This window comes from Salvelinus fontinalis, chromosome 32, assembly GCF_029448725.1.
Source record: "Salvelinus fontinalis isolate EN_2023a chromosome 32, ASM2944872v1, whole genome shotgun sequence".
NCBI lineage: Eukaryota > Metazoa > Chordata > Actinopteri > Salmoniformes > Salmonidae > Salvelinus > Salvelinus fontinalis.
This window is the reverse complement of record NC_074696.1, coordinates 42,898,577-42,970,665: the sequence shown is the minus strand read 5'-3', so window position 1 is coordinate 42,970,665 and position 72,089 is coordinate 42,898,577. Positions and strand designations below refer to the sequence as shown.

The 72,089-nt window shown below is 44.3% G+C and overlaps 1 protein-coding gene across 2 annotated transcripts; it reads right to left on the bottom strand.

The window, feature by feature from the left end:
- Nucleotides 1–22,270: 22,270 nt before the first annotated feature.
- On the bottom strand, nt 22,271–50,182 carry LOC129831392 (adhesion G protein-coupled receptor B1-like). Of its 2 annotated transcripts, none has more exons than XM_055894752.1 (30): nt 49,713–50,182; nt 44,092–45,000; nt 43,079–43,228; nt 42,844–42,942; nt 42,477–42,647; nt 42,071–42,235; nt 40,464–40,628; nt 40,128–40,292; nt 39,870–39,971; nt 39,638–39,744; nt 38,981–39,175; nt 38,724–38,792; nt 37,080–37,188; nt 36,101–36,244; nt 35,782–35,851; nt 35,385–35,487; nt 35,048–35,091; nt 32,256–32,382; nt 28,707–28,810; nt 28,495–28,597; nt 27,960–28,110; nt 27,625–27,694; nt 27,428–27,494; nt 26,972–27,229; nt 26,762–26,860; nt 26,583–26,619; nt 25,634–26,298; nt 25,270–25,377; nt 24,864–24,914; nt 22,271–24,501 (listed from the first exon to the last, which is right to left on the bottom strand). In XM_055894752.1, the coding sequence occupies exons 2-30, from the start codon at nt 44,807–44,809 to the stop codon at nt 24,304–24,306; spliced, it is 4,614 nt and encodes a 1,537-aa protein (XP_055750727.1). In that variant the 5' UTR covers nt 44,810–45,000; nt 49,713–50,182; the 3' UTR covers nt 22,271–24,303. The 2 variants fall into 2 exon arrangements, with proteins under 2 accessions (XP_055750727.1, XP_055750728.1); XM_055894753.1 differs by lacking the exon at nt 49,713–50,182 and adding an exon at nt 45,210–46,559.
- Between the last annotated feature and the right edge of the window lie 21,907 nt (nt 50,183–72,089).

Sequence of the window (72,089 nt, the reverse complement as noted above, 5' to 3'; positions counted from 1 at the left end):
TCGATACTGACTCAATATGGTATTTCATTCCAAATAATGTGTTTAATAAATTGGGAGGTCTTTGATTTTTACTGAAATGTAATTATATTCCTGAAAGATTACCTGCTAAATTGGCTAGGTTTCACCAACAAGCTTTAATGGCCTGGAAAATATGTTTCCTGCACAATTTCCCCCCCCATAATGCTATTTTGTTGAATAATTCAGACATTACTGTAAGGAATAAGTCATTGTTCTACCCCAGCTGGCATTAGTAATATTGAATATTGACTTTGTTCTAGATATTTTTAACAACAAGGGTAATATTCTCACATATGAATAATTTATAACAATGAAAGAGTTTCCAATACCTTTCAGAGAGTTTATTTCTGTGATCAAAGCTGTTCCCAGTGGTCTAACTACACTTATGAAAAGTCATCTTAATTTTGGGAATGATAACAAAGTTTATCCAGAACTCAGATTGGAAGGCGTGGGCTTACTTGAGAAATCTTGTTGTAATAAATATATAAGACAAATTCTTCATTCACAAAACCAACTTACACCGAGAGGAAAGTTTTTCTGGAACATATTCCTGACATTGTCTGGAAAAATGCATGGTTAAGGCCTTACAAATACTGTATACCAAACAAAGTTAAGGAAGTGTACTTCAAAATTTTACATAAGATATATCCATGTAACTCTATGATTTCCAAATTTGTGGCTATTGATGATATCTGCGTTTTCTGTGAAAAAGGTGAGAATCTGTCTCACTTGTTCTTTGAATGTAAATTTGTGTCAGAATTTTGGGAAAACCTTGCAAAGTACTTATTTACCATTATGAACTTTGCCTATAATTTTAACATAAAATATATAATATGTTACTATTGCAATGATAACAAAACCACTGAAATTATTGTTATTTTTTTTATTCTTGTTGCCAAATACTTTATACACAAACAAAAATTCCAAAATTCTATACCAAAATTACCAATTTTTCTGATTGAATTTAATTATCTTCTTAAAACACTAACCCTAGTGAATAACAACAAGAATAACACCTTCATGAATCATTATAATAAGATATTTTCAGAGTGAATATAATTGCACTTAATAAATCTTCTTGTCAATAGGGGGGCGCTATTTTCACTTTGGAAAAAATCGTGCCCAAATTAAACTGCCTTGTACTCTATTCTAGATCATACAATATGCATATTATTATTACTATTGGATAGAAAACACTCTCAAGTTTCTAAAACTGTTTGAATTATATCTGTGAGTAAAACAGAACTCATTTTGCAGCAAACTTCCATACAGGAAGTGAAAAATCTGAAAACGAGGCTCTGTTCCAGGGCCTGCCTATTCAACTGGCTTATATTTATCGATATGCATGCACTTCATACGCCTTCCACTAGATGTCAACAGGCAGTGGGAGGTGGAATGGGGTGTCTAGCTTGATCTGAGGTTGAACAAGAGCTTTTGGAGTGGCAGGTCAGGAATTTCCTTTCTCTACCTAGGCGCGCGAAGCACCTCCATATTGTCTTCTGATAAGCGTTCGGTATACACGGCTAATATCTCCGGCTCTGATTTTATTTGACACATGTGATAATAACATCGTAAAGTATGTTTTTTCAACCGAGTTTTATCAGATTATTCAACGTTTATTGGGACTTTTTGAGTTTTCCGTTCTTTGCGTTGAGAGAAACTGGGAACGTCATCAAGCTTGGCTAGCATTGTGGCGCGAATTCGACAGGAGAAAAGGACATTCTAAAACCAAACAAAGATTTATTCTGGAAATATGACTCCTTGTACAAGATTCTGATGGAAGCTCAGCAAAAGTAAGAACAATTTATGATGTTATTTCGTATTTCTGTGGAAAATGTTATTTCTATTCTCTGCCGTTTTGGCGGGCGCTGTCTCGCAATAACGCAAGCTGTTTGTTATGGTAAAGTTATTTAAAAAAATCTAACACGGCGGTTGCATTAAGAACCAGTGTATCTTTCATTTGCCATACAACAAGTATTTTTTAGTAAAGTTTATGATGAGTTCTTTGGTCAGATTAGGTGAGTGTCCAAAATAGCTCCTGACATTCTGGGGAAATGTTGCTACATTTTCACAATGTATAACCACGGTTTGCAGCTCTAAATATGCACATTTTCGAACAAAACACAAGTGTATTGTATAACCTGATGTTATAAGACTGTCATCTGATGAAGTTGTTCAAGGTTAGTGATTCATTTTATATCTTTTGCTGGTTTTTGCGAATGCTATCTATGCGGTGAATAAATGCGGTTGTGTGTTTGGCTATTGTGGTAAGTTAATATAATGCTATATTGTGTTTTCGCTGTAAAACACTTAAAAAAATCGGAAATATTGGCTGGATTCACAAGATGTTTATCTTTCATTTGCTGTACACCATGTATTTTTCATAAATGTTTTATGATGAGTATTTAGGTATTTCACGTTGCTCTCTGTAATTATTCTGGCTGCTTTGGTGATATTTTTGATGGTAGCTGCAATGTAAAACTATGATTTATACCTCAAATATGCACATTTTCGAACAAAACATAAATTTATTGTATAACATGTTATAAGACTGTCATCTGATGAAGTTGTTTCTTGGTTAGTGACTAATTATATCTCTATTTGGTTGGTTTTGTGATAGCTACCTATGCGGTAGAAACATGGTGAAAATATGCGGTTGAGTCTTTGGCTATTGTGGTTAGCTAATAGAAATACATATTGTGTTTTCGCTGTAAAACATTTTAAAAATCGGAAATGATGGCTGGATTCACAAGATGTTTATCTTTCATTTGCTGTATTGGACTTGTGATTTCATGAAAATTATATTATATGATATCCCTGTCCTGTTAGGCTAGGCTATGCTAGTCAGCTTTTTTGATGAGGATGGTTATTACTGAAAGGTTTTAAATTGTTTATATTTTGTATTTTATTTTTATATTTTTTGTATGTTTGAGCATTGTTAATACCTGTGTTTGGTTTGCTAGACATGTTTGATGTAGCAATGTAAGTTGATTTTTGTATTATGAATAAAATACATTAAAAAAAAGAAACAGGTGAAATCCTTTACCTTGTCTTTCAACTGTTGTTCCATATTCTCAGCAATGTCCTTAACACGCGTGTCACTGTTCGTCTTGACAGGGAAACATTTTCAAACAGCTCTCTCTTGTCGGGGGAAAGTATTGCTGTAGAGTCCATGTAAGGGCTGTCGTTCTCCTCATCCTCGGACGAGGAGAGGAGAGAAGGATCAGTAGACCAAAATGCAGCATTCGGGAAATAAGCCATCTTTTATTCGTAACGACGGCACACGAAAACAAACACTTTTACAATTACAAAACAAGAAAACGACGTAGACGAAAAACCTGAACATGAACTTACATAACTAACGTAAAACTCACGGACAGGAACAGACTACATCAAAACGAAACGAACATCCAAACAGTCCCGTATGGTACATACATTCGACGACACAGGAGACAATCACCCACAAACAAACAGTGAGAACACCCTACCTAAATATGACTCTTAATTAGAGGAAAACGCAAAACACCTGCCTCTAATTAAGAGCCATACCAGGCAACCAAAACCAACATAGAAACAGAAAACATAGATTGCCCACCCAAAACTCACGCCCTGACCATATACACATACAAAAACAACATAAAACAGGTCAGGAACGTTACAGAACCCCCCCTCAAGGTGCGAACGCCGGGCACACCAGCACAAAGTCCAGGGGAGGGTCTGGGTGGGCAGTTGACCACGGTGGTGGCTCAGGCTCTGGACGCTGTCCCCACACCACCATTGTCACTCCCCGCTTCTGTCTTCCCCTCCCAATGACCACCCTAAAACTAACATCCCCTAAATGAACGGCCAGCACCGGGAGAAGGGGCAGCACCGGGACAAGGGGCAGCACCGGGACAAGGGGCAGCACCGGGACAAGGGGTAGCACCGGGACAAGGGGCAGCACCGGGACAAGGGGCAGCACCAGGATAAGGGGCAGCACCGGGATAAGGACCAGCACCGGGATAAGGGGCAGCACCGGGACAAGGGGCAGCACCGGGATAAGGGGCAGCACCGGGACAAGGGGCAGCACCGGGATAAGGGGCAGCACCGGGACAAGGGGCAGCACCGGGATAAGGGGCAGCACCGGGATAAGGGGCAGCACCGGGACAAGGGGCAGGTCCCGGCTGAGATACTCTGGCAGATCCTGGCTGAGGGACTCTGGCAGATCCTGGCTGAGGGACTCTGGCAGATCCTGGCTGAGGGACTCTGGCAGGTCCTGGCTGAGGGACTCTGGCAGGTCCTGGCTGAGGGACTCTGGCAGGTCCTGGCTGAGGGACTCTGGCAGGTCCTGGCTGAGGGACTCTGGCAGGTCCTGGCTGAGGGACTCTGGCAGGTCCTGGCTGAGGGACTCTGGCAGGTCCTGGCTGGACGGCTCTGGCAGGTCCTGGCTGGACGGCTCTGGCAGGTCCTGGCTGGACGGCTCTGGCAGGTCCTGGCTGGACGGCTCTGGCAGGCCCTGGCTGGACGGCTCTGGCAGGCCCTGGCTGGACGGCTCTGGCAGGCCCTGGCTGGACGGCTCTGGCAGGCCCTGGCTGGACGGCTCTGGCAGGTCCTGGCTGGACGGCTCTGGCAGGTTCTGGCTGGACGGCTCTGGCAGGTCATAGCAGGACGGCTCTGGCAGGTCATAGCAGGACGGCTCTGGCAGGTCATAGCAGGACGGCTCTGGCAGGTCATGGCAGGACGGCTCTGGCAGGTCATGGCAGGACGGCTCTGGCTGGTCATGGCAGGACGGCTCTGGCTGGTCATGGCAGGACGGCTCTGGCTGGTCATGGCAGGACGGCTCTGGCTGGTCATGGCAGGACGGCTCTGTAGGAAGGAGAAGGAGAGACAGCCTGGTGCGTGGTATAGGCACTGGCTGCGCTGGAGAGGAGGAAACAGCTGGAGAGAGAACCCGGAGAGACAGCCTGGTACGGGGGCTGCCACCGGAGGACTGGTACATGGAGGTGGCACCGGGTCTACCGGACCGTGAAGGAGGACACGTGCTCTTGAGCACCGAGCCTGCCCAACCTTACCAGGTTGAATGGTGCCCGTAGCCCTGCCAGTGCGGCGAGGTGGAATAGCCCGCACTGGGCTATACTGGCAAACCGGGGACACCACTCGTAAGGCTGGTGCCATGTATGCCGGCCCGAGGAGACGTACTGGTGGCCAGATGCGTTGGGCCGGCTTGATGACATCCAGCTCGATGCCCAACTTAGCCCTCCCAGTGCGGCAAGGTGGAATAGCCCGCACTGGGCTAAGCACGCGTACTGGGGACACCGTGCGCTTTACCGCATAACACGGTGTCTTACCAGTACGACGCCTTCTACCTCCACGGTAAGCACGGGGAGTTGGCTCGGGTATCCTACCCGGCTTTGCCACACTCCTCGTGTGCCCCCCCCCAATAAATTTTTGGGTCTAACTCACGGGCTCCCAACCGCGTCGCCGCGCTGCCTCCTCATACCAGCACCTCTCAGCCTTCGCTGCTTCCAACTCCTCCTTGGGACGGCGATATTCCCCTGGCTGAGCCCAGGGTCCTCTACCGTCCAGGATCTCCTCCCAAGTCCAGGAGTCCTTGTTGCTCTGTTGAGCACTCCCTTGCCGCTTGGTCCTAGTTTGGTGGGTGATTCTGTAAGGGCTGTCGTTCTCCTCATCCTCGGACGAGGAGAGGAGAGAAGGATCAGTAGACCAAAATGCAGCATTCGGGAAATAAGCCATCTTTTATTCGTAATGACGGCACACGAAAACAAACACTTTTACAATTACAAAACAAGAAAACGACGTAGACGAAAAACCTGAACATGAACTTACATAACTAACGTAAAACTCACGGACAGGAACAGACTACATCCAAAACGAACGAACAACCGAACAGTCCCGTATGGTGCAAAAACATAACACAGATACGGAAGACAATCACCCACAAACAAACAGTGAGAACACCCTACCTAAATATGACTCTTAATTAGAGGAAAACGCAAAACACCTGCCTCTAATTAAGAGCCATACCAGGCAACCAAAACCAACATAGAAACAGAAAACATAGACTGCCCACCCAAAACTCACGCCCTGACCATATACACATACAAAAACAACATAAAACAGGTCAGGAACGTTACAGTCCATTAAACATTATTTAATTAATTCGCCCTCAGCGACTGGGTTGCTATGTTTAGCAATTTTGTGGTACATAGCTAGCTCTCGCAATTCCGTCGTTTGCTGGATGCAGTTTTGTGAAAAGTCCTTGCTGCTTTTGCAACTGAGAAAGCAACTCTTTCGATGCACTTGCCCTCTGCTCAGAAGACATATTCCTATATTTCTCTGCATGATTTGTCTGGAAGTGTCTGGACAAGTTGTCGTCTTCCAAGACAGCGATGCTCTCTTCATACACTAAGCACACAGCTTTTTTGAATACCTCAATAAATAAATATTTCGATGTCCACTCTTGCTGGAACACCCTACATTCATCGTCTACTTTCCTTTTCTTTGAAATCTTTGAAAAACTCATTTTTGCGCTATTTCTAGATGGCTACTTTTTGTAACCGTTACGTGTGTATCAGCCTGCCAGTCACTGTCCTCGTGCAGTTGTTATTTATACGTGCCTTCAAAATAAATGTCCCACAAGCGGTGAGAGTTTAATCATTACACAAAGGCGAGTATTCATTTGGGCTTTTAATTTGAATAACAAATACGTTTTTCAAAACTTTACTATAGCAAATTCTTTATGTGATCTGTTACATTATTACGCGGGCCGTATTGAATCAGGTCGAGGGCCGCATACGTCCGCTAGGCCGGCCCTTGCCCAGGCCTGGTCTACACCGTGATCAATTTGTAGCTAAAGAAATTAGCGCATGGAGCTCAGAGATTGCCTGCAGCAGTAGGCATTTTACTTCCATCGTCAACTAAGTAAAATACATACGTCTAAAGCCACCAAATAAAAACAGTAGAAAATATCCTGATGAAAATTAATGTTCTTTCATTGGCATTAGTCTCTCTTCTCTGCCTCCCTTTCTATCCCTTTCTATCTGACTTTCGCTATTGGGGCGGCAGCCTAGTGGTTAGAGCGGTGGGCCAGTAACCGGAATGTTCCGAGATCAAATCCCAGAGCGGACAAGGTAAAAATCTGTTATTTTTCTCCTGAACAAGGCAGTTAACCCATTGTTCCTAGGCCGTCGTTGTAAATAAGAAATTCTTCTCAACTGACTTGCCTAGTTAAATAAAATAAATTTTGCTAGGGAAGTGCAACATTGTATCAACTCAGCAAGTTGGCGCTCTCCCTCAACTTTATCAGGACACACATGATCGTTGAGCACTACGAACAAATATTTACGAAACTTAAATGATCCTTATGAAATAAACCCAAACTTGTTTCTCTCAAGTGTAGCAAGTTGTGAACTCTGCAAACAATGTTTATTCTCAGAGAATGAGAATGGTAAATGACTGTAGTACATGCATTAACAGAAATTAACGTAAGCAAATGACGGGGATTAATGATAGCCTGGATTTACTAGGCCTACTGGTTACATATGTAATAGGGAATTGATAAACAATCAAATGGCAAACAATTCACACAATGGAACAATGAATGTGGGAGACAGCGGGGGACATCCTGGAGAGCTGTGTGCATGCATTCTGGAGAGAGACATCAATATCTTCAACACACACCCCTCACCTTCTTGCCTCAAAATGTTTAATTATACTCAAGACACATTACCTTCACAAATTTTAGATGCTTTTCACTGACAGCTGACAACTGCAAATCAAATCAATAATCAGCAAGGCCTTCATACCATACGCCCTGCGCAAATTGCTGGCTTCCCAAATCAAATCAATGTAAATAGTCAGGCCATTTGATTAATTGTTCAGCATGGGGGTAGAAGCTGTTAAGGAGCCTTTTGGTCCTAGACTTGGCGCTCCGGTACCGCTAGCAAAGAGAACAGTCTATGACTTGGGTGACTGGAGTCTTTGACAATTTTCTGGGCCTTTCTCTGACACCGCCTAGTATATAGGTCCTGGATGTCACAAAGCTTGGCCCCAGTGATGTACTGAGCCATACGCACTACCCTCTGAAACTCCTTATGGTCAGATACCGAGCAGTTGCCATACCAGGCGGTGATGCAACTGGTCAGGATGCTCTCGATGGTGCAGCTGTAGAACTTTTTGAGGATCTGGGGACCCATGCCAAATCTTTTCAATCTCCCGAGGGGAAAAGGTGTTGTTGTGCCCTCTTCACAACTGTCTTGGTCTGTTTGGACCATGATAGTTCGTTGGTGATGTGGACACCAAGGAACTTGAAACTCTCGACGCTCTCCACTTCAGCCCCGTCAATGTTTTTTCTGTAGTCCACGATCAGCTCCTTTGTCTTGCTCACATTGAGGGAGAGGTTGTTGTCCTGGCACCACACTGCCAGGTCTCTGACCTCCTCCTTATAGGCTGTCTCATCATTGTCGGTGATCAGGCCTACCACTGTTGTGTTGTCAGCAAACTTAATTATGGTGTCGTGCTTGGTCACGCAGTTGTGGGTGAACAGGGAGTACAGGAGGGGACTAAGCACGCACCCCTGAGGGGCCTCGTGTTGAGGATCAGTGTGGTGGATGTGCTGTTGCTTATCCTTACCACCTGGGGGCAGCCCGTCAGGAAGTCCAGGATCCAGTTGCAGAGGGAGGTGTTCAATCCCAGGGTCCTTAGGTTAGTGATGAGCTTTGTGGGCACTATGGTGTTGAACGCTGAGTTGTAGTCAATGAACAGCATTGTCACATAGGTGTTCCTTTTGTCCAGGTGGGAAAGGGCAGTGTGAAGTGCGATTGAGATTGCGTCATCTGTGGATCTGTTTGGGCGGTATGCGAATTGGAGTAGGTCTAGGGTTTCCGGCATGATGGTGTTGATGTGAGCCATCATCAGCCTTTCAAAGCACTTCATGGCTACCGACGTGAGTGCTACAGGGCGGTAATCATTTAGGCAGGTTACCTTCGCTTTCTTGGGAACAGGGACTATGGTGGTCTGTTTGAAACATGTTGATATTACAGACTTGGTCAGGGATAGGTTGAAAATTCAGGGAAGACACTTGCCAGTTGGTTCTTGCATGCTTTGAGTACATGTCCTGGTAATCCGTCTGGCCCCTCGGCTTTGTGAATGTTGACCTGTTTAAAGGTCTTGCTCACATCGATTACGGAGAGTGTGGTCACACAGTTGTCCGGAACAGCTGGTGCTCATAAAAGGCATTTAGCTCATCTGGTAGATTCGCATCACTGGGCAGCTCGCGGCTGGGTTTCCCATTGTAGTCCGTAATATTTTTCAAGTCCTGCCACATCCAACAAGCGTCAGAGCCAGTGTAGTGGGATTCAATCTTAGTCCTCTATTGATGCTTTGCCTGTTTGATGGTTCGTCTGAGGGCATAGCGTGATCTTTTATAAGCTTCCGGACTAGTGTACCGCTCCTTGAAAGCGGCAGCTCTAGCCTTTAGCTCAGTGCGGATGTTTCCTGTAATCCATGGCTTCTGGTTGGGAAATGTACGTACGGTCACTGTGGGGATGACGTCGCGATGCACTTATTGATGAAGCTGATGACTGAGGTGGTATACTCCTCAATGCGATTGGGTGAATCCTGGAACATATTCCAGTCTGTGCTATCAAAACAGTCCTGTAGCGTAGCATCCGCGTCATCTGACCACTTCCGTATTGAGCGAGTCACTGGTGCTTCCTGCTTTAGTTTTACTTGTAAGCAGGAATCAGGAGGATAGAATAATGGTCAGATTTGCCAATGGAGGGCAAGGGAGAGCTTTGTATGCGTCTCTGTGTGGAGTAAAGGTGGTCTAGAGTTTTTTTCCCTCTGGTTGCGCCTTTGACATGCTGGTAGAAATTAGGTAAAACTGATTTAAGTTTGCCTGCATTAAAGTCCCCGGCCACTAGGAACGCCGCTTGTGGATGAGCATTTTCTTGTTTGCTTATGGCCTTATATATATCGCTGAGTGCAGTCTTAGTGCCAGCATTGGTTTGTGGTGGTATAGACGGCAACAAATAATATAGTTGAGAACTCTCTTGGTAGATAGTGGGGTCTACAGCTTATCATGAGCAATACCTTGAGACTTCTTTAATATTAGACATCGCACACAAGCAGTTATTGACAAATAGACAAACACCCACGCCAATGCAGACGTAGCTGCTCTGTCCTGCCAATGCATGGAGATGCGCCAGCCAGCTCTATATTATCTGTGTCGTCGTTCGGCCACGTGTCGGTGAAACATAAGATATTACAGTTTTTCTTGTACCGTTGGTAGGATAGTCTTAATCGTAGACCGTCCAGTTGGCCAATAATACGGAAGGTAGTGGTGGTTTACCTACTCGTCTGCAAATTCTTACAAGGCACCCCACCCTCCTCCCCCTTTTTTCTATATTTTCTTCACGCTGATGACAGGGATTTGGGCCTTGTCTTGACAAAGCAGTATATCCTTCGCATCGGACTCATTAAAGAAAAATGATTTGTCCAGTTCGAGGTGAGTAATCGCTGTCCAGAATGCTCTTTTTGGTCACAAGAGACAGTAGCAGTAACATTATGTACAAAATTAGTTACAAAACAAACGAAATAGCACAGTTGGTTAGGAGCCCGTAAAGCGGCAGCCATCCCCTCCCGATCCATTATTAAATAGGCATAGGTCTATGCACTTGTGATTTGAAACAATCCACAGCTAATGATCCTGTGTGGTTAAGTCAAGCTCTCTGGTAAAGTATTTTTGAACTATTTTATTTAGACAGGAGTAATTATATAATTTTGGCAAAAAACACCAATTTACTTTAGGAGAAGCCAGCATCCGAGCAGTGCACTGTGCACCCACCAAGTTTCCCTTCTAATTCGCAAGTGGCTGAAACCAGATATCTGTTTCTAATTACGGGATGCTCGCGTCTTCGCTCTAACAATGCGAGTTGTTGTCCCAAAGGTGGGAATGCAGGTGACAAGCTTAAGTCTGAATATTATGTCCATAGAAAACGCATTGGGCTTATTCAGGACGGATTTTGGCGAGATTGAGTCCTCTCGCTTCGCCACTTCCTCTTCGCTGAAACTAGCGAGAGAAACAGCGCCGCTCTCTAGCACATGTATCTGATGCTGTCTGCCCAGAAAAAGTATGACATGCTATACTCCTTTTGTCCAGATATAATCAGATACATGATCTACACATATGGAGTCAGAGGGGCGCTGTTTCGCTCGCTCGGATGCTTTATAGGAGATTGATGCGTCTTTCTGTTGGCGTGTATCTCGGTCAAATAAATGATCAATATTTTAATATTTTATTTGGACGGGCAAGGAGGTACGGTAGGGCAGCCCAGGACCCCTAGGGTCCGACCATCTGAAACTAGGCGAAGTTTGCAATTAAGAAATAATAGATACAAACTATATACTTCCCCACGATATACTTCTGCCAGGTAAGCCTACTTTGCAGTTAACATTTAATTGAGAAGGTTTTGGGGAAAGTATTTCTGTCAACCCACAAGAAGGTTTTCACATCAACTGGCTAAACACAGTGATAGACAAACGCCCACTACACAGACAGACAGGGGCAATAGGTGTTAGGTTTGGCTTTTTAAGCCAATAGTGGATAACAAGGGGTGGAATAATGTAAATGTTGCAGCAAAAAATGGTAGCGATAGGCTAATGCTATATATTTTCCAACATGCCTACTTTTAACCTTAAACTCTACTGAACAAAAATATAAACGCAACATGCTAAGTGAAATAAAAGATCCCAGAAATGTTTCCTATGCACAAAAAGCTTTTTTCTCTGAAATGTTGTTCCATACACACAAAAAGCTTATTTCTCTAAAACCTTGTGCTGGGGACAATAATAGGCCACTTTAAAATGTGGAGTTTTGTCACACAACACAAGGCCACAAATTTGAGAGCGTTTTTAGAGAGCGTGCTGACTGCAGGAATGTCTACCAGAGCTGTTGCCAGATAATTGAATGTTAATTTCTCTACCATAAGCGGCCTCCAGCGTAATTTTAGAGAATTTGGCAGTATGTCCAACCGGCCTCACAACCGCAGATCATGTGTAACCATGTCAGCCCAGGACCTCCACATCTGGCTTCTTCCCCTATGGGATCATCTGAGACCAGCCACCCGGACAGCTGATGAAACTAAGGAGTATTTCTGTGGAACGCTTTTGACACCTTGTACAGTCCATGCCCCCAACAAATTGAGGCTGTTCTGAGGGCAAAATGTTAAAAAAAATTATAATTGTACACTCAGACCCGTGTATATCAGCCTGGACCCAGATCTGAGACAAAAGTCATAATTTAAGACTGCTCAGGTCCCAGGTGAGGATCTCAGAATTTCGGGTCTGTGAAGACTTCTATCTTGATTTGCTTCTCAAAGAAATCTTGAGCTTCCGTGGAAGAGGAAAACGTGCGTGTTGTATTCGGCAAGATCAAGATGAGTTTTGCCTGGTGGATGAAGGCGCATCTCAGGTTAAGCTTTCGCAGTTTGACTTCAAAACTGTGGATTCCTGCAATCATATACCGAGATCCTTCCGGAGAGGACCGTTTCTGTGCGCAATGTATATCAACCGCATGGGACCCATCTCCTCCTGCTCAAACAGTTCATAGAAAAGATTGTTCTAGAAGGAAGTTGGGTTGCCTGCTTCCACACTAGTTTCAAGTCCTGTGACCCACACATTGAATTTAGGAGTGATTCTGTTTTCTTGTTTTATGAGATTGATTTCCGCTTCTAACTTAGTTCGGGCTGTTTCCAGGTCATGGAGTCGCACCTCTGTCACATTGGCCGCTGTCTCCAAACTTTCCACTTTAGTTGAGTAGGTATCCAAATCAAATCCAAGTTTATTTGTCACATGCGCCGAATACAACAGGTGTAGACCTTACAGTGAAATGCTTACTTACAGGCTCTAACAAAAGTGCAAAAAAGGTGAACAATAGGTAAGTAAAGAAATAAAAACAACAGTAGAAAGAGGGGGGCACCACAAGGGTGCGGACACAGCCCCCTCCTGTACTCCCGGTTTACCCATGTCTGCGCGGCCCGCACGTCTCCAACTCAATCATCAAGTTTGCAAACGACACAACAGTGGTAGGCCTGATTACCAACAAACGATGAGACAGCCTACAGGGAGGAGGTGAGGGCCTTGGCGGAGTGGTGCCGGGAAAATAACCACTCCTTCAACGTCAACAAAATGAAGGAGCTGATCATGGACTTCAGGAAACAGCAGAGGGAGCATGCCCCCATCCAAATCGACGGGGCCGCTGTGGAGTAGGTGAAAAGCTTAAAGTTCCTCAGCATACACATCACTGACAATCTGAAATGATCCACGCACACAGATAATGTGATGAAGAAGGCACAACAGCGCCTCTTCAACCTCTGAGGCTGAAGAGATTAGGTTTGGCCCCTAAGACCCTCACAAACTATTATAGATGAACCATAGAGAGCATCCTGTCAGGCCGAATCATCGCCTGGTACGGCAAATGCACCGTCCACAACCGCAGGGCTCTCCAGAGGGTGGTGCGGTCAGCGCAACGCATCACCGGGACCACACTGCCTGCCCTTCAGGACATCTACAGCACCCAATGTCAAAGAAAGGCCAAGAAGATCACCAAGGACCTCAGCAGCCCGAGCCACGGCCTGTTCACTCCGTTATCATTCAGAAGGTGATGTCAGTACATGTGCATCAAAACTTGGACCGAGAGACTGAAAAACCACTTCTGTCTCAAGGCCATCAGACTGTTAAATAGCCATCACTAGCCGGCCTCCACCCAGTGCCCTTCTCTGAACTTAGTCACTGGCACTAGGCGGTTACCACCCGGTTACTCATCTTTGCACCTTAGAGGCCCAATTTACATAGACTTGGAACACTGGTAACTTTAATAATGGAACACAGCTGTAATCGCTGCCAAAGATGCTTCTACAAAGTATTGACTCAGGGGTGTGAATACTTATGTACTGTAAATGTAAATTTCATTTTCAATACAGTTGCTAAAATGTCTAAAAACATGTTTTCACTTTGTCATTATAGGGTATTGTGTGTAGATGGGTAATAAAAAAAAAATATTGAATCAATTTTGAATTCAGGCTGTAACCCAACAAACTGTGGAATAAGTCAAGGGTTATGAATACTTTCTGAAGGCACTGTAGAAGATCATAGGAAATCCATGGACATAGTGTCTATAATACTGTAATAAGCTCCCGTAGTTGCTGTCAAAAACTCCAAACTCCACAGTTGTCACAGTTGAATAATTCATGTGAATGTGATAATACAATCTTCTGTGTGCTCCATTGATGTCTATTTGTGCGGAACTTGATTAGTAATGCCTAGGAATACAAATGTGAACGCTACTTACACTACATGACCAAAAGTATTCCAAAATCATCTTTTGCTGCTATAGCATCCTCCACTCTTCTGGGAAAGCTTTCCACTAGATAATGGAACATTGCTTCGGGGACTTACTTCCATTCAGCCACAAGATTGTTAGTGAGATCGTGTACTGATGTTGGGCGATTAGGCCTGGCTTGCAGTCGGCGTTCCAATTCATCCCAAAGGAATTGAGGTCAGGCCTCTGCACAGGCCAGTCAAGTTCTTCCACACAGATCTTGACAAACCATTTCTGTATGGACCTCGTTTTGTGCACGGGGGCATTGTCATGCTGAAACAGTAAAGGGCCTTCCCCAAACTGCTGCACCAAAGTTGGAAGCACAGAATCATCTAGAATGTCATTGTAGGCTGTAGCGTTAAGATTTCCCTTCACTGGAACTGAGGGACCTAGCCCGAACCATGAAAAACAGCCCCAGACCATTATTCCTTCTCCACCAAACTTTACAGTTGGCACTATGCATTGGAGCAGGTAGCGTTCTCCTGGCATCCACCAAACCTAGATTCATATGTTGGACTGCCAGATGGTGAAGCGTGATTCATCACTCCAGAGAACGTGTTTCCACTGCTCCAGAGGCCAATGACGGTGAACTTTACACCACTCCAGCCGACACTTGGTGTTGCGCATGGTGCTCTTAGGCTTGTGTGCAGCTGCTCGGCCATAGAAACCCATTTCATGAAGCTCAAGTTATTGTGCTGATGTTGTTTCCAGAGGCAGTTTGGAACTCGGTAGTGAGTGTTGCAACTGAGGACAGGCGATTTTTACACGCTACGCACTTCAGCACTCTGTGGTCCTGTTCTGTGAGTTTGTGTGGCCTACCACTTTACGGCTGAGCTGTTGTTGCTCCTAGACGTTTCCACTTCACTAGGGCAGGGCAGAAATTTGACGAACTGACTTGTTGGAAAGTTGACATCCTATGACGGTGCCACGTTGAAAGTCAATGAGCTCTTCAGTTCTGCCAATGTTTGTCTATGGAGGTTACATGGCTGTGTGCTCGATTGTATACACCTGTCAGCAACAGGTGTGGCTTAAATAGTTGAATCCACTAATTTGAAGGGCTGTCCACATACCTTTGTATATATAGTGTATTTTGATAAATACCGGAACTGGTTCAAATATCAAACATTACTTCTTGAGAAAGAGGGGTAGGGAGTGGAAGGATTGTACAAACAGGTCTGATACCCAGGCTACACTCTACTAAGGTACACTTTATTTGACCTTTTATCTCTGACTTTCGAGTCTGTTGTCTCCCTAACTCTCTACAGCTATTGAATGCACCTTATGTCCTTTTCTATTCACATCAGGCCTCTTACCATCCCATCAGTGCCATAGCCAGTCATTACCCACCCGCCACCACTCAGTGACCATACCCCTCCAGGGAACCACGCTCAAGAGACTGTTGGCATTTAGATATGACGCACAAACACAGCTGTAATCCATTGCATTTGACATTTTGTCATTCGTGTGTAGTAGGTAGTTATCACGTGGGAGGCGATTTTTCAATGGCGCAAATATGGTATTTTTTTCACAATGAGAAAGAGAGAAAAGGATAATTACCATAGAATGTATAAGTGCTCCTTTCAGAGCAACGGACCGCCAACCCCCCCGCACCCTCCCCAGCCCCTTCCCCTGACAACCTGATTCAATAAGTGGTGTGATTGCTTTCAAATGCACATTGATATTCAGCAGTAATGCCACCATCGGAAACAACGCATTAGAGTCTGGCCCCTTTGAATGTGTCACACTGTCTGTGTGGCAGATAAGAGAATCCTCGCTGCAGCAGAACGCCTTGTTTGTTTTCCAGAGCTGGAAACGAAGGCCCACACAACCAAGCCAATGAAATAATGAACATTGCAATTGAATGTCAGAGGTCTTCCCTGGCTTATTAACTTGTTTGTTGCTGTGACCACTACTGCATTAACATGGCTTTTAGCCAAAGAAGCAGAACATCCTTCTCACTGGGCAGAAAGTAGAGCTAGACTGTGATTGCATGTAAAGACTTTATCATCTTGATTTATGGGAAAAGCACTCATGCGCAGATTCATTTAGGGCTCACTGGACATGCATGAGATGGTAAATGGATGACTCTATGCTCGATGCTTTCTTCTGCTCTCTACTCTGTGTTACAATAGGCATTGCCTACAGGACCCCACTTTTTAACGCTGAATTGAATAATCAAGCTATTTTGATTTGTGTAGACCACTTGCAGCCATGAAAAACAGTCTGAACAAAACTTTGGTTCAGTTGGTAGAATATGTCACTTGCAACACTATGTGGTTGTGGGTTCAATTCCCATGGGGGACCAGGAAAAACAAAATATGAAAATGTATGCACTCACTACTGTATGATGCTCTGGATAAGAGTGTCTATGTAAATGAGTCAAATCCATATTTCTGCAACCTCCACTACTGGTCAAAAGTTTTAGAACACCTACTTATTCAGGTTTTTCTTTATTTTTACTATTTTCTACATTGTAGAATAATAGCGAATACCCCAAAATGATGAAATAACACATATGGAATCATGTTGTAACCAAAAAAGTGTTAAAAAAAAAAAAGCTTTGCGCACTCTTGGCATTCTCTCAACCAGCTTCATGAGGTAGTCACCTGGAATGCGTTTAAATGAACAGGTGTGCCTTCTTAAAAGTTAATTTGTCAAATTTATTTCCTTCTTAATGCGTTTGAGACAATCAGTTGTGTTGTTACAAGGTAGGGGGGTATACAGAAGATAGCCCTATTCGGTAAAAGACCAAGTCCATATTATGGCAAGAACAGCTCAAATTAGCAAAGAGAAACAACAGTCCATCATTACTTTAAGACATGAAGGTCAGTCAATACAGAACATTTCTAGAAATTGCAGGTACAGTTGCAAAAACCATCAAGTGCTATAATGAAACTGGCTCTCATGAGGACCGCCACAGGAATGGAAGATCTAGTGTTACATATCCTCCGTCTGCTGCGGAGGATATGTTCATTAGAGTTACCAGCCTCAGAAATTGCAGCACAAGTAAATGCTACACAGAGTTCAAGTAACAGACAGATCTCAACATCGACTGTTCAGAGGAGAGAAGTGTGAATCAGGCCTTCATGGTCGAATTGCAGCAAAGAAACCATTACTAAAGGACACCAATAATAAGAAGAGACTTGCTTGGGCCAAGAAACACGAGTAATGGACATTAGACCGGTGGAAATCTGTCCTTTGGTCTGGAGTCGAAATTGGAGATTTTTGGTTCCAACTGCCGTGTCTTTGTGACGTGGTGTGGGTGAACGGATGATCTCTGCATGTGTATTTCCCACCGTAAAGCATGGAGGAGGAGTGGGGGTGCTTTGCTGGTGACAATGTCAGTGATATATTTAGAATTCAAGGCACACTTAACCAGCATGGCTACCACAGCATTCTGCAGTGATACGCCATCCCATATGGTTTGGGCTTAGTAGGACTATCATTTGTTTTTCAATAGGAAAATGACCCAACACACCTCCATGCTGTGTAAGGGCTATTTTAACAAGAAGGGGAGTGATGGAGTGTAGCATCATATGACCTGGCCTCCACAGTCCCCCGACCTCAACCAAATTGAGATGGTTTGGGATGAGTTGGACCGCAGAGTGAAGGAAAAGCATCCAACAAGTGCTCAGCATATGTGGGAACTCCTTCAAGACTGTTGGAAAAGCATTCCAGGTGAAGCTGGTTGAGAGATCAGATCCTCCTCTCCACCCTCTCCGAGTTGGGCATCTCCGGCGCGGCCCACGCTTGGATTGCGTCCTACCTGACAGGTCGCTCCTACCAGGTGGCGTGGCGAGAATCTGTCTCCTCACCACGTGCTCTCACCACTGGTGTCCCCCAGGGCTCTGTTCTAGGCCCTCTCCTATTCTCGCTATACACCAAGTCACTTGGCTCTGTCATAACCTCACATGGTCTCTCCTATCATTGCTATGCAGACGACACACAATTAATCTTCTCCTTTCCCCCTTCTGATGACCAGGTGGCGAATCGCATCTCTGCATGTCTGGCAGACATATCAGTGTGGATGACGGATCACCACCTCAAGCTGAACCTCGGCAAGACGGAGCTGCTCTTCCTCCCGGGAAAGGACTGCCCGTTCCATGATCTCGCCATCACGGTTGACAACTCCATTGTGTCCTCCTCCCAGAGCGCTAAGAACCTTGGCGTGATCCTGGACAACACCCTGTCGTTCTCAACTAACATCAAGGCGGTGGCCCGTTCCTGTAGGTTCATGCTCTACAACATCCGTAGAGTACAACCCTGCCTCACACAGGAAGCGGCGCAGGTCCTAATCCAGGCACTTGTCATCTCCCGTCTGGATTACTGCAACTCGCTGTTGGCTGGGCTCCCTGCCTGTTCCATTAAACCCCTACAACTCATCCAGAACGCCGCAGCCCGTCTGGTGTTCAACCTTCCCAAGTTCTCTCACGTCACCCCGCTCCTCCGCTCTCTCCACTGGCTTCCAGTTGAAGCTCGCATCCGCTACAAGACCATGGTGCTTGCCTACGGAGCTGTGAGGGGAACGGCACCTCAGTACCTTCAGGCTCTGATCAGGCCCTACACCCAAACAAGGGCACTGCGTTCATCCACCTCTGGCCTGCTCGCCTCCCTACCACTGAGGAAGTACAGTTCCCGCTCAGCCCAGTCAAAACTGTTCGCTGCTCTGGCACCCCAATGGTGGAACAAACTCCCTCACGACGCCAGGACAGCGGAGTCAATCACCACCTTCCGGAGACACCTGAAACCCCACCTCTTTAAGGAATACCTAGGATAGGATAAAGTAATCCTTCTGACCCCCCCCCCCCCCCCTTAAAAGATTTAGATGCACTATTGTAAAGTGGCTGTTCCACTGGATGTCATAAGGTGAATGCACCAATTTGTAAGTCGCTCTGGATAAGAGCGTCTGCTAAATGACTTAAATGTAAATGTAGAATGAAAAAGAGTGTGCAAAGCTGTCATCAAGGCAAAGGGTGGCTATTTGAAGAATCTCAAATCTCAAATGTATTTTGATTTGTTGAACACTATTTTGGTTACTGCCTGATTCCATGTGTTATTTCATCATTATGATGTCTTCACTATTATTCTACACCGTAGAAAATAGTAAAAATAACGAAAAACCCTTGAATGAGTAGGTATTCTGAAACTTTTGGCCGGTAGTGTATATCTCCAACGTGCACAGGAATATGCTCTAATTCAGGGTAACACGAGGTTAATCAATGTTGCTTTCCATTTTTTGTATTCTCCTCTCAAGTTTACAGAGTTCATCAATAATGGGCCACACTTTGTTGTAAGCTTCATAACATCTTCATTCTTTGTTCAATGTTTATGACTGGCTATGTCGGATGTTGTACTATCTTCTGTAGCTGTTACAAAGGCCTCATGAACGCACACAGAGGGGGCCTACAGTAAACCGCTACCCCGTATTGCTTTCCTTCTCTTTTCATTCTCCTCTCAAGTCGACAGAGGGATTATGGGAGACAATGTAAAGCACTAGAAGGAGCCAAATGCAATACAGACTAGAGCCATCTTCAGATGACATTGCTGTTTTACATTTGACAATCTCATACCATTATTAGTGCTGACAATCATTAGGCAGGAACATGATTGCCTGCAGCAAGAACCGGTAGTGTCTCCTCTATTCCTCTCTCTGCTAAAAGCCACCACCACAGTTGCCTCTTCTACATCCCAAATGGTACCCCATTCCCTATATAGTGCGCTACTTTTGACCAGGATACGTAAGAATCTGGTCACAAGTGGTGCACTTTAAATTGAATAGGGTGCCATTTGGGACGTAAGCTCTGTCTGCTTCACCACCCATCCCCAGGAGTAGCATCTGCTGTTTCCATGGCAACAGCCTTCAATTAAGTGACAGCCCTCCGTATCCAGCAAGGTGATACTTCATACTGGATCGCACAAGAACAGAGGTAAGGAATGAACAGAAGAGTGGCATCCGAGGGCTTTAGGATGTTATTAGTAGTGGGGCATTGATGGTGATGACAAGCATGATGTCGCATCTGAATCTTATTGCTGTTGTCACTTGTTTTTGTTGTTGGGTGGGGTCTCAGAGACGAGAGACAATCAATCTACATGGAGTCCTATGGGGACATTGATGGAAATATTTTACAATAAGCAAACAAGGAATTTCTTCAAAATGCAGAAAGTTAAAGGGGGCATGCCTACGCACTCCTAATAAAACAATTTATAGATCATTTGGAATTTCCACATGTCTTTTAAAGAATATATGGTAAAATACCTGAGAAAAACCCTAGCCCTAACCTAACCTTAGCCCTAACCCTATCTTCATGTCCACAACCCTAACCCGAAGCGTATAGCATTCCTAGCACCATGCTCCAGCTGTACCAATTGAGTCACACAGGAACAGGTTGTTACGGCTCTCGTTGGTAGAATGACCGGACCAAGGTGCAGCGTGGTAGGCGTACATTTTCTTTATTAATGCTCCACCAAAAACAATAAACAATACAACGAAGGTAAAGCTTCGTCGTGCAAAACATGCAACAAACAAAAACAAAATCCCACAAAACCCAAACGGAAACTAACAACTTATATCTGATTCCCAATCAGAGACAACGATAGACAGCTGCCTCCGATTGGGAATCAAACACACCAACATAGAAACAGAAAACCTAGAATGCCCACCCTAATCACATCCTGACCTAACCAAATAGAGAAATAAAAAGGCTCTCTAAGGTCAGGGCGTGACACAGGTGTTGCCTTAAGGCAGGGGGTTCCGGTCCTGATTCCTGTCCTTACACCGAAACAAATTGCTCATTTGCATGGCTGAATGCCTATTACTTTAAGAGGGTCGCAATATCAGAAGACCCTGTTTCAAATGGCAAATGGCTTTCGCCTTTAATTCCGTCAGCGGAACAGGGCCCCTAAAGCAGAGAGCTCTCAACCAAACCAGCTACGCTTGCTCTCCAGATGACCTCGTGAAAATGAGCAGTGCGGATAATGCAAATCTATTCGGTCTTATGCAGAATTAGATGTGTTCAATTAAAATTCATGAATTCAGAATTCAGGAATTCAGATATCAAACAACAATACTTAGGTAAACTGGAAAGTCAATTTGGGTTGTTGGAGATGTATTTTTGAAAAAGGTCCATATGCTATTTTGGCTTCTCCCGCATAATAATGTAGATCTTCTCTGTGTTGATATTCATATTTCTGGAATGGGTCACATCAACTTGGCACAAAGCTTTCTTCTCCTATGAAAATAGAACTATGGAGCGGCACACTTTTATCATCTTGTAGATTTCCTTTTTACCTGGGACTTGGTTCTATATTTAGGGGCCCAAATGATTCTAAAAGCTATGCGACAAACGAAATCGGCATCCATTCTATTTAGTTCCCTCTCGAACTCATTGCACTATTGTCCTATTTCTAGAATATTCCTTGAGCTGGTGCTTGGCGTATATAGTGGTACCACATCAGTTACAATGAAGCTCAGCTCTACTTCAGCTTGAAGCGCCGTCACAGAACATGGTGGATGATGGCCCCGTGATATAAGTAGTATGACCAAATAGTGTGTTGGTTTTGTGGTTAACTAAAAGAAAACTTCCATTACCTTCCAAATATCATATACAAATGAGATATAGAGTTGAACTATTTGGTAGTAGGGGTTAGAGCTGGGATGTGTATCATTCTATTAATCGATATGATAATTCAGTCAACATATCATAACATGTATTTTTGTCCATATCACCCTGCTGTTGTAGGGGTGAGTGAATGTACAGTACAGGTTAAGGGTTGTGGAGTGTCAGATCCAGCTAAATGATTGAATTTATCCTGGTAAATAATTAAGACCGTGCCATTGCCAACATCATTTCATGTAGTAACAAGGACAGCTCATATAGATAGGTTTTAATTTTATTAGAACAAAAATCACATTCATCTTGTGCTCTGAAAACTGTACATTTACAACAAGAGAAACCTAAAAAGTTATATTCTAACAAAAAAAAACGAAGAGGAAGTGTAGATACAAATGGGTATTTGATACAAGTAACTCGGGGGGTATGTATTGGACGCTATGGCTAGGAAGGAAGAAATAGGGGACAGACAGGAACGATTTTGGGCACATACTGTAGGGTAATATGACAAGATGATCCAAAACACTATTGTAGAAGACATGAGGTTCAGTTACTCCACAGTGAGGTATGGAGTCAAAACAGTTATCCTGAAGCACAGTTTTTAGATATATTCTTATAGGCTATTATTAATTCTATATAACATCTGTTTTTTAGAATTACAATAATCTACCAATCATAGACCTCCAAATAATTTGTAGTCTTCCACTTCCACTCGGAACACAACCAAACCTCTTTTGAATGAATGAGTTTCATTACTAATACAGATTTGTCATACAATAAAGTATCTATATGCTCTGTAAATAGGAGGGAACACGCTATAAAAGAGTATTGAAACGTCTTAAGAAAAATCGGCCTTATAATCCTGATATCAGTCCTGCTTGAGCATCAAGCGCCCATCATATTGCACTAGTTTCACACTGATGGTTTTAAAAACACAAAGAGGTTGTGTTGAAGTCTTTAGTAGCTGGCACTGCGGAAGTGAAGTCATGTCGGTGGCAAGTGCCTGACAGCTTCGAGTCCTGGGGTTCTTTCTGCAAGGCTGCGTGCGTAGCAGGATGGAAACGACATCTAATGGCGGGGCTCTTGTTTATTACGAACCGGAGGAGCCTGCATTCTGCCACCAGCTGAGGAGGAGTGGTGGGAATCGAATGGTCTTTGTCCGGCACTTCCTGATGATGCCGCCCAGCAGTTCCCAGAATGTACTGCTATTCCTGTAAAAAGAGCTCGTTGTTCTTCCAGGTGCCTGTCATGTGCTGCGGAGGCAGGATGCTGGCAGAACCAGGGTTGTGTTCCCACCGCCACGCTGGCTGGCCCAACGCTTTTGCAGTCCTTATGGGTTTCCAATTCAAATCAAATATTTGAGCCTAATGATATATCAAGTACAGTGCAAAAAACTGTAAATTCACCAGTAAGATAAACTCAAATTGATGCTAAAACAATAAAACATAATACAGATAATAATCATAATCATAATAATATAACAACATGATAATGATAATAATAACAATAATAATAAGAATGATAATCATAATACTATAACAACATGATAATGATATTAATAACAAGTAGAATGATAATCATAATACTATAACAACATGATAATGATAATAATAACAATAATAAGAAGAAGAATTCTCAGCTCTGTAAGCATGATCAAGCTTTGATTGATAAACCACCGCGTTGAGTCAGACAAAGTCTGAAGGGAGTCCAGACCGCTCCTCTTGCCTTGTCCTAGCTAACTTGGAAGATGCCTTGGCCGCAAACACAAGCGTACAAATGTTAGGTTTGGTTGGAGCTCCCGGGTTGGAGACCCGGCGTTTTAAAACGAGTCAAAGGGGCATGTTGACTGCATTTTAACCATGTCGACCACACCTCTCCTGAGCCCAGTCGGTAAGAAACCTCTCAGTGGTCGGGCTGCGAACAGAACCAGAACCAGTCCTTGGAATCATGGAACCATCCGTCCATCCGTCACTAACTGACACTAACCGCAGGTCAGAATCACAGCGCTTCTCTAATGTTGCTCATTATCAAGTCTCTGCTGGAAAACCAAATCCCTACAGCACAACACAGTAGCCTCCCTCCTTCCATCTCTCCGTCTTTCTCTTTCTAAGGGTTCGAAGACATGGATTCTGGGTTCAGCACTCTCTCAGCTCTCTCTTCCACCTCCTCACTTCACTTGTTCATTATTGGCTTCCTCTACTCTATCCACGTGGATCCATGGCTCTTCTTCTCCCCCCAACCAATAGGATAGGTGACTGAGGTTGAATTATAAGGAACAATCTCAGGCTCCTCCTCTCAGACCTCCGTCTGCAGGTCGATGATGTCTTGGCTGACCATTGGGATGGTGGCACCAGCCTTCTCCCACTCCACCTGCTGCATATGCAGGGGCGACGCGGCCAGGGGCTCCAGGTCCTTCCGCACCCAGGCGGGGGGCGAGTGCTGGGTCCTCTGGACACCTTCCCAGGGTCTCTCCACCTGTGGCAGCTGCTTGTCCTGAAGAGGTGAACATAAAGGCCATAAGTATTGGTATCATCAATAGACCCAAATTGGATTCGGGATAGTTCAATGAAATAAAGCTGGCCCTATATTGTAACGAAAATTGTGAATTTGGTTGATAGGCAGATCAATGGTCAGTCATTGTAGTCTTCCTTGTTTAATCCAAACAACTGTTAATTGACTCGCCATTAACTACCTTTAAGGTAACTTAAAAATCCTAATATAATTGTGTAATGTGGACAAACTGTTCCTCTAATACTGGGGGGCTAGTGGAGCATTGCAATGCTGAGTATGCCCTATTTAAAATGCCTTAAAAGGCATATTCAGTCAGTTAGACCAATATGGGTAATAGGACTCACGCTGTGGTTTGTTTTGTCACTTCCTCCAGAGGACACACTCCATCTCACAGACTGTTAGGAAGAATGAAAAAAAAATATTAAAACATTCTTAAAATACTGTTAAATGCAATTTCAATAACAGCTGAGGTCAATATGGTTTGCTGAGGTCAATTTTTCTTCCAGAACAATACTCTGATGTAAATAAAGACTCAGCATGTCTGTACGACAAAGATGATTGAAGATGTTGCATTGCTTGGAATGGTCTCTCTCATTCTCTATTAATGTTGTCTAACCTAACGACTAAATCAAATCAAATCAATTCATTTATTACCCATTTATTTTCTGCGGTATTTAAACAAAAAGACAAAATAACTGTATGTGAGTCTGTATGTACACTGTAAAATAGATTTCTATAGGATTGTTTTACCTTGCTGTCTGAAGCAGGGGACTCTCTGTCTTGTTTCTCAGCGTGATGTAATTTCCTGTTGAGGTCCTGGAACATGTTCTGGTGACGTTTCCTCGTGTGCATTATCTTCTACAGGACACATGGGAATAAGAATAGTAGGTCAGCAAATGGCACAAAATGAACCCATTTTAGACAAATGTAATTTCCTACTGATGAATTCTATCCATATTATTGGTTAATATACAAATATGCTCTTGAGATTGCTTACATTCATTCACCTCTTTGAAGTTATTACATGTTTATTACAAGTTTACAGATGTGCTATTAACGTGATCATACAGTTTGTTATATAACAACGTTGTCTTGGTTACATATTGATACATACCTCGAAATCTAATTCAGCGTAACGGGACTTCTGTCTCTCCAGGGAGCTCATGGACAGTGTGGAGATGGTCTCGCTCTTGGACATCATGGAGTTCATTGAGTCGAAGGTGTCTCCCAGGCTGCTGTGGGTGATGTGAGACTCGCTGGACATGTTGTGGATGTTCTGGACGGGAGAGTCCCTCTCCGAGTAGGACACGCTGACCCGGTCGGATGGTAGCGTCTTGAGTCCGAAGGCGGCCTGGGGCTCAGCGAAGGGTCCACTGAGATGAACCAGCCTGGTCTGTGGAAGCTGCTCCACGCTGATGTTGTACTTGGACGGGTCCTCTTTGGCCTTGCGAAGGGTGGAGGTGGTGTTGGGCAGGAGCAAGTAGCCGCTACCGTCGGGGCAGCTCCCCTCCGCCTGGCCACGCGCCAGGTTGGCGTCCAGCTGCTGGAAGAGCTCGCCTTCGCACACGTAGACGGGTTTGCCGCAGGAGGACGGGTCCATGCCGCCATGCAGCCGGCTCTTCTCCCTCTTCAGGGTGAGGGTGTGGCTGGAGTACTCGGGCACGGCCTGCATGTGGGCCTTGGTGGTGTGGGAGGGCAGGGTGTGGAAGTTGGAGCTCATGGGGAGGGGTAGCTGAGGTGGGAGGGGCATCTTCTCCTCACAGGAGGAGTTCATGCCACCTGGAATAGAGAGGAGGAGTCGGGGCAAGTAGGTAAGAGAGTGCATTGACAGTACAAATATGCTGGACATGTCTGTTGATTCACATCGATTGAAAGGATGGTCAAACGTAAATAACAGATTTAGAAGTAATCAAAGTGCTGAGATGTTTCCCTTAAGTAGCAGCATGCCTCTAAAATATCTTCGTTCTAAAATGGACAAAACAAATGACCTCAACGAATGAAAGGGCATTTAAGTGAGTGAATGGGAAAATGGTTAGGAGAGTAATGAAAGGAAAGAGGCTCACCGGGTCTGTTGGAGTCAGCGTCCTTTTCGAAATCAGACTGCAAAACAAAATACAAAGAGATGGTTCCATTAGTACTGATCGAAAGTGCATTTACACAACACTTTCACATGGAAGACACAAGTTTCAGTCATTCACAACGATGTTATTCCGACATTATAAGCATACGCAAAGACACTCACCATGAGCTGGGTGTGGTGGCTATTTTGGAGGGAACTGCCAGAATCTCCATTGCCATCGTCCTTACGGTCAACAACTCTGCATTTCACTGCATCTTGAACCTATTAAAATAGTGGCGAAATGACCAAATAGTTAGCTACATTCCGAAACAACCTTCAAATACAAACAAAAACGTAGGAAAATAACGTCCGAGGTGAAAACGTCGTGCTTGCCTCTCTGCGCAGGATGCAGTGCACCATGACGATTATGAACCCTTCCAGGGAGTCAAAGACCGCGAAGAGGATCTGGAAGAGAGCGGAGCGGCGGTCGGTCATGGCCAGGACAGCGGACATCCAGGTGAGGGCCAGCAGGGGCAGGATCACACAGGAGCTCCACAGTGACGCTCCCGCTCGCTCCTTCAGTTTGACGTCGGTGATGCCGTCCTTGGACACCAGCTTGTTGAAGACCAGGATGCCAATTACCATGTTCACCTGTTCAAAAGACGTTAAAGACATGATGAGTGAGACAATTCTAGTGAGCAATGGGTTTAACTATGGTTAACAATATGGTTAGCAATGGATAGAAATTGGTTTAACTACTATATGTCATAAGAGAATGTATGGTAAAGCATTCATTAATAAGTATTTTTATGTATTTCAAAATAATTTGAGATATACAGGGATATATACCAGAACAACAGCAGCAGCGGGTCCAACGAACGAGTAGAGGAGTCCACCCTCCAGAGAGAGCCAGCAGCTACAGGGAACAGACAGAACAAGAGCAATTATTGCATGAGCTGGAGAAAGGGAGTTAGAGAGAAAGAGAGCGGGGGAAGAAAGAGATAGAGAGAGGTGGGGAGGAAGAAACCGATTTAGGTTCAACTTACTAGTTGACGGTGCCATATCCCTTAGCCTTGGTAAATCCAACAGACACAGCCACCACCAGAGCAGGGAGTCCTATACGAGAGAGGGGGAGAGAAGGAGCAGAGTTAGGATTGAACAAGAAATAAATGGCAGAAATACAGGGAAACATACAGCTAGAATGTCCAAAGATGTTTGGAAGAGGAAAGACAGACACATAGACACAGTAACAGAGTCATAAACAAATGATTCCTTTATTTACACTTTGAATGGGGATGCCCATTCTAGCAATTATATTTCTATGGACAGAAATACAGACACAGTGGCAGACAGACAGAAAGCCATTTATTAGGGCACGTACCCCAGCCCAAGCAGAGGAAACGCTTGCGGATGATGCGGTTGCGCAGACGGCCCGTGACAGCCATGTAGGACTGCCACGCTTCCGTCAGCACCCAGCAGAAAGATGAGAGGAAGAAGAAGTGAAGGAGGGCGGCCACCACTCCACACACCACCTAAAGGAAGGAGGGAAAGAGAGAAAGAGAGCGAGAGAAAAACGGTGTCAGTGGTGCGGTTAATCTCCAAGGTCTCAAAGCCATAGAGAAGGTCAAAGCCATAGAGAAGGTCAAAGCCATAGAGAAGGTCAAAGCCATAGAGAAGGTCGAAGCCAAGGAGAAGGTCAAAGCCATAGAGAAGGTCAAAGCCAAAGAGAAGGTCAAAGCCATAGAGAAGGTCAAAGCCAAAGAGAAGGTCAAAGCCATAGAGAAGGTCAAAGCCATAGAGAAGGTCAAAGTCATAGAGAAGGTCAAATACATAGAGAAGGTCAAATACATAGAGAAGGTCAAAGCCATAGAGAAGAATAAAAAGAAGAGAGGGGATTGGTTAGAATTGTACCATACCTTGTTGCGAGCCTGGGTTTGTCCGACCAGAATGAGGGCATTGGAGCAGATAATGGAGAGGCAGAAGTTGATGAGGATCACTGAGCGCTCCGAGCGGATATACCTGGAGGACAAAATGGAGAGAGTGAGGACGGTGGGGAAGACAAAGCGTGTTGCGCACACAAAGACATATGAAATTTGCAATAGTGGTTTTGCTTCCAGGTGGCGCTTACTTCCAGACGGAGACATAGATGATGATGAGGAGCAGTAGGGTGAGAGAGGAGACCCCACAGCCCACGATGAGAGTCACAGAGGGAAGCAGATTCTTATCCATGTTCTGTAGAGAGGAGACAAGACAACACAATACATTCCCTTACTACACTGCACACCAGCAAACACACACACATGAAAAAGGCTAACACATGAAAACACACACACACACACACACACGCACACGCACACGCACACACTCACACAACACAGGCAGTGAGTCTACTCTCTGCTGCGCTATCTGCAACAGCAGACGGCTCCCTGTGGGCAGACAGCTGAATGGCACAATTAGGCCACGGCTAAGGCAAGGTGACCCCAAGGTGAACGTGTCAGAAAGATGGAGCGGCGAGCCAAAGACTCGGCCCGAGGTCACTGCGTTTTCCCATTGAGCTTTTGAACCAGCAAATGAGGCATGGAGGATACAGAACATATATCTCCCACTACTAAGCAGAGGGTGAGCGAGAAAGAGAGAGAGAGAGAGAAAGAGAGAGAGGGAGAACTATCCCGGGCGATTCAGCTTCTACGTATCACCAGCCATCCTTACAAGCGGATATCTGCATAGATGTATATGCCGCGATACCTATTTTTACTGTGTCTGTGTGTGTGTGCCCAGTGTCTTGTTACCCCTCCCTGTAGGAGTGGACAGGTTATCACCTCCCACGCCTCTGACAGCAGCTTAGTGCCCTACTAGTGCCCGCCTGTGTCTCAGACCTGGCACACTGAACCCTTAGCGGCGGGCACACGGGAGAGGATGTCGCGCACCCTGTTAGCCCTGATGCTGACTGACCTGTGGGGCTACGAGGGCACCACTACTGATGAGAGGGACCCATTGCCCCCCCACCCACTCCCACCAGCTAATTGGCTGGGGGCTTCGTCCCTGTGCTTTGATAGACTTTGGAGGGGTTGAGTTCATTTAACACCGTAGATTAACCCGCATCACTGTGGTGCAAATGAGACACGGACAAATCCTGCTCAGGCGCCCGAATGTGGACGCCTTCCTAGGCGAAGAATCTAATTAGGGATTTGGATAGGGGTTGGGAATTGTGGCACTTATAAAGAGGTGGGAAAGGCTACGGAGCGAGCTAAATGCAGAGGAAGAAAAACAAAAGCAAAAGAACGCTTCGAATGTGATAAACCTGAGGTGCGAGGAAAATGAAATTGGCTACGCCCTCCATTGGATTTGTATGATAAACCCATCAAACTGTTGTGTCTGTAGCATAGGAAGTGCCACAAGAGCCACATCGCTTTGGCATTGCAGATAATGTCCGAGAGGCTAAAATGGGGAGGAACGCGGTGCCTTGGAGGGCTGTCTATATCGCTCGCTGCTCTCTGCGTGGACATACCTCATATCACAGCACAGCTGGCAAACCCGGGCCTACGGCAGCCAAATACTAAATTAGCACAGCAAATTTGTTTAGAAATCGATCCAACTACAGCAGAGGCTCCCAAACCAGATGGCAGATAGCGGAGGGGTGAGCTGAACTGCCATTTACTAATGCCAGGGAGAAAAAGAACTGTGGCAGCAGTATGCTAGCTTCACTGCCTCCCTCCCTATATGTCTGTCTATCTGGGTTGATGCTGCCTTTCGCCATGGGCTACTGAGTGAAACTGTAATTCAGCGCTTTGATCTAAACATGAGCCGTGTCTTGCTTTTGCCCTTGAAGGCATCCCAAATGTTCCCATTTTCTCCTAAACCTAAAATCAGGACAGGAGAAAAAGAAAAGTCCTTTATGGTGCCTATTAAGTGTGCATTTTCATTTGTGGTAAGGGTTGATTACCCAGTGCGCACAGATCTAATTGGGGTCCATTGGACAAGGTTATCTTCACTGACTAACTAGGTGGGCCACTCCTGCCTCTTTGACCATGTGTCCAAGACACGTTCTCATTGGTGCAGGGTCCAGGAAGCAGACCTTATCAAATGAGAGCTGAAACACTGCAGTGTCTGGCTGTTCTCTCCTCTCCCATACAGCTGGCAGGCGGAGGGACAGTACTGAAAATGTCTACAGCACACATCAAAGGATGGTGGGGCGGGTGGAACCATCAATGCACAACCAGACATCCGCTTCTCATTGGCCAGAGTCGTTGGCATTTTTCAGAGAGACTTGATGTGACCCATTGGGATGGGGTGGAAGGGAGGAGGATGGGAGGGGGGGGGGGGGGGGGGGGGGCTGTAATAGAGGATTCAGAGGTATTGGCAGGCGAAATGATTGGCGCAGCTGGCCGTCGACTATGGGGGGCAGGTAGGGGTGGCTGGTTTTGTTGTCTTCTCACAAACACAGGGGGCGCTGTAGCTGCCTTTCTCTTTTCCAGACCGGGCAACAGAGACAAAACAAATCGATGACAACAGGTCTGGAGACAAACAAAGCCCAGATTGCATCTCTTATGTTCAGGCCAGATTGCACCTCTTATGTTCAGATTGGCAGCATCTTTTGCAAGATGCAATAGAATCATGCAGTCCAAGCATACTGACTGAGTGACTGCGCATTTGTGTAGGCTTAGACATGCTGTATATCGATTCTGGTGAGCCCACTACAGGTTAGTATCTGATCTTTGCAGTGGAATGGAAGGAAATCGTATGTGCAATTAAATCGATCTGAGACAAACATGCATTTCTCTGAATTGTAATAGCCTGTACTATCTGTTGATTGTCAGTGTGGTTTTGTTCATGGTGGGGGTGTTTTTCCTCAATATCTCAGTTAGCAAAAATCACACAGACCAAGCTTGCGCTGCAGAAGTCGTTACCAGGGCAACTAGAGAGTGAACGGCTATGGAGGCACAATCTAAACTGGGGTAAATTACGCTTTGCCTTTGCGCAATAGAGCACTTTGCGTATTGATAGGATGAATACACTAATCAAAGTATATGTTCCACCAAGTCAATGCATGCTGTGAAAACTATGCAATGCAACCCCCTATGAATTTGAATACCCAAAATGCATGAATGAATAATCTTGATCAAATGGAAAAGACACATTTCTGATATGTAGAACAAATTCTGATATGATTTTTCAAGTGACGCTTGTAGCTATTTACTCTATTTGTAGGTTACAATGAAACCATTTAGTTTTATGTTTTTAAACATGAATTTACCCATTTCATTCAATTGATAAAAATGACACAGAATTGTCTCCGATTATTAATGCACACACGGGAATGTTATTTGTACATATTTGAATAAGACAATGAGTCTAATTGAAAATCATCATTAAAATGTAACGATTCGGGCTATTATTAGCCTACCATTAATCGATCGTTATTTTGATAGAAATGGCATTCCGTATCGAATATCGACATGTTTGTTGCACAGTTCTTTATCTGACCATTAAAATCACCAGTCTATCAAACCTATCTATGGTCAATGGCACCTGCACAGAGACAAAGAAGTGGAGGCTGGCAGCGCGAAACCGAGCCATTCGAAAAACAACGCCTACGTTTACATTTAATTCTTCCATCACACACACACAACGAACATTCACATTGAAGAAACACAAGGTAAATAAGCGCAACACTTACCATGGCAGGGTTCAGCCGCGCTAAAATGGCGAAGGTGGAGAGCCTGTCACACACGCATTTGGTTCTGAAAGAATCAACGGCGACCGCTCTGCAGCTACGCGCAGACCAAGATCCAAGCAGCGAAGAACTGCACAGGGCGAGAGTGAAAGGGAACAGCGGGTTATGAGAGAGGAAACATTACCTGAGAAATGTCTCAAATAAACCATCCCATCCCCCAAAAAAGTCATTGTAGCCTAGTCTATAATAAGACCACATAAAATATGCCCAGCATATTTGTAATAGCAAATCAAAGGTCTTTCAGTTTTGCATGGTAATTTGAAATGCAGAGGAATTCATATATCTGATATGTGATTGATAAGATATGTGGTATGTGTGTGAGTTTTTATCCAAATCTAAGGTCTTATTACACAGAAATGATATTGGAATTAACCTGTTGCTTTCACAAGAAAAACAGTTTTGTTATAATAACTATGAGTGTAATTGTAGTTCTAACACCTGAAATGGCAGCCCTGCTATGGGATGAAGACTTGGGATGAAGTGCTATGGGATGAACACTATTGCTGCTAATACTTTACCAAAAACATCAACAAGAATCTGTCTAATTTTTATTCTTGACCATCTTCCCCAAGAGGCATTAGATATGAGATGGTGGACACTGGTGATTCCCAACAAGCCTATAGTCACACTTTCTCAAAAGTATGAGTAAAATAAAATATATGATGGAATTCACTGGTGCCCTTCTGCTAAACCATGCCTTATGGTGTGGGCATGGGAATCCCTTCACCGCATGACCTCTAAGACTGCCACAGGGTATTCTCTAAACCATTTGAATATCTACTGTGTATCATTTTAACTCCCAGTTAAGATGGCCACTATGGATTTTCATCCCAGAATAACCAGTTGTAGGTATTGAGACAAAGGGCAAAGTCTTGTCATCAATGACCATTAAAAGACATTGTAATCAACAATCTTAGACAGCAACAATCCCTTTTCCTCATCATGAGTGAGTGATTATACAGTAGAGCGCTACATATAGTTCTGTGACATCGTCCCTATTATGGCACATGGGGATAAAGTTATCTGGCTCGCAGTGTTTCACATGGCGCGAGTGTCAGGGGGGGGGGAGAAAGGCAGCGAGGCATTGAACCGTGGCCCTGGGCACAAACTGGTGAGCCTGCCTGAGCAAAAGGCTGTGATTACCACCACCAGCCAGCCCCCCTACCCAGACATTAGTCCACACACTGTCAAGCATCGCAGGGAGACTATGAGGAAATAGCAGTAGTCACTGCAGTCAACAGCAAAGTCAACTTGGAGAGGAGGCTTTGCTCTGCTGCCAGTACAGTTTAACGCCTGCTCGCCTGCTCGATTCCTCAGATCACTCAGATGGGTTAGAAGTTGCGAGGTGAAGTGGAGGGTAGACTAGGCATTGCTCCTTGGTGTGGTTTGTGTAACTATGTAATATCTGACTGTGTAGCTTTGAAAAGGGATCGGACAGAGCATGTTAGCTTGGAATGAGTCTAATGTCTAATATCTAATACTAATAGCATGTCACTGAGAGATGGACACTGACCCTAGAATAGCACTTGGCCTCAATCTGTGTGTCTGTAGCATAGCATAGCATAGCATAGACAGTTGGGCGTGAATGGACATGTAGAATAATGGCATTTCCCCAGTGAGCCTGCCTAAAAACCAAACAAGTGCTGCTCCACAAAGTCAACTTTGACCCAAACTCTGATCCAGGGCTTCTCCCTCTCTACCATTTCCCCCTATCCTCCCTCCATCGAGGCATTAATCACATCGGCTGCCTAAAATGAAACTAATTTGGCTGGAGGCATGTATCCCCTCCCTTCTCCTACCCCCCTCCCTTCTGAAAGTGTAGGAGTTAATTACACTTTCTCCTCTTCCTCTTTTTTTCTTCTCTTTCGACTTGGGCTGCTTTTCTCAGGTGAGAAGGGAAGGGATGCGGATGTGAACGGGGCCTCAGCTGAATGCATTGCAGTGCTTATCTGAGCTCCACAAGTGTACAAAAATATCTAAATGCAAATGGCCCACCTGTGCTTCAGGAGGGCACAGTACGGCTGCCTCCAAAATGGCAACCTATTCCCTATGGGGCTCTGGTCAAAAGTAGTGTGCGATATAGGGGATAGGGTGCCATTTAGGATCTACCCAAAGCCCCACGGTGATATATCCAGAGCTGGGGGTAAGTTGAACAGCGGGGGGTATTCATGATGCATTAAACTGCATCTAAACATCTTTTAAAAAGTCCATGTGTCACTTCCTGTTAACCTCTATTCACCTCTAAAATGACAAAATGGACACGGGAGAGATGGGAGAAGAAGAGTTGCCATTGTCTTTGGATGATTAGCTATACTCGGAATGAAACTTTACATAAATGTTCCCTCTGTGTTGTGTCCCTGTCTAGTTAGTGGGGTATGAATGGATCCAGATGACTTGTTGATCAGTGAAAGGTGTCACAGGGGGCTCTGAGGATAAGAGCGGCTGTTACCCTTAAAGCCCAGAGCGATGGGTCATGTCAACATGGTCTATTGATGCTCTGTCCCTGCTTGTCCACATGATTGAAATTACAAGAGTTGCAACAATACTGCATCACAGTGACTTATATAGCTAAAGGGTGAATGCTCATATCAAGTGATAGAAGCAGTAGTGAATGGCCTTTGAGCTTTCTGGAATAATCAACTATCGACCAAATGGGTTGACAGAATTATGAGAATATGGATATTTATGAATGGAAATACACAAACGGGATGTAAACAACATTAGTCACCACTTACGTTTCACTCTCATCCCAGGAGATGCAAGTTTCATTGATGGTGTCCTGGAAAAAAATAGAAAAGGCGGGGTAAGGATCTAAGGAAAAGGAAGTGCGTGGGATGCCCAATTGGACAATCTATTATCACACGCGTGTGACGCAACAGCATGGCGCTAACCACCATGCAACGTTTCTTTCACCCCAACCTCACCTACTGCGCTAAAAACGTCCACTCCTCATTACCATAACGACGCAGGTTTATTCATGCGACTTAACGTACTGCTACTTGTTTACAACAACACCCTTAGGGGACTTGTAGTTCTAAAGGGCCATTAGGCGGGTATCCAATGGGAACTTACATTATGGAGGTGGGGGAACTCGATTTCCACTGGGGTGGAGAGCAGACCTGGGGTGGGCTTGACCACAACCGTAACTACCTTAGAGTTGAGTACGCTGCTGTTACTGAGGAGAGAAGAGACAGGACATTTGGTCAAAGAAAAGCACAGTATTGGTCATGTGCTGTTGGAGCATTTCCAGTATTTGACGGGATAAATTGGCAATCAATGGCGAATACTTCAGGGGAATGCTAAAATGGTTTTAATGGGGGTTGTACAGTGAGTAACTATATGCCTGTAAATCAGTCCCGTGCCTGCCGGGTTTCAATGGAGGAAAGTCTACCTTCCCCAAGGTGTATCAAGAGGGCACTGTAAAAGTGTGCTAGTATAGAGTATGAGTCATTCAGTAGGAAAGTCTTACCTTTGGAAGGATAGGATAGAGCTGAGGTTTCTGTACAGAATGATCCCGGTCACAAATGCAGTGGTGCCCTCTGTAACAGACAAAATACACAATTATTATTATTATTCACCAGGAGAGAAGAAAATAGTGGGTGTCAACAAGAACAGACGAGAGCTTCAAGGTGTTTCGAGACTCCGTAGAATTGTTTGTTTTACTGTCTTCTATCGGTTTCTTCATACAAATACATACATGCATGTGTATCTGTAGGCTATCTGTACAATGTATGCATCGGTGGTTGTGAATGTACACTATTGAAATACAGTATGTATGCCATTCTCACCAGACTGGTCGATGGACAGAGCGTTGCGGGAGACAGTGATCTTCTCCTCTGAGGTCCTGACCCAGTCCATCATGCCTCTCCATCCTTTCACTGGGAAGGTGAAGTCGGTTGTCATGGCTGTGGGGCGCTTATGGATGCTCAACACTGGAGAGGAGTAAAAGAGATGGGAGGTGTTGCGTCAAAGAGTGTCCCTGGAATACATGGTGTGTATAGGACACTGCGACTCCCTTATGGCCTGGTAAGTGAAGAGCCAAGGACAGCTACGGTTTCATGCGTCACGCATCATTTCTTTAACTGTCTGGAGGAGTTGCTGCTGAATCCTGTGTGAACTGGGATTGTGAATGTCAGCTTTGCTATAGTCAAGAAATAAGTGTGAGTTCTACAGTTTGGACAGTATGTGCCTTCTCTGAGAGCTTATGTGAAACCCAATCGGATTCTAGCTTCCTCCCACGTAATTGGTAACATGCAGGATGGGGTTTATCTTTGTATCTTTGCATCTAGCTCATCGACTCGGTATTGGTACTCCCTGTTGACAGCCATGTTATTTTCTGCTCCCAAATGTAGCCATGTTATTTTACTCATTCTTTTATTAGTTATTCACTGTATATTTATTCCTCGTGTCACTTTTTCATTTAAAAAAAATCTTTAATTCTGCTTTGTTGGAAAAGGACCCCTAAGTAAGCATTTCACTATTAGCCAACACCTGTTGTCTAAGCATGTGACAAATAAAATTGTATTTGATTTGATTCTTGACATATTTCCGCTGCTATAGTTTTGTGCTATCTTGAAGATGGATAGCTACTAACGGGCCTGCCAAAATGTCACAGTGATAACAGATACATTTTTCCTTGTTAATCTAGAACTTCTCTTCAGTGACATGATGAAGATCGATGCACTCTGTGGCCGGATAAAGGTAAAGACAAATCACCGTGGGATGTAAGAGCGGAGAGCTGCTGCCAAGAAAAATTAAGGGGCTCACCTAAATTCTCTGTGACTTCATAAATGTCCTGGAAGTCCTTCATCTGCATACCGATCATGTCCACAAAGTCCTCGACGAGCTGCAAGAACTCCTTGACGTTAGCGCCCATCTAGAGAAGACATAAGTGGAGGGAGCGAGAAGGAAGAAAAGAGGAGGGGAGACCATACATTTATATAAAGGAAAATCAGAAACATCCAGGGATGGTTTCAAGTTGGTTGAATGAACGTCGTTACAACGAATTTACAACCAGAACTTGTTGTTTTCCGGTTGAAATTGTGTCATTATTACAATGGCGGTTTTGCACTATTTGTTTTTCATAGCATTGCTTATCTATGCTGGGCATAAAGAGGAACAATGGACGTATAGGCCTTATACCGCACTGTATATGAAATGCCTTTCATATTGTATCTTATTCTTTCACAATACTAATGTTCCTGAGCAGTGAAAAGCACTATCATCGACTGTGGAGCCTCCTAACTTCCGGAGGGACATATATGGGCATCAGGCAAGCAGGCTGTTGATTCACTCTCCTCTTTTTCTCGCTGTTCGATTCACTCTCCTCTTTCTCTCTCTGTTCTCTGTGGACGGGAGGGAGAGCTCTTGCGTCTCTCTGACGCAGAACTGTAGCGATGTGGGCGAAAGGTGTGTGTATATCTGTGTAATACATATTGCACAGTGTCTGTGTATGTGTCCCTTCTTTACAAGGACCACGGTCTGTGGGTTGGTATGGAGACGCACAGATTGGAGAGTGGGCGCTGTGATTCTCCCTATCTGCCTTGCTCTTTCTCTCTGCTCCGAACGGGCACACGGCTAATTCATAATCAGTTCATCTTCAATTTGACAAGCAAATGGTTATTCCCTGAATGTGGCGCCTTTTGATTTGTGACTTGAGTTTTCCATACTAATATATGCGTTACTTTTATCGAACCAAGTAGGCTATTGAGAACACAATATCTATTACAATAATACCCGGACTAATCCTATCCACGAGGCTGGAGGTCAAAGTTAACTTGAACAGGTGTTCAAAGTAACAAAATCGACATATAGCAAAATGTCATGACAAATGAGATAAAACGCCAAGAGTCTTCTTTACAATTCTCAAGAGGCTCATCTGATTCAGAGCATAACATGTTAAAAATGAGTCACATGGATTTCTACTTATCTCTATGTGTAGTAGTCCCTGTGAGGCACACATGAGACAGAGAGTACGGTGGTGTGCTATCCTAATTCGATTGGAAAACATGCTCCGAACACTGTCTTCAGTATGGGGCGGTGTGAGGGAAATCAAGGGGTGAGGATTGAAATGACACACGTCTGTTCCTTTAATCAATACTCTCACATTTTTGCCCATTCTTTCTCTGAGTGTCCTGTTTTTACTATGGAGTCTATTATTTCCATGGTAGGGAACTGAATGTTTTTTGTGGGGGAGTGATAATGAGGTACCACCAGTTACCACTTCACCCCCTCCCCCCATTCGCTCTCACACAACACAGACCGCACTTTCTCCTCCACTCCATCTCTCACACACACCTGACAAAGGAAGAAAAACTTTCTCCGCCACTCTTTTCCCTCAGTGACACAGTCGTCCACTCACACCTATTAGTATGTTGCGTAAGTCCACTGCTCTCAGAACTTGTCACTCACCAGCTGTGCCTCCTCCCATTTGTCATGATGTTCCTCCTTCAGTAAGTTGCTGATTGTCTGGGCATAGTTCTGCAGAAGAGGAGATATGAGCGACAGTATTAGACTTGATCAAATAAAGCCCAAATCATACTTTGCTGGAGGAGTGTCAGAGCACACACATGGCAAAAGGAATAGCTTTACCATGTGTGAGTGACAATACACATTGCCATTTTATTTTCAATGCTTCATTCAAAAGCCACACAGTATTTCTGACTGACCTCCACATCAGCGTTGCTCAGGCTGTATCCAGCTCCTTTGTAGATCTCAGTGGTGTTCCTGAGGACATCCATGATGGACAGTAGGTCCCCGCTGTACTTGGTCCCCTCATCAGAGGTGGCCCTCAGTCGGGAGATCACCTCAGAAATCCCATCAGCCATCAAGCCCTTCTTAGCCTTATCAACACCATCCTGGGCCTATAGGACGGGAGGGTAAGTGGAGAGGTCACACTCTAGGTCAAGAGCATTCAACTCCTACCCTACGAGGTCCGGAGCATGCTGGTTTTCTGTTCTACCTGATATGTAATTGCAAGCACCTGGTGTCCCAGGTCTATATCAGTCCCTGGTTAGAGGGGAACTATGAAAAAATGCAGTGGAACTCGCTTTGAGTTCCAGAGTTGAGTTTGATACAACGTAGCTTGAGTACACTGCCGGGAAATCATAGGTTGTGGCGATGTGTTTTGAACCATCATCATATTAGGTATCTATCATTGTAGTGAGCCCCATCTCTAATGGTTTGTAGCTATGACCTTAAGGGCAGCATCTTCAGAGTTGAAAGGATTGACTACTAATTGTGTGAGACAACAATAGACGATCAAAACTAGCAGGGTTGTTGGAAGATACATCTCCAGACACTCCTTTCTGGTCTAGTCAACTTACCAATGTGGAAATGTCCTGGTAGTCCTTGGAGATGCACTTGATGTAGGTCGGATTCTCCCAATAAGCAAGGCCTACAGCGCCAAGGGTGCATCGGCGCAAGGTCAAGCCTGTGTGTACGACAGAGTACTGGAGGTCAGCATGATCATACACAGGGATGATTACATTACTTAAACATGTGAAGTGCATGTGTATCTTGTCAGAATAATGGGCTACATGTGTTAATGTTCTGTACCGGTGGAGTCTATAGGGCAGGTCACGGCCGCCATATCTCCTGCTGGGGTTCTCTTCCACACAACATCACCGTCGTTCTCCTCCTGACAGATCTCATGGGGTTCTGAAGAGAAGGAGACTTGGTTGCACATTTGGTTGCATTGAATCAAAGTATTGCTTGGTTGTCTTTGGTCAAGTCGCATTAGAAAACGGTTGTTTTGTGTTGAACCACTGAATTTGATTCCATCCCACATCAGGCATGTCATTTCGACTCACTGACCTGGGCATCTTTTCTCGTTGCAGCGTCTCAGCTCTCCTCTCTCTCCAGGGCAAGGCTCTCCACCAAAGTAAGGTCCTTCACACATCCTCTGCCTCTGCTGGCTTCCTCCCCCACAGGTCTTACTGCAGCTTCCCCATGAGCTCCATGATAACCAGCGTCCATCAACTACAGAGAGAGACAAACAAACGTTATTCTCTGACCTTCAACAGACTGACCAGTAGCCATAGTACCCAGTACTGGCCTTTTACACGTCGACTACGCCTGGAACAGGGTACTTGACAAGTTATTATGACAAAAGAGGTCTCCATTACAAACTTGGTGGTGCTAGCTATCTACCTGGGCAATCTTTCAGGAAGCAGTTGTTGGTCTCGCGCCAGTCCCCACGGCACTCCGAGCCTCCGTAGGACGGTCCGTTGCATTCACGTGTCCTCTGCTTGGTGCCATTGGAGCAAGAGGCGGAGCAGGTGGTCCAACCGGACCATTCGTTCCAGGCACCGTCCACTAGAGGGAACCAGAGAGGGAGGTGGAGAATTAGGACACCGTCAAGCCTCGGGCCAGTAATCATCATGGCACAGAGATGATATTAACATTTCAACATGTCCTACTTTGAGACCGAGTAGCAGTGAGAGCCCAAATTCTGTTCTCGTTTGTCCTTCATGCACCACTGCAGGTGTCTCTAACTCTAAATGCCTCCCCAACCAATTGCCTTCCTCAAACGACACACAAAACCCTCCAGTCGTTGGAGAGCCTCATCAAGTGTACTGTATTTAAAGGGAGAAAAATGTCTGCTCGCTCATTGGAGGTCAACATACGCCTACAACTATGTGTCGTATGGGAAGAAAGATGATGGGACTATTTTTCTAATTGTTGCGTCTCAACTGGTACCTTATTCCCGACATAGTGCACTACTTTTGACCAGAGCCCTATAGCTATCCTATGGGCTATGGTCAAAAGTAGTGCACTATATAGGGAATAGGGTGCCATTTAAGATGCGGTCAATGTTTCCCAACACGGGATGGCAGGCCTAATTAGGAGTCTCTGGAGGACATCGGATTCCATCGCTCCCCGAGTTTCACCTCATTAAGGGATCCCTTCAGCCTACATGGATGAAGCAGTAGCCTTTTCTTCTCACTGCCAAGTCCAGTGTTAGAAATGTGATTTTCCCAAAGTAATGACAGTCATTTACAGCGGTCATCTCTTGGTGGTGCATATTGCCATCTGCTGTCCACAGTATGAAACTACATGGCCAGGCAGATTGAATGAATTAACTCAGTAGTATTGAGGAACGGCAGAAAATCAGTTACGGGCTAAGTGAATAACGGAATTGCAAATATAAAGCCATGGTTATTATTGTTAAAAAACGTCTAAGTATCAGACTGACTAAACATTCAGGTGAGAGAGAAGAGGACTAACCATTCACTGCCAGTGGGCGGTGTGTATGTATCATGTATCACGGTGTGTGTGTGTGTGTGAGAGAGAGTGAGTGAGAGTGGTGAGGATGACCATGAGGAGTGTATGACTCACTGCCCACTGCCCATGACTAAGCCCTGCAGGCATTTGTTCTGCAGATACAGTACGTCAGATGTGATGCCAAACCAACCCTTTACTCCCCATGATAACCACCATTACTAACGGATTTTAGATGTGAGTTAGAACGGGTAGGAAGTCAGGAAGGAGGAAAGAGAAAAGCCTTGAAAGTGAACGTATCTTAGTCAGTCAAGAGTTCTTCCCACAGGGGTCAGTGACAAAGCCAACCCATTGACAAAGACATGCTCATCAAGATGAGTGAGTAAGTGGTCCTGTGAGGCTGAGTTAGGGTTGTGAGTTCAATTCCCGCTAGGTTCACATATACTTAAATGTATGCACTCACTGTTGTAAGTTGCTTTGGATAAAAGAGTCAGCTAAGTGGCATATATCATAATTAAGTAAGCAATCAGGCTAACCTGGGCAGACTGCGATGTTGCAGAACTTGGTCTGTTTGATGGGTCCCTTGCAGGGTTCTCCTCCGTTCTGGGGCTGCTTGCAGGTGCGGATGCGGTCACGGTAACCACGGCCGCAGGTGGACGAGCACAGGCTCCACGGGGACCACTCGTCCCAAGCTCCATCAACTGAAAACAAGAGGAAAAATTCAGACCATGTCATCAAACATACCTTTTTACATGATGGTTTTGCCCTCAAAAATAATATGAATTATTCATAGGTAACTGAGTTGGAGGGTCTTTGGTTATTGACGGTGAGTTCAAGGAGGGGACCATTTCATGAGCTATCCACTAGGTGGAGTTGTGTTTTTTACACACACCCTAAACACCACCCCTAAACACGGCCCCCGGTAAATGAGCCACCACTTACCGGGGCAGACCATGGTGTTGTTGCAGGGCCGGTTCTCGCGGAGGGGGCCGGTGCATTGGGTGCTGTAGGAGGAGGTAACACAGAAACGGGAGCGGGCCTGCCAGCCCTCTCCACAGCTCACTGAACACACACTCCAGGGGGACCACTCATCTGCAACCGCAGCAGCGTCCACTACAGAGGTCAGGGGTCAAAGAGTCAGCACTGAAGGTCTGGCAGCCGTAACACGACTCATATGGTAGAGCTAAGCTGTACATGACATACAACAAATGATCTACCGGTCTCTTAAATGTATTATACTATTGTAAACACCTCTCCTACTATATCCAAAAATTGATTTATTTCTTTATCACCAAAATGTGTGTCTCACCTGTTTGAGGGGCCACGACTCCAGTACTAGCAACATCAACGTTCTCTCTTTTCAGGCCAACGATGGAAGCTAGGGCTTGGCTACGGCTGCGCACTTGACCTGTGGAGGTAAACGATGATTAGTGAGCTGAAACTCAAGCTGCGTCCAAACAGATCAACACAAAGACAGACAGTTGGTTAGACATTACAGACTTCCAAGAAAACAGAGAGACAGCTCGATTGACAGGTAGACTCACCAATGCAGGGCTGAGGGTTGCAGGCCCGCCCCTCTTCGACCACGCCTTCACACACACTATCCTCTGGATGACAGGCTCGGCTGCGCACCTGGACTCCACCCCCGCACTCCATACTGCACTCAGACCAGCGGCCCCACCCATTCCAGCCCTCTGCAGAAGAGAAAAACAAGAGACACATTGGCATGACACACAAGTCCAGAGACATCCTTCTTGAAGATGGTATATAGATGTGGATGGAGATTAACTCTTTCTTAAAAAGCCCTACCGCTCAGAAATGTAAATATAGAAATTGCTACAGTTCAGTAAGAATGTAAATGTTTTTTCAGCTAGTGTTCTCAAGGATTTCGATGTAAAACATTTTAACTGGCAGTTACTGTGCCTGTCAGGGAGCTAAGGAGAAACGCACAAGGACAGCTTTTTGTGAGAAACCATACTAGATAAAAGTTTTTCATTTGAAATGATTGTTTGCTTTCCAGCGCCCTGGAAAGCACGGTGTGCAAGGCTGGCGTGTTGCTATGGTTACTGCAACTGATTGGCTTCGATTTCCTGTGCCAGCTAACTGTGAGGGCTTTGTGTACACTGTGTGTGTGCCTTTTGCATCCCTCAATCCCCCAGCAAAGAGCCAGCAAACATGTCCGCCTTCCATGAAAACAAAATGGCGAGCTAACACTCTGTGCAGTGGGAGCAATCTGACCACTTAGACCTTAAGGAGGCACACAGTCTCTTCCTGACACCCTTCATTTATGCCTTATGATACTGGGGCAGCAAAGGACACATCTTCATCAGAGCCTCACGTTCTCTACACCTCTAGATTTTAGATCATTAACAGGGGGGGGGGGTTGATTAGTTTGAGTCAGCATGGGGAGGCTGTGCTTCCAAGGAACATGATTCCAATCAGCCAGACAGAGATCTAGTCTAGACTCTATTGGATGGGATAACAAAAACAAACAAGTGGATTCGTGGACATTGAGCATTACACAGTAAGCCAGTTAGGTGGTGGTAACTCTACTCACTTATGATTTCGGTGTCACGTACAATGTCACGTCCAATGTCTCGGGGGGTTGGGATGCACTGTTCCAGGTAGACGCCTCCACGGTAGCAGCCGCCGGGCTTCCTGACGGGGGTCTCCCAGCACTGGCAGGGGGTGTTCATGATGCCGCAGGGGTTGGGATGGGTGCTGGTGGACAAACAATTCTCCAGCCACTGGCACAGCTTCTGACAGGCTGGCATACTGGGGTTCCTCTTGCCCACCACCAGGAACTCGGCCTTGAACTCACCGCTGCTCTCTCCCTCCACAATCTCCAGGCCGCGTCTTGGCGCCACCTTGCGTAGCTGCAGGAACTGCTTGCTGGACTCCAGGTAGGTTACAGATGTTGAAGCGTCGCACAGTTGGACGACTTCATCAAAGCTCTCCATACCCAGGTAGGTGCGAGAGGTCTCGATGAAGGAGTCGAACTGGAAGGTCTTGACCTGGCGGGGCAGGCAGGAGTCGGTGGGCTTGGTGATCTTCATGTAGACGGTGTAGCGGCGAGGGTCTGGGTTCTGCAGGGTCCAGGAGCACGGCGTGGAGGGCAGGTTGGCGGTCGAAGAGAACAGCCCGAAGAAGCGGCTCTGCTCCAGGGTGGCGCAGGTATCAGAGGCCGGGCCAGACGGGATGCTGGAAGTCAAACCGAGGAAAAGGAGGGCCACAAGGGCCACTAAGGGCCCCGACCGGGAAGGTGACCACGCCATTCTGTGGTCGCTTCGAGAGGACGTTTCAAGGGGACTCAAATCGATTTCACTCTTTTCTCTCTCCTCTATTTATGTAATTTGTTGCGATGTGACTTCAGTTGCTTGGAACTTGCTGGTTTGCTCTCTGAGGAACGGGATAGGGTTCAAAGGCTTCAGCGGGACAGACAGACAGCCATATGTCAAAGATGTGTCTGTTGGATAAAGGGAAGAGAAAAAACGAAACATGACAGGTCACTAAGTGTAACAATTCTCTGATCAGAACCAACCAAGAGGTACCTCGGCCCTATGGTGAATTCAGGAATTCTTCAGAACTAACTTATAATATACATATACGCATTGCAACCTGCACAGGTCATCATTGTTAGTCAGAATTTGGTCTTAATTGAGGTAATTGACATACCTGTACAAATAAAGGTGAAAAATAATTCCCAGTCTCCTGATTACATCTATCTCCACTTGAGCGTTGAGCCTGTGATTAGCAATACTGTGCAGCAGCAGATCTCTCCAGTGAACGAATGCACTGAGGGTCCAGAGTATAATAACAGTGTGTGGGCCTGCAATTACAGTCCTTTGCAGCCGGCTAGCCTCCGCTCTCTCTCAATTTCTCTCTCTTTCTGTCTCTCTCGCTCTTTCCTCCCACACACGGGAATGTGCCGCTAAACGCTAACCGAAGTGCGTCAGGCTGACGTCTGTGCTGGCGCGTTGCCAGTGTGAACCGCAGACAACCCTTACGGTCAATTACACAGGAATCTGAGAAGCAAGGGCAACATGGTAAAGTTAAGTCATCGATCTCACTTACAGCTCCACAAGTTGCATGACCTTTGTTTGACCCTTGCCTATTACGTTCCCTCAAAAATGAAGAAGCCTTGGTTATCAGGAGCCCCATTCAGTGCAGACTGAAGGGAGGGTCTATTCGATTGCCAGTTCCCACACTAGAATATGCAGCTGTGGGGTGCATTGGGATGACACTCATGCAACATTGCTTTTCGCACCCTAAATGTGTTTAGATGTAAACCAACATATACAGTATGTAGTTGCTGCACTACAATGCCCTGTGGAGATAGGTACAGATGCAAGATCTTAATTTGATCACATTTAAAACTTGTAGTGTATTTGAGGTTTGTTATTCTCATTTAATAGCTTCAGACTTTATTTTCCTTTACGAAAAATGTATCAAGCCCTACAAAAATCTCCATGAATTATCATCCACATAATAATTAAAATGGCATGTTGCTGCAGGATTATTTTCCTGCAGTAGCAAACTGGCTCAAATGAAGATCCTACATCTGTATCTGTCAAGTCATATATATGAATAACCCTATCTGGCCCTGGAACAAAGAGCACACAAGATCAGTATCCCTGTACTGGACTCTCCATTTGGCACCTTGTACTTGATGAGGTTGCACATTGTCTAGGTGTTATGGTGACTTAGGTTTGGGGGCGTTCCCTGGGCCCAAGGGGGAATAAGGAGAGAAGAAGACTGTTGCTCAGCAACAACTTTCTCATGCATGCAGGGCAAGGCTATTCTTCCTGCTACATGTCCCTATGGCAGCCCAGTCTTCTTGAGCTAATGACTAATGTCGGAAGAAGCCCTAAAACACTATTAACCCACCAACTGATGCCGAGTAATTCACAAATAATTAAACATTACAATTAAGTCTGTAAAGGGATTCAAAGCCTTGGCTAAGTTATTGGGTGAGTGGAGTAGCAGGAGGTACGACCAGGTGCAGAATGATATACAAAAAAAAACTTGAAATACAACTTCAGCGTTGCCTCCTCCTTCCTTCTCTCAGTAGCGGTGCACCTGCATCCTTCAAAGCGAGACCATATCATTAATTTGCCCATCCCGAGCTCTGCACCAGCCTCCTTCCTATACTCTCCCTCTGAGGTAGACCTATGCTTGTGTGGGAGTATGTCTCTCACTATCTCTTCTCCCTCCGCCACCCAGTAACCAGCCGGAAGCTCCATAAATGGGCTTTAAATGGGGTGAGGACTGAGGAGAGATTTTTTTTTTATGGCTGTCACATTTACAGCCCCTTTCTCCCTTCCTCCCTCCCTCCCTCGCTCTCTCTCTCTCTCTCTCTGTCTTCATCGCTCCATCTCTACCTCTCTCCCTCTCCCTAGCTCGCTGTCATCAACAACATTTCGACAAAAGCAGGCAGCCTACGCGTAATCAGTTGGTAGTTATGGAAACAGCTGTTATGAATTTTTTGTGCAGATTGGTGTAAAATTCAGAAGAGGGGAAAGAGCTAAATTACCATCAGGTGCTCTCTGTCTGTTTGTGCTGTGATGCACAGCTTTCAAGTGGCATTTGTCATCAGAGAGCTAATGCTGTGCTTTGCATAACACCATGCACCCATCAGCACTAACACCCCGGTAAACAAACACTCCTGTTTCTCTCCGGCGATGTGGACTTAGGAATGTGTACAACATATCTATGTTGAAGTACAATGATTCAAGACTTCACAGGAGATCTGCAGAGATAGAAGAATCGCTTTAAGCCAGAAGGGCCATGGGTTTGCATGACTAATGAAAATGGAGAGCTGTGAGAAAGTACTGGGTGTGTGTGCGGGGTGAGTTCTATTGCTGCCACAGAAACCATTACCCCTTGTACGTATGTGGTTGTTTTGAAGGCAATCACAGATCAGTTGACAAGTATTCTGCCAGCAGGATATATATATACCTGTGGCTGTCAAGTCCTGACTACTCTAATCAGAGTTAAATCATAGTACATTGCCACACAGCTCGCTCTATTCTACACTGCCTGTAATATGTATATGAAGTGTTTGAACACAGAAAAGATCACATGCAGCAAATTAAGTCCACAGCTGGCGCAGGTGACCAAACAAATCTCCAGATCTTCTATCACTGTGTATCTTTTTGTGCAGAGGTTGGAGAAGGGAGAGATGAGAGTAAGCAAGCGGCAACTGAAACACTAGGGGGGGGGGGGGGGGGGGGAGTGGTGGGGTGAATCAGGGAGGGGAGGTAATTTCTACTTCGCGTCCCCATTTTCCCTTTCTCTGCAAGATTGCTCTCTTTCTGCTGACTTTCACAGCAAAAGCAAAAACATGAAGAAAAAAACTAAAACTTTCTCGGGGGCCATCAAGTCAAATAAATGGCTCAAGCTGTTTCTTTTCATTTGCGTGCCATGTGCAAGCCAAGACAGCTTTTGGTAACCTTTAAATATGCTTGTTTCATTCCAAGTTTACACCCTTTGTGGCTTTCTATGAGATCTGACTCATAGCACTGAAACAAAACCGTCCTAATTATTCACATTATAAAAGCACTACTGCCTCTAACAGCCCCCCTTTGTTTTGGAGACCTGTGGTAAGAGTCAGATCAGTTGCTGTGGCAACTGTGTGTGCATGTTTTCCAAATGCACTTTTGGTGAATGTTGTGCAATGGCAGCAGGCAGCAAGTTAGCAACTTAAAATCTTGATTTGAAAACAAGTCGTCCGTATGTGCTCCTGTGTCTTAAGTCCCGAAGCACTGAGTCAAACACTGAGTCAAAGAACACTGAGTCAAAGAAATGCCAAAACAACATGCATGCACTGATATCATGCATTAGGAAGGTCATCAAAGCCGGGAAGACACTTTCTGATGACTATTAAGTGTTTTTCTAGTTTCGTAGTCATAGAATAAACTAAAACTGAAATGGTAAACATGAAACCATTGGTATGTGCTATTCTCTATTTAAGCAATATGAATAGCAAATGTTGCATTATCAAATAATAGGTTCTTAACAGACGTTATTAAATCAAATCAAATTCAGAGATTATTAATCAGAGTTCAGCAGGGTATAATTGTGATAGGTGGGGATATTGGACAGTTAAAAGAAACCATCACTGCACACTGAGAAACTTCGGTAGAGCAACCTGTTGATGAATGCGATGCATGCGTATTTCTGTTGCTTTTCCATGTGACAATATATCACCAGTCCCACGGCAGAAATGTTCATAACATTCATAATAAACATGATGAAAATTCACGCTGTCATCAAAATCACTTCCAATTTACAAGCTCATTGCAACACGGTTTCTTATGATGTCTGTCTGTGTCCGTGTCTGTATGAAATGACATATAGCGCACAGGGACATTGACAAATATTGCCCGGCTGAGTGGAAACTTAAGAGTCATCAAGTTGATATCTCCAAGGGTTAAGCAATTGCATGATGTATCATTAATACGTGGACGATTTTTTCGCGATCAGACAATGCAACATATACCGTTCAGATCCGTGTAGCCCAAATGGATCTGGACGGCTATTCTCAAGGTGGAATGATAGTTCCTTTGCTCCCACAAAATACCTTAAAGGCAATTTGGAGGGAGAGAAGGAACATGTGGAGCAGTACGTGAGAGACCCGTTGAAGTGATTTGCATTTGCATGCTTGATCCACATGCATAAAGCTTGTCAATTCGTGTGGTGTTGTTGCAGGCTAATCGTGAATCCCATGTGCAGGTTGCGGCAATAATGTTCTCTGAAGTCACAATATTGCAACAATAAGACGATTGCAAACAAACGGAAATACTTTGACAGGGTTTTGGACAGCGACTGAACCCGACTCTCATTGTTCAGCACCATGGACAGCGACCGAGTCAGAATGTCGTTGTTCAGCACCATGTATGGCGACTGAGTCTTAACGCGTGCTCCGTCACACTGACTGTAGTCATGCTAAGATTCCAGTACCTAAACTCTCCAAAAGTCTGGCAGGTTTTTCACATATGAAGAGACAACTTTCTCACATAAGCTTCCATGTGAACACATCAAGAAAAAAAGAAAACATTGCAATACCAACTATTTGACCAAGCACTACTGACAAAGCACACGATTGAACAGTCAAAAAGACAAAGCAACAAAACACGTAAAACATGAATCAACCAATTGAATTGGATACTACTGTACCTTGAGAATGTTCTTTTAGTGTACACTCTTCATCCAAAAGTCTACAATTCTTCGAGCTGGATTCAGGAAGCAACTTTCGGAGTCTTCACGTTGTCATCGCAGAATGTTCGGGGGCCAAAACGTTCAGCAAGGGAGCGACGGCAGAAACTGTAAATGGCAAGTCCAGACACGACTGTATCGGATCGATCCCAAGTTCTGGAGCAGTGTCCACTTCCACAAGCAAAAGTCAAATAAAACGACTCTGACCAAACTCCAAAGAGTGTACTACCAACTTTTCTTGGCTGCTATATCCAGGTAAACTGACTATAGCCAAATATCGAATTGATTGTATATCGGAGCTTCAAAAAGTCCTAAAAGCAAAAGATGTGTTCTTGTCTTTTCTTTATGAGCTCCAATATATCGTTGGTACTTTTACTCCCGGCTTCGGAGTCCTGCTTGTGGGTATTGCGCTGCAAAAGTGGGTTTCAGTCTCAGTGTGCCTTGTGGCCTCTTCTCAATAGTATTTATCCTACCCCGCCCCCCCTGCTCTGAGTCGGAGTCTCTGCGTGGATAACACATTGAAGTGAGTGAGACAACGCAAAGGTGGGGGGGGGGGGGGGGGGGAGTATGTACATGTGCGTGTGAGTGTGTAGAAGGGAGGGCGGGAGAGACAGGAGAAGGAGGGAGAGAGAAAGACGATGTGAGTACCAAACTACGCAGAGATGGACGCAGGAGCATGGGCACCGGAAAAGGGGAGCTGTCGTCTACATAGCCTATGTCTATACTGCAGGCTATCATCAGTGCTTGACTTGGTGGCTTGGATTGAAATAGGTGCCGGTACTCATTTTGGGTGCCGGTACAGTTACTATTTAGGTGCAGGAGCTCCACAATACTTTTGAGCTAATATTCTGAAAGAGGAACAAGAGCTCAAGCAGTAGAGTCAAGCATTGGCTATCATTGGAAATAATGGTATAAGCGCCTTAAGTTAACATAATATTATGACACACACACCATATCTGCGAAGTAGCCTATAGGGCAGGCTAATATGTGATGCACCATTGTACAAGATGCGATAATTACATGATAAATACCTTGAAGAATAAAAAAATCATCATAATTTGGGGATATTATATGGTTATGGGCTACAGGTGCATGCAATAAAGCTTCTATTGACAGAGCAGCTGCTAGTTACTTGGCAGTTGAAGTTTCATGGGCAGAGATTAATAAAAGCTTTAGTAGGGGATTTTTAGATGCCAACCTGGTCTCAGAGCATTTCGTATTCTTCTGTACATAAATCCGGGATTCTCCATTTATTATAACATGTTATGTTTGGTATGGTTACATAAGACAGATGGCAAAAACTAATTGATGGTGGGTGGATGGGTGGGCGTATATTGCAAATTCCTAACAACCCAACGGTTGTGATTTAGAATCTGATCATGGTCACTTTTCAACTACTTACTACTTTTTAGCTACTGTACTTTGCGACTATTTAGCATGTTAGCTAATTTTCTCCCTAACCCTAACCTTAACCCTTTTAGCGAACCCTTCCCCTAACCTAGCCCTTAACCATTTAACCTAACTCCTAAACGTAACCCTAAACGTAACCCCTAGACTAGCTAATGTTATTGAGCTAGCTAACGTTAGCACCTAGCCTTCTAGCTAGAATTCATAACATATCATATGTTTAGCAAATTTATAACATATTGTACTCTTTGGAAATTCATAACATATTGTACATTTAGCAAATTCATAACATATATTATTAATTGTAATTTGTAACATTTCGTACTAAATAGAGTATCCTCGGATTTACGTACAGAATAATACGAAATGCTCTGAGACCAGGTTGTGGATGCAGTGAAAAGAAAACCCAGTTCAGTATGCTGTGTAGTCTAATAGTGAATGCATGACTCTTCCAATGATTCTGATATGGCGCGACAAAATCTGAAACACGGCAATCAAAAACTGTGGTAGGGATAGACTGAAGCAATGTCGTAATTAATGTCGGAAAGAGGGAAAACACGTTGCAGCAGCCCATACACTCCCCCGCTTCTGGGGAGTAGATGACTCTGAATGGGCTTTCGGAATGCGAGCGTCCCTCCATGTGAGCTGCTGGGAAGGAGAGCACCAATGGGGGCGTCAGGTTGGTGGATTTATTGGCTCCAACTGCGCTATAGGCAAGCCTACCTACAACTATTTAAGAGGGCGACTGTGCGTGATTTAGACCCAAAACTCGGACAACATGACTCAACATTATATAAACAGCAAGAAACACGAGTTGTAGCTCCTAACTGATCCTACCTTTTTCTTAATGCATATGCTTTAATGGCAACACCATGATGTCCCCAAAAGGACAGACACGTGGCTGAATGCTCATAGGGGAGTAGTAAAGAGTCATAGAAGATTGGGGGCTTAAAGCCCACGTGCACTATGGAAGTAATGATGTCATACAGTATGTGGCATGTGTGGCATCCCCTGGAGAAAGAGGCAAAAATACAGTAATGAAGTGCAGACCTACTCACTAGTGGCAGTGGCGACCCTAGAGCACACAACATGGTCTGTAAGTATTACTACAACAGACTCACTTGAGTTGAGGGATGAGATGAGTCATGGCATCTGAGCATTGCAGCACTGACATCCTTTATGAGGTCTGAAATGCACCTTGAGGACAATTAAGGGGCATGCAGGCAATGACATAGAGGTATGCTCTTACACAACCCGGTCTCAGGGCATTTCAAAATGATTCTGTACGTAAATCTCAGATGTAAATCTGCGACACTCCATTTAGTATGATATGTTACGTTTGTAAATGCCTATCATCCTATGTTGTGAATCTACAAAACATACAATATATTACAATTTAGAAAAACTTACAATATGTTACAAATTTGCTAAACAAATTATATATTGCGAATTCCAATTTGTTGTGGCTAATGTTAGCTAGGGGTTAGGGTTAAGGTTAGGGTTAAGGTTAGGAGTTAGGTTAAAGGGTTAAGGTTAGGGTTAGGGTTAGGGGAATGGTTAGCTAAAAGTGTTAAGGTAAGGGTTAGGGTTAGAGGAAGGGTTAGCTAACATGCTAAGTAGTTGCAAAGTAGCTAAAAAGTAGTAAGTAGTTGAAATGTTGCTAATTAGATTTAAAAAAAAAAATTGTCTGTGATAAGATTTGAACACGCAATCATTGGGTTGCTAGACCTTCACGTTATAAACCCAACCAGGGCCCAGACTTGACTTTGACCAGGGCCCAGACTTGACTTGGTATACCAGTGGGCCCTGATCAAAAGTAGTGCACTATATAGGTAATAGGGTGCCATTTGGGACACAGACTTCGAGTTACATTAATTTACAGAACTCATGGAGATACCAAGTCAAGTCCACTAATTGTGTAATCAGATCAGTCATTAGACACTCAGCAGTGGAGAGCGGATTTCACCCGCTGTTCAGGAAAACAGGGCAGACAGAGGAAACCTGAGGAGAGCTCTGACTGTTAATTTGGATCTAAGAAGGCAAGAGGAGCACGAGCCAGCAATGTCTGCTGAGGGATGATAGCTGGGCACCATACAGTTACAAAAGCAAACCATCCTACTGACATACTAGCATGTCAATCAATCCAAGATGGCGTAGCAGTAAGACGTGTTTGTTTTTGTCCCGTGTAAATATTCATATTTTTTCTCGTTTTTTTTATATACACTTCAATATATTTCAATCTCTTTTTTCCATTTTCTGATTAAATATACCTTCCTGTAACCTGCCTCACCCACTGTGGTATGGATCTGCTATTTTTTTAGACCTTAAAACTGGAACCTCCATCAGAAGCTAACCATCAGAAGCTAGCCAGATAATTAGCTACTAGCTATTTAGTCATTGTTAGCCACTGCTTGCGGTCTTTACCTTTAGCTCAAACACCAGCCGCTTTAGCCCGGATACCCCGGATAATACCTGCCAGTCTGGACAGCGCGATATCAGCCCTGAGCATATCGGACTGCTTTTTTCCACTACATTACCGGATTCCTGCTGCAAGCTCTGGTGCATCACACCGGATCATCGCAGCTAGCTAGCTGTTACCGATTGGCTATTGTGGCTAACACCCTTGTCCAGAAGCAAGCACCAGTTAAACTCGAGCTAGCCTCGAGCTAGGCCCATCTCCCGGCTAGGAAACGAAGAACACCAACTACAATACCTCTCTTGCCAATTAGCCTGGACCCTTTGTCAACACGGAGCCCCGCCGATCCATCATGACTGGTCTGCTGGTCTGCTGACATAATTTGTCCGATGTGCTCTCAACCGGCCTCTGCGTCGTGGATGTCGGTGAAGACCCATCTGCTAGTCCCGGCCCGCTTGCTTTCTGAACGCCGCGTCTCCCGCTCGCCTAGCGTAGTAAAGACGACCGAACGGCTCCCTATTTCATCTATTGCTGCTCATTGGACTCTATGATCACTCTGCTACACAGCTGATGCCTGCTGGACTGTTCATTAACACAGTACTTAATTTTGTTTATCTGCCGGCCCCAGCCTCGAACTCAGACTCTGTGTGTAGCTAACTGACCCTCTCTGTCCATTCATCGCCATTTACCTGTTGTTGTTGTCTTAGCTGTTTACCCATTATTGTCTTACCCGTTATTGTCTTAGCTCTCCCAATCAACACCTGTGATTGCTTTATGCCTCTCTCTAATGTCAATATGCCTTGTATACTGTTGTTTAGGGTAGCTCTCATTGTTTTATTTTACTGCGGAGCCCCTAGTCCCGCTCAACATGCCTCAGATAGCTCCTTTGTCCCACCCCCCCCACACATGCGGAGACCGCACCTAGCTTAACTGGCACCTCCAGAGATGCAATCTCTCTCGTCACTCAATGCCAAGGTTTACCTCCACTGTACTTGCACCCTACCATACCCTTGTCTGTACATTATTCCTTGAATCTATCCTACCACGCCCAGAAATCTGCTCCTTTTATTCTCTTTTCCCAACGCACTAGACAACCAGTTCTTATAGCCTTTAGCCGTACCCTCATCCTACTCCTCCTCTGTTCCTCTGGTGATGTAGAGGTTAACCCAGGCCCTGTGTGTCCACAGGCGCTCTAATTTGTTGACTTCCATAACCATAAAAAGCCTTGGGTTCATGCATGTTAACATCAGAAACCTCCTCCCTAAGTTTGCTTTATTCACTTCTTTAACACACTCCGCCAACCCTGATGTCCTAGCCGTGTCTGAATCCTGGCTTAGGAAGGCCACCAAAAATGATGAAATTTCCATTCCCAATTACAATATTGTCCCTCAAGATAGAACTGCTAAAGGGGGCGGAGTTGCAATCTACTGAACAAACAGATCACCAACCATTTTGAATCCCACCGTACCTTCTCAACTATGCAATCCGGTTTCCGAGCTGGTCACGGGTGTACCTCAGTCACGCTCAAGGTCCTAAACGATATCATAACCGCCATAGATAAAAGACAGTACTGTGCAGCCGTCTTCATCGACCTGTCCACGGCTTTTGACTCTGTCAATCACACCAATTCTTATCGGCAGACTCAACAGCCTTGGTTTCTCTAGTGAACCAGGCGAGGCAGTCATTAACTACTTCTCAGATAGAGTTCAGTGTGTCAAATCGGAGGGCCTGTTGTCCGGACCTCTGGCAGTCTCTATGGGGGTGCCACAGGGTTCAATTCTCGGGCCGACTCTTTTCTCTGTATATATCAATGATGTCGCTCTTGCTGCGGGTGATTCTTTGATTCACCTCTACGCAGACGACACCGTTCTGTATACATCTGGCCCTTCTTTGGACACTGTGTTAACAAACCTCCAAACGAGCTTAAGTGCCATACAACACTCCTTCCGTGGCCTCCAACTGCTCTTAAATGCTAGTAAAATGAAATCTCCTTCCAGACTCATATTAAGCATCTCCAATCCAAAATTAAATATAGAATCGGTTTCCTATTTCGCAACAAAGCCTCCTTCACTCATGCTGCCAAACATACCCTCGTAAAACTGACTATCCTACCGATCCTTGACTTCGGCGATGTCATCTACAAAATAGCCTTCAACACTCTACTCAGCAAATTGGATGCAGTCTATCACAGTGCCATCCGTTTTGTCACCAAAGCCCCATATACTACCCACCATTGCGACCTGTATGTCCTTGCTATATATTCTTCGCCAAACCCACTGGCTCCAGGTCATCTATAAGTCTTTGCAAGGTAAAGCTCCGCCTTATCTCAGCTCACTGGTCACCATAGCAACACCCACCCGTAGCACGTGCTCCAGCAGGTATATTTCACTGGTCATCCCCAAAGCCAACACTTCCTTTGGCCGCCTTTCCTTCCAGTTCTCTGCTGCCAATGACTGGAACGAATTGCAAAAATCACTGAAGTTGGAGACTTATATCTCCCTCACTAACATTAAGCATCAGCTGTCAGAGCAGCTTACCGATCGCTGCAGCTGTACACAGCCCATCTGTAAATAGCCCATCCAATCAACTACCTACCTCATCCCATATTTGTTTTTGTTTTTCTGTTCTGTTGCACACCAGTATTTCTACTTGCACATCCTCATCTACACATCTATCACTCTGGTGTTAATTGCTAAATTGTAATTACTTCACCACTATGGCCTATTTATTGCCTTACCTCCTTACTTCTTTTGCTCACACTGTATATAGATTTTTCTATTGTGTTATTGACTGTACGTTTGTTTGTCCCATGCGTAACTCTGTGTTGTTGTTTTTGTCGCACTGCTTTGCTTTATCTTGGCCAGGTCGCAGTTGCAAATGAGAACTCGTTCTCAACTGGCCTACCTGGTTAAATAAAGGTGAAATTTAAAAAAAGGCCAAAATTAACTGTGTATTTTTCTGGGCGTTTACAACTTCCAATATCCTGTATGCCCAAACATCATCCTACTGCTACCGGTGTGTACACAGATGCCCATAACAGTGGGAGGAGAAAGTTGTGAGGAATCACCACCACTGCAACCACTGCTGCCTCCGCATAAGCCATCCCACATGGCCCGGGCCAGCCCTTCACTATGCTATTTCAGAGTCTGCTTGAAACACTTGCACCCGGTAGCAGAGTCAGCGTCGTGTCCAAACAGAGGCAACCCCTGCATCATTGACAATAGCAAGCTACACATACCGTGTACTACAATGTAACAATGTACTAGCAGTATACAGAGAGAGCATGCTGCATGTATACATGTTAACCGTGACAATAATCTGGGTCTGTGGGAAACTATGATGGTTACTACAATATAGTTGTTTAACTAAATAGTGCTTCATCTACTACTGCTGTTACTACTAGTACTACTGCTACTACTACTACTACTGCTACTGCTACTACTACTACTATCTTTATCATCAGCATGAGCAACAATGTTGGCAATATCATCCATCATCATACCGCCCTGCTCCCACTGCTGGCTTGGTTCTGAAGCTAAACAGGGTCAGTTCTGTTCGGTCCCTGGATCATGAGACTCAGGCTGTATCACAACCGGCCATGATTGGGGTTTGGTCGGTGTTGGCCATCGTTGTAAATAAGAATATGTACTTAACTAACTTGCCAAGTTAAATAGAGGTTAAATAAAAAATAAATGAGAGACCAGATGCTGCTGGAAGTGTTGTTGGAGGTCCAGTAGGGGACACTCGTCCTATTGACCCAGGGCAGTGAAGGGAACATTGCCCTGCATAGGGTTCTGACACTCTGCGATCGCTAAAGATCCCATGGCACTTATCATAAAAGTAGGAGTGTCAAATTCACAATCTGGACCTCATACCATCATGGCCCCCTAATCATCCCCAGCTTCCAATTGGCTCATTCATCCCCTCTCCTTCCCCCTGTAACTCTTCCCCAGGTCGTTGATGTAAAATATAATATGTTCTCAGTAGTCTTACCTGTTAAAATAAGGGCCAATAAATAAGCAGCCTCCATGGGTAATTGTTTTACTTAGAGTTTGCACTTTATGTCTAAATGAACTCCATCAGTCACAATACTTGTCACAACCTGCTAGATGTGCAGCACTTGCTTTTATTTCTCTCAGCAGCAGGCTGCATCTCGGGCTTCTCTCCTGCTCAAGTGGTTGTGATGCGATCTCTACTCTAGAGGGCGCTGCTTTCTATAGTCCATGGACAAGAGACCTCACAGTGAAGAGAGGTGCTGTGTAGGCTAAAACTCAGAAAGCTCTGGAAACTGTGTAATGGCTGATGAGAAATGTGTTTTTGATGTTTTTCTTTGATCTGTAAAGTGTAGCAAATGAAGACAATGTGGGACAGATACAGGTGTGCCATATCACGTTGATGCTTAATGTTGGAGAGATACACAGATAGTTAAAATCCCACTGGCTCTAATGTACATCTGATTTTTTAGCACGTCATGTTCAAGAGGCGTAAAGTCCACACCTGCTCTTTCGATGACAAATTCAATTTAATTGGTAACATGCGCCGAATACAACAGGTGTAGACTTTACAGTGAAATGCTTGCTTAAGAGCCCATTCCCAACAATGCAGAGTTAAACAAGACAAATATTAACTAAATAAAAAAGGAAATAGTAACACAATAAAAACAATAACGAGGCGATATACTAGGAGTACCAACACCGAGTCAATGTGTAGGGGTACGAGGTCGTTGAGGCAATTGATGTGACACAGTGTGTACATGTGGGTCGGACTAAAAGTGACTAGGCAATCAGGATATATAACAAACAGAGTAGCAGCAGCGTACATGATGTGTGCAATTGTGTCTATGTGTAAGTGTGTGTGGCGTCCATATGCATGTGTGTGTGTGTTTTGTCTGTGTGAGCATAGGTAGTGTGTGTGTTTGTGTGTGTGGGTAGAGTCTAGTGAGTATGCGTAGAGTCAGTGCAAAACAATTAAGATACATACATGATAGTAAAGGAAGTCAATGTAAATTGTCCATTTGATGAACTGTTCAGCAGTCTTATGGCTTGGGGGTAGGAGCTGTTCAGGAGCTTTTTGGTAAATGAAAGGTGAGCCGCACACTCTAGGAGCTCGGATGCAATCGTTGAATAACCTAATAACCAACGTTTCAACAGACAAGCTGTCTTCATCAGGGTATAATGACAAACACTACGGGGTGACGACTTTATATAGTGACAAAGGACACACGCAGGTGTCTGTAATCGTGGCCTGATATCGTTGGTTAATTCTCAGATATAAAAAGAACATACCAAAAACATGAATGAGAGCATACGATCATGGATACAATTTGGCTACATAGGCCTACAAACATCTACGATGAATATCAAAATCACAAGAATCACAAGAATGGCTTCAGATAAAAGTCTATGTTGAGTTTGAAGATCCAGGCAGCCTCTCCTTTTAACAATAAATTGTCGAGGTTACCCTCTCTCCTAGGGAGGGTGACCACACTGCCAGGTCTCTGACCTCCTCCCTATAGGCTGTCTCATCGTCGTCAGTGATTAGGCCTACCACCGTTGTGTTTTCGGCAAACTTAATGATGGTGTTGGAGTCGTGCGCGGCCACGCATTCGTGGGTGAACAGGGGGTAAAAAAAAAATGTTTTTATTTTACCTTTATTTAACTAGGCAAGTCAGTTAAGAACAAATTCTTATATGATATGAACCCTAGGAACAGTGGGTTAACTACCTTGTTCAGGGGTAGAACAACATATTTTGTACCTTGTCAGCTCGGGGATTCAATCTTGCAACCTTTCGGTTACTAGTCCAACGCTCTAACCACTAGGCTACGCTGCCACCCCACATGAGGGGACTGAGCACGCACCCCTGAGGGGCCCCGTGTTGAGGGTCAGTGTGACAGATGTGTTGTTGCCTACCCTCATCACCTGGAGGTGGCCCGTAAGGAAGTCCACGATCCAGTTGCAGAGGGAGGTGTTTAGTCCCAGGGTCCTTAGCTTAGTGATGAGATTGGAGGGCACTATGGTGTTGAACGCTGAGCTGTAGTCATTTAACAGCATTCTCAAGTATGTGTTCCTTTTGTCCTGGTGGGAAAGGGCAGTGTGCACTGTAATAGAGATTGCATCATCTGTGGATCTGTTGGAGCAGTATAAGAATTGGAGTGGGTCTGGGATAATGGTGTTGACGTGAGTCATGACCAGCCTTTCAAAGTTTTTCATGGCTACATTTAAACAGGTTACCTTGGCGTTCTTAGGCACAGAGACTATGGTGATTTGCTTGAAACTTGTAGGTATTACAGACTGGGTCAGAGAGAGGTTGAAAATGTCAGTGAAGACCCTTGCCAGCTGGTCCATGCATGCTCTGTGTACGCATCCTGGTAATCCGTCTGGCCCTGCGGCCTTGTGAATGTCAACCTGTTTAACGGTCTCACTCACACTGGCTATGGAGAGCGTGATCAGACAGTCGTCCGGAACAGCTGGTGCTCTCACGCATTGTTCAGTGTTGCTTGTCTCCAAGCAAGCAGAAGGCATTTAGCACGTCTGGTAGGATCGCGTCACTGGGCAGCTCTCGGCTAGGTTTCCCTTTGTAATCTGTGATATAGACATAAACTGATCAGGTGAATACAGATGAAGGATATTATCACTTATTGATGTCGCTTGTTAAAAACCCTTCAATCAGTGTAGATCAGGCCTGGGCAATTATTTTCCACTGAGTGCCATATTAGAATATATTTTTGCCATCGCGGACCAGAATCACATTACAGGATTATACATCATGTGTATAACTGTGTTGACAGATATATCTACTGTAAATCACGTCCAGATATGCTACTTATTTAACTTGTTTAACATGCACAGAAATTAACCACATCCATGTTCTCCTTTTGGTTGGTATTTTCATTATTATACATGCAATGAACTACACGGACGGAAAAGTACACTGTGCATTCATTCAGCACCACGGACAGAACTCTTGTTAATGGGTATGCACAAAAACACAAGAAAGAGAGAGAGTTCAACATTACATTTAAACTATTCAATCAGTGTGAGCAGTGAAGTCTCAGATGGGCATTGACTAGAGCAGTGAAGTCAGGTATAGTTTCTGACATCGCTATGCTGACTGGAACGAATTGCAACAGTCACTGAAGCTGGAGTCTTATATCTCCCTCTCTAACTTTAAGCATCAGCTGTCAGAGCAGCGGTAAGATCACTGTACCTGTACACAGCCAATCTGTCAAGAGCACACCCAACTACCTCATCCCCATATTGTTATTTATCCTCTTGCTCTTTTGAACTCCAGTATCTCTACTTGCTCTTTTGAACTCCAGTATCTCTACTTGCACATCATCATCTGCACATCTATCACTCTGGTGTTAAGGCTAAATTGTAATTATTTCGCATCTATGGCCTATTTATTCCCTCACCTCTCTACTCTTCTACATTTGCACACACTGTACATAGATTTGTTCTATTGTGTTATTGACTGTACGTTTGTTTGTGTAACTCTGTGTTGTTGTTTTTGTCGCATTGCTTGCTTTATCTTGGCCAGGTCGCAGTTGTAAATGAGAACTTGTTCTCAACTGGACTACCTGGTTAAATAAAGGTGAATACAGGTGAAATAAAAAAATAAATAAAAAACATTGCTTTGCGCAGGATTGCTGAGAGGTGAGAGTCAGTAAGAGATGATCTGTGCCTTGACTTATATTTCATCATTGAAAATGTCTGTTCACATACATGGGTTGACCCAAATAGTACAAACATCCTCTGAGCATGACTTCTAATCTTTGGAAGTTTTGTTCGAGAGATGCATAGAACCTCCTCAGTGACATTGTTTTGAATAGTTCTCCAATCACTGCATCAGACTGAAGATTGATAAGCTCAAGTTGCAGGTCAGTGGGAGTGTTATCCACATTGAAGGTGAAGGGAGAGGAAACCAACAGCATGTCATTTTCCAACACTTTGAAATCCTCAAAACGACGAGAAAACTCACCGTTCAAAGCACGCAGCAGCGATGTATACTTCTCCCTCTGGTCATCTGATAGGGAACAGACTAGTAGTGTCAGGAGGAAGGTGAGATTGTTGGCTTCTACTTGGCAGGTCAAGAGGAGTAATTTTCCCTTGAAGGCTTTGACAAGACTGTACATCTGATGTGCAAAAATGGCCCTTCCCTTGTAGTTTCGAATTCAATCTCCGGCTTCAGGTCCCACACCCTTTTAAGCACCTTCCCCAAACTCACCCATCTCACGTTTGTGTGGTAGGGGAGATCTACGTGACCCGACTCTATATCTTCCAACAGTGAGTCAAACTGCCTGTGGTTGAAAGATTTTGCTCTTATGAAGTTTACCACTTTAGTGTCTGTATCCACAACATAGCTCATTTTCAGAACACATTTACAGAGCACCTCCTGATGAATAATGCAATGCAGGAAAATCATTTTCTAATCTGGGTTCAGCTCAGCTACTTGATCTTGTATCCTTTTCAAAAGGCCAACGTCATTTCCTGTCAAGAGATTGGGCACCCATTAGTGGTCACACTGGATAACTTCTCCTCCTATAAATCTTTCCCTGTGGTTGTGCTCTTCATTGACTGCATTAAAGCAAGCTCCTCCGTAATTTCAAAGTCTGGGGTTATGCCTTGTAAGAATGTCAACAACTGTGCCGTGTCACGTGCATCACTGCTCTCATCCAGGGCCAAGGAGAAACAGGTGAAATCCTTTACCTTGTCTTTCAACTGTTGTTCCATATTCTCAGCAATGTCCTCAACACACGTGTCACTGTTCATCTTGACAGGGAAACATTTTCAAACAGCTCTTTCTTGCAGAGTAAGTTAAACATTCTTTAGTTAATTCGCCCTCAGCGACTGGGTTGCTATGTTTAGCAATTTTGTGGTACATAGCTAGCTCTCGCAATTCCGTCGTTTGCTGGATGCAGTTTTGTGAAAAGTCCTTGCTGCTTTTGCAACTGAGAAAGCAACTCTTTCGATGCACTTGCCCTCTGCTCAGAAGACATTTTCCTATATTTCTCTGCATGCTTCGTCTGGAAGTGTCGGGACAAGTTGTAGTCTTTCAAGACAGCAATGCTCTCTTCATACACTAAGCACACAGCTTTCCCTGATACCTCAATAAAGAAACATGTTGATGTCCACTCTTGCTGGAACACCCTACATTTATTGTCTTCCTTGCCCCTTCTTTGAAACCTTTGAAAAACGAATTTTTGCGCAATTTCTAGCTAGCTACTATTTGTAACTGTTACGCGTGTGTCAACCTGTCAGTCACTGTCTGTCCTCGTGCAGTTGTTATTTATACGTGCCTTCAAAATAAATGTCCCACAAGAGGTGGGAGTTAAATCATTACACAAAGGCGAGTATTCATTGGGCTTTTAATTTGAATAAAGAAATACGTAAATTCTTTATGTGATTCGAACATGATTCCGCGGGCCGTATTGAATCAGGTCGTACAGCCCCCGGGCTGGCCTTTGCCCAGGCCTGGTGTAGATGAAAGAGAGGAGACCGGTTAAAGAAGTATTTTTAAGCCTTGAGCTAATTGAGACATGGACTGTGTATGTGTGACATTCAGAGGGTGAATGTGCAAGACACAAAATTGAAGTGCCCTTTGAACAGGGTATGGTAGTAGGTGCCACTGGTTTGAGTGTGTCAAGTACTGCAACGCTGCTGGGTTTTTCACGCTCAACAGTTTCCCGTGTTTATCAAGAATGGTCCACCACCCAGAGGACAGTCTGACTGAATCTCGCCCTTGGTCTCCATTTTCCAAAACACTTTAAAGACCTCTCATTCCGTGTCTGGTTTCAAATAAAGACCTTTATACTTAAAATACCCCCTGTATTGTAGATCCATCACCTTATTAATCCTGTACAAACAAAACAATACTTTTTAACCACAATGGGGACCAGGATCTATCTTTCTCCCACACATGATGGGGTGACCCTTGACCTGTCTACGTAACTCATCTCTTTCTTTGTCTTTGTAACAAGGGTGGGTTTATTCCTGGGCACCTTTAGTGGTGACAGAGTGGCCTGGTCTACCTACTCAAAGATAAGAACTTTGTAGAGGGCCAGGAGTGCAGAACAAGAAGTGAAAAGAAGAAGGGAAGGTCACTGAAAAGGAAGAAGGGAAGGTCACTGAAAAGGAAGAAGGGAAGGTCGCTGAAAGGAAGAAGGGAAGGTCACAAAGGAAGGGGGAAGGTCACTGAAAAAGAAGAGGGGAAGGTCACTGAAAAGGAAGAGGGAAGGTCACTGAAAAGGAAGAAGGAAAGGTCACTGAGAAGGAAGAAGGGAAGGTCACTGAAAAGAAGAAGGGAATGACACTGAAAATGAAGAAGGGAAGGTCACTGAAAAGGAAGAAGGGAAGGTTACTGAAAGGAAGAAGGGAAGGTCACTGAAAAAGAAGAAGGGAAGGTCACTGAAAAGGAAGAATGGAAGGTCACAGAAAAAGAAGAAGGGAAGGTCACCGAAAAGGAAGAAGAGAAGGGCACTGGAAAAGAAGAAGAGAAAGTCACTGAAAATGAAGAAGGGAAGGTCACTGAGAAGGAAGAAGGGAAGGTCACTTAGAAGGAAGAAGGGAAGGTCACTGAAAAAGAAGAAGGGAAAGTCACTGAAAATAAGGGAAGGTCACTGAAAAGGAAGAAGGGAAGTTCACTGTAAAAGAAGGGAAGGTCACTGAAAAGGAAGAGGGGAAGGTCACTGAAAAGGAAGAAGGGAAGGTCGCTGAAAAGGAAGAAGGGAAGTTCACTGTAAAGGAAGAAGGGAAGGTCACTGAAAGGAAAGAGGGAAGGTCACTGAAAAGGAAGAAGGGAAGGTCACTGAAAAGGAAGAAGGGAGGTCACTGAAAGGAAGAAGGGAAGGTCACTGAAAGGAAGAAGGGAAGATCACTAAAAGGAAGAAGGGAAGGTCACTGAAAGGAAGAAGGGAAGTTCACTGAAAATAAGAGGGGAGGTCACTGAAAGGAAGAAGGGAAGGTCACTGAAAATAAGAGGGGAGGTCACTGAAAGGAAGAAGGGAAGGTCACTGAAAAGAAGAAGGGAAGGACACTACAAGGAAGACGGGAAGGTCACTACAAGGAGAATTGCCATTTAGTAGAACGTTTTTCCTTTTTGTTGTAAGATAAGAACAAAACCTCAAATACATCAACTAAGCCATTATATTCATTGTCTGCCTGCAGACCGTAAAAATTGTAGTTTGTAAAATACTTAGTGGGTCTAAACAGGACATTTTAATAATTTTGTAGCGAATATAATAGAATGTAGTTCAAAGAGAACACAATACATGTGCCTGTCATTCTCAATTATATAATGACACCTATTACAAACCACCTGAGTGTGCACATGCAGACACAGTATTTAGTATTTATTAGGATCCCATTAGCTGTTGCCAAGGCAGCCACTACTCTTGCTGGAGTCCAAGCAGGTCTCCAAACAGTCTCACTGCTTTGTCCCTGCCCAGACGCCCGCTCTCACCTCCTCTCATCCCCAGCATCTCTGATGCCTTCTATCCATATACCTTACCTTCACTCCTCCTCTGTGCTGTTCTCCCTTTTGTGATGACGGCCAAGTGAGTGCAGACACTTTTGTCATCAGCAAGATTTAGACTAGTAAGACTTAGACCCCCCCAGACCTGGCTGGAGCCCTATAAGCCCTGAGCAAGAGTAGCGCACTACAAAGGGAAAATGGTGCCATTTGGGACGCAGCCATGGCTTGGATCAATGACCCCATGGGAGTTCACCTAGAAGTCATGGTGAACTCCGGGGCCATTGTCCAAGAGCTCAAGAAATGATTGACTGCACTGAATGTCAACGTTGGTTAGGTAATACATGGGAATTGGGATCAATATGAACATGTAGGGTTGAGCATTTGGGCTGAAAGACTTTGCCGTTTGAAATGACAACAAGAGATCGACTGTTGGAAAATGACTTCGGCTAATGCAATACCCAGCAGTGTTTGCAAACCTCCAGACCGTGTCTAAATCAAATGAAATGAAATGTATTTGTCACATGCGTCGAATACAACAAGTATAGACCTAACTGTGAAATACTTACTTACAAGCCCTTAACCAACAATGCAGTTCAAGAAATAGAGTTTAGAAGTAAAAAATTACACGAAAATAAAATTAGCACAGTAAAATGACAACATCGATGCAATATACAGAGGGTACCGGTACCGAGTCAATATATGCGGGGGAACAGGTTAGTTAAGGTAATTTGTACATGTAGGTTGGGGTAAAGTGACTATGCATAGATAATAAACAGCGAGAAGCAGCATTATACAGGGGGGGGGGGGGTAAAAGCAGTTAGGGAGCCTTTTGGATTTAGACTTGGTGCTCTGGTACCGCTTGCCGTGCGGTAGCAGAGAGAACAGTCTATGACTTGGGTGACTGGAGTCTTTGACAATTTTTTACCTAGTATATACAGTTGAAGTCGGAAGTTTACATACACCTTAGCCAAATACATTTAAACTCAGTTTTTTTACAATTCCTGACATTTAATCCTAGTAAAAATTCCCTGACTTAGGTCAGTTAGGATCACCATTTTATTTTAAGAATGTGAAATGTCAGAATAATAGTAGAGAGAATTATTTATTTCAGCTTTTATTTCTCTCATCACATTCCCAGTGGGTCAGAAGTTTACATACACTCGATTAATATTTGGTAGCATTGCCTTTAAATTGTTTAACTTGGGTCAAATGTTTTGGGTAGCCTTCCACAAGCTTCCCACAATAAGTTGGGTAAATTTTGGCCCATTCCTCCTGACAGAGCTGGTGTAACTGAGTCAGATTTGTAGGCCTCCTTGCTCGCACACGCTTTTTCAGTTCTGCTCACAAAGTTTCTATAGGATTGAGGTCAGGGCTTTGTGATGGCCACTCCAATACCTTGACTTTGTTGTCCTTCAGTCATTTTGTCACAAAGTTGGAAGTATGCTTGGGGTCAATGTCCATTTGGAAGACCCATTTGCGACCAAGCTTTAACTTCCTGACTGATGTCTTGAGATGTTACTTCAATATATCCACATGCCTCATGAAGCCATCTATTTTGTGAAGTACACCAGTCCCTCCTGCAGCAAAGCACCCCCACAACATGATGCTGCCACCCCTGTCCTTCACGGTTTGGATGGTGTTCTTCGGCTTGCAAGCCTTCCCCTTTTTCCTCCAAACATAACAATGGTCATTATGGCCAAACAGTTCTATTTTTGTTTCATCAGACCAGAAGACATTTTTCTCCAAAAAGTATGATCTTTGTCCCAACATGCAGTTGCAAACCGGAATCTGGGTTTTTTATGGTGGTTTTGGAGCAGTAGCTTCTTCCTTGCTGAGTGGCCTTTCAGGTTATGTCGATATAGGACTCATTTTACTGTGGATATAGATACTTTGTACCTGTTTCCTCCAGCATCTTCACAAGGTCCTTTGCTCTTGTTCTGGGATTGATTTGCACGTTTCGCACCAAAGTACGTTCATCTCTAGGAGACAGAACACATCTCCTTCCTGAGCGGTATGATGACTGCGTGGTCCCATGGTGTTTATACTTGTGTACTATTGTTTGTACAGATGAACGTGGTACCTTCAGGCGTTTGGAAATTGCTCCCAAGGATGAACCAGACTTGTGGAGGTCTACAATTTCTTCTGATTTCTTTTGGTTTTCACATGATGTCAAGCAAAGAGACACTGCGATTGAAGGTAGGCCTTGAAATACATCCACAGGTACACCTCCAATTGACTCAAATGATGTCAATTAGCCTATCAGAAGCTTCTAAAATCATGGCATCATTTCCTGGAATTTTCCAAGCTGTTTAAAAGCACAGTCAACTTAGTGTATGTAAACTTCTGACCAACTGGAATTGTGATACAGTGAATTATAAGTGAAATAATCTGTCTGTAAACAATTGTTGGAAAAATTACTTGTGTCATGCACAAAGTAGATGTCCTAACCGACAAACTATAGTTTGTTAACAAGAAATTTGTGGAGTGGTTGAAAAACGAGTTTTAATGACTCCAACCTAAGTGTATGTAAACTTCCGACTTCAACTGTAGGTCTTGGATGACAGGAAGCTTTGCCCCAGTGATGTACTGGGCCGTTCGCACCACCCTCTGTAGTGCCTTACGGTTGGATGCCGAGCAGTTGCCATACCAGGCGGTGATGCAAACGGTCAGGATGCTCTCGATGGTGCAGCTGTACTATAATATGCTGAAACAGCGTGGTCATTACCGTTTACTTCATAACCACAAGGTCCAGCTCAATTAATGACTTTTACAGGTGGAAAGAGACCTTGTGTGGCAATGCTGTCTGTCAATATCACTTTCCAATTGATAATTTATGGGGCCTCAGTACTGAGCTGAGTCAATGTGGACACAGCAGGGTGCTTGTGTTTGTGTTGGTATCAGTGCTGATCAGCAGGACACTGCTGCCACAGACCCTGCCAACGAAGGAAACCCTGTTTAAATCTGTAAGACACCAGCCTGGTGTTCGTCTCTAGATCAACAATAACAACAGCAGTGCCAGAGAAGGAACTTTACATATAATGTTATTCTGAGTCATTATCATTTGGCTGGACGGTGTACTGAGGAAACTTTGTTTTACATGGAGGGGAGGTAAACTGATCATGTCGTAACACCCTCCTATGAAATGAAACACTAGGCCTTCATGATTATGCAGTGATGAGTTGGAAAAGAAGGCTAGGGACCAATTAGTGAGTTAAGGAATGAGTGGTGCTGGCTATGTAACGACGCTGCACTATCTGATAGCAACGCAATGGTGCTCACATTAAAGCAATGGGTTTGCAATAACATTTTGTCCAAATCTTTTTATGGCTAGCTAAAATCGTCTGCCGTTAGTTAGCAACCGCTCCTACACTTCTATAGCTACAGTAGCGCTGCTGTGTCAATAATAGGTTCCAAAGATGACGAAGGTTTCTACAGTTGTGTTCACATTTACCTGACACACCTTTCAGGTATTCACTTTCCATATTGTTATTAAAACCGATATAACTTTGACATAGATGTGTCAGTGACACAAGAGTGCCTGGTATGTATCTCACATTGCGTTGCAGATGACAGAGCTACTTGTATCGGCATCGAACACAGAGATGTCAAAACATTAATGGCCATGTTGTTGATTGATGTCACCATCCAACTTGGTTAACAATGCTAAACTACTGTGTGAGCTGGCTGGTTTTGTGCACATTGATCAGCACTTTGTATTGTCTCGCTGTGCCTCCCTTTACTTTCAATCATAGGAGGCGTCTCTGATTTGTCCTCTCACAATGTTTCTCCTGCGAACAAACAAATGCAGTGCATCATTTCTGTCTAGCTCTCTGGATAATATTGATGTATCGGGGACTAACCATAGAGCAATCAGCGTAGGTGGACTCCACATACCACTGCTCAGAACATGTACTCCATCTCATTGCCTACATTGGAACAAAGGACTCTCTGCACAATAGCCATAACATCACAGTCTGCAGAAACTGGGCATTTCCCTCTGCATCTTTGTCTCTCCTGTCAGATCTATGGATGTAGCCCAACATGCATGTCGGTCAATATCTGTCCACAAGGTTACTTTTTTAACCAGTGCAATGGTACTGTACATCTTTCTTTCTCTTTATTTTCTGTCTCTTCCTTTCTGCAGTATCTCTTTCCAAATCTTTTCACATGTGAGGCTATTGTACGTGGGTGGCTAGCAGATGAGTCATTGGTTGCACACCTCATCGATGGCTGCCCATATTTGGGCTGGCAGGAAGTCCATTTTTGCCACAGAGACCGGCGAATGCGCAGATGAATACTGGGGCTCTTTTTCTTCTCTTCCCCACTTTTCCTCAGTCTGAAGCCACAGCTTTTTTTCAACTGTGGCTCTTTTTTATATTGGTACTAGTACTTCTTATTTCCAGTCGTCTCAAGGACTTTCTTTGATCAGTTCTGTAAGGGGCTCACTGTGATGTCATGAGAGTAACATTCATAGGGGAGGCAGGGTAGCCTAGTGGTTAGAGTGTTGGACTAGTAACCGAAAGGTTGCAAGTTCAAATACCCGAGCTGACAAGGTACAAGTCTGTCGTTCTGCTACTGAACAAGGCAGTTAACCCACTGGGCTGTCATTGAAAATAAGAATTTGTTCTTAACTGACTTGCCTAGCTAAGTAAAGGTAAAAAATAAATAAATTGATGGGTGAATATTCTCAGATACTGTACTTGTATTGTACTTTTCTTCAAAAAGCCCACGTTTCTAGGAATGGAACAATGAAGTTGTGATTGAATCACTTCATTTTAGTAGCACACAGACATTTCTAAAGTTGACCAAGTATACAGTGATTTTTTATTTTATTTTACCGTTATTTTACCAGGTAAGTTGACTGAGAACACGTTCTCATTTGCAGCAACGACCTGGGGAATAGTTACAGGGGAGAGGAGGGGGATGAATGAGCCAATTGTAAACTGGGGATTATTAGGTGACCATGATGGTTTGAGAGCCAGATTGGGAATTTAGCCAGGACACCGGGGTTAACGCCCCTACTCTTACGATAAGTGCCATGGGATCTTTTAATGATCTCAGAGAGTCAGGACACCCGTTTAACGTCCCATCCGAAAGACGGCACCCTATACAGGGCAGTGTCCCCAATCACTGCCCTGGGGCATTGGGATATTTTTTAGACCAGAGGAAAGAGTGCCTCCTACTGGCCCTCCAACACCACTTCAACACCTCTTGATGGAGGTTGATAAAGGATGCTGTGCTTACGAAAGTTAGGAGGTCGTTTTAAAAAAAATCGATACTCCCTGTACCATTCATTCCAAAGTTCCTTTGCACAACTGCAATGGCCAAAAAATTCCTCCACCCAGTTACAAACATGAGGAGCGGTGTTATGAAAACAGTCCAATTTGTTCTTGTAGAAAGGATTTCACACACACTAACAGAAATATCTCTGGATCAGCAAACCTGTGAGGAGAGTTTTTTTGCCCTCTTTTTGGATCAAACTCAGTGGGGCATAATACATTCAAATGAAAAATCTTGTTTGCTCAGCTATTCAGTGAGCTCCAAAAGTATTGGGAGAGTGACACCTCTTTTGGTGTTTTGAATTTGAAATGATACAATGACTATGAGGTTAAAATGCAAACTGTCAGCTTTAATTTAAGGGTATTTTCATCCATATCGGGGGAACCGTTTAGAAATTACAGCCCTTTGTGTACATAGTCCCCCCCATTTTAGGGTAAATAATGTATTGTGCTATTCTTAACACTTCTACATTAATGTGTATGCTCGCATCATTACGGATTGTACTGATCGAATCGTGAATAATGACGAGTGAGAAACGCACACACATCATACCCCCAAAGACATGCTAGCCTCTCACCATTACAATAATAAGGGAGGTTAGCATTTTTTGTGGGGTATGATATTTATGCCTCTGTATCTTTCTCACTCGTCATTATTCCTGATTCATTCAGGATGATCTGTAATTACGCGAGCATCCACGTTAATGTAGAAGTGTTTAGAAACAAATGATGTACCTAGTTACAATAAAAGTGACAAAAAAATGATACAATACATTATTTACCATTTAATAGCTATTGGGCACAAAATTATCTGACACACAACCAAAAAAAACACCAACAAATTTGTAGAGTCACAAGCTTGATGTAATCATTGCGTGCTATGAAAATGGGGCCAAATACTTAACGTTTGACTACTTCAATACAGATAAGGGAATTTGTCCCAATACTTTTGGTCCCCTAAAATGCGGGGACTATGTACAAAAAGTGCTGTAATTTCTAAACAGTTCACCTGATATGGGCGAAAATATGCTCAAATAAAAGCTGACATTCTGCACTTTAACCTCACAGGCATCGTATCATTTCAAATCCAAAGTGTTGGAGTATACTTTTGGAGCTCACTGTAGATGCCTATTGGTCTTTGTATGCTGTAACCCATAAGGAGTTATCCAATGTATAACATACTGGTTAAATAGAGGAAGCCTGGAGAGCAACAGTTATATGGATGGTGTGTAGCTGGCGAATAGGAAGCAGGCTAAAAACAGCACGTTCATTTGTATATAAATACAACTAAATGGAATGTGACCAAGTACACAGCCTTCATTATCTGGCATATATGTAACTATGATAGGTCCACTCTGTTATCTCAGCAGAGAAAACATCCTGAGGACAAGGTAATCGATGTTCCCTCTTTAACCATATTAGATGAATCAGTATCAAATGTGCCAAGAGATGTAATTAAAACATGTATGAGTCAATGTCCGCTGAATACACTCAGAGGACATGATGGTACTATTACAGGTGGTACCGTCCACATAAAGATTGAGTGTATTTCAAATCAAATCAAATGATATTAGTCACATGCGCCAAATACAACAGGTGTAGACCTTACAGTGAAATGCTTACTTACGACCCCTAACCAACAACGCAGTTAAAAAAAAAATAATAATTCAAATACGAATAAGAACAAGAAATAAAAGTAACAAGTAATTAAAGAGCAGCAGTAAAAAAACAATAGCGAGACTATATACAGGGGGGTACACGTA

Excerpts from the sequence above, each read along its gene's own strand:
- LOC129831392 (XM_055894752.1), bottom strand. The coding sequence starts at position 44,809 with ATGGCGTGGTCACCTTCCCGGTCGGGGCCCTTAGTGGCCCTTGTGGCC. Across the intron at positions 42,236-42,476 it reads CAACACCATGGTCTGCCCCG|TTGATGGAGCTTGGGACGAG; the intron begins GTAAGTGGTGGC and ends TCTTGTTTTCAG. Across the intron at positions 39,972-40,127 it reads CAACGAGAAAAGATGCCCAG|AACCCCATGAGATCTGTCAG; the intron begins GTCAGTGAGTCG and ends CCTTCTCTTCAG.